The following is a 72,089-nucleotide window of genomic DNA, read 5'->3' as shown; positions in this document are numbered from 1 at the left end:
CACTGTCAATACTCCCTCCAGTGCCATTTACCAGACAGTGAGGTGGACTCCAGCCATCATCGCAATGGCAGTGATGTTTATTATTGCAGACTCCATTCTTGTTGCAGGTCTCTGCTGAACAATCACTTGCCCAAATTGACTTTCTGATGCACTTTCTGTTAATGCACACATGCTCTGGACCACATTTTGTGCCATCTTTTATGTCACCAAGGTCAGGGATGGTCATCCCAAAGTGGTAGTCAGTACTCCAGCAGGTGACATCATTGAAACGAGTCCAATGCACAGTATAGTGACTCCTCCAAAAGGGAAGTCTTTTCACTTCTTTACACTGAACTCTTCCACAGAGGATGTCTGAGCTATTACATTTCACATATGTGTTGCCCGTGATTCCACAGTTGCCAAAACGATCACCGAAAGTGTTGAGTTCCTGGTAGCAACTGTCGGATGCTTTCCTGGCTTCCTTTCCAAAAATTCTCCGGCACTGCTCATCATGGCTGTTACATCTTTTTTTGTAGCAGTACCCACCATCACTGCAAGAGCTCCCATCCTGTAAAAATACATCTTCAGGGCACTCATGTGAAGTCCCATTGCACCATTCTGGTAGGTCACATTCACTCTCCTGTACTCTACATATAGTGCCAGACGGCAGGATTTGGCATAGGTTGCTGCAACATAGCCCACTATCACAGTTAGCTTCAAACTTGAGAGTACAGTCAGGCAGGCAACATGAACTATATTCACACTCCATAGGGGATCCACAGTCACACTCCTCACCTTCTTCTACCACCCTGTTCCCACAGAACTTTATCTGGTAGATATCCAAAGGGTTGGGTTTAGTGTGAATACAGCTTGTTTTGCCTGTGATTTCCCACAACACAGCATAACTACAGTTGCTGAATTTTCTGGAACTATTTGTTGTAGCAGACATCACACATGCCCCCCTTCCACATGTACAAAATATCCCATCATGGGGCATGCCCAAATTATGACCTATCTCGTGTGCCACGATCTGTCCAAAAGTAAAGAAATTCTCTCCCAAAAAACTCTCAACTCCACAACTGAATGTCTTATTACATATAGTTCCAACATAGGCTATGCCAAAATAGTTACTAAAATTATAATTCACAAAGAGATGTGCAATATCATGGTGTAGGTAAGAATCAAGGTTTTCTCTCTTCCACTTACAAAAGGATGGCAAGAGAGTATATACATCTTTTACTGGTATGGGGTTTTTCTTATTCCATATTACAAGTCCAAGTAAATACACATTAATATCCGCTGGAAATAAGTAGAAATTTAGCCCATTCATAATCATGAATACATCTTGCACCACAAGGGAGGTATTACTTCCTCGATAAAGGAATTGTTCATGGTCTATAACCAATGCCATTTCAATATTCAATCTGTGAGTCCACCATTCCTCATACACAATTTGCTTTATGGTGGAGTTAGCATCCTCTTGAAGTCTCAAGTGCCCTATGATTTCTTCATCTGTTAATCCACATCTCATGGAAGGTAATTGAGCTTTTTCACTGTCCGTCTTGTAAATCAAATGTTCAAATGTGGAAGAAGGGCTCTTTGGTTTAATTTCATAAGCAGTGTCATTTATCTGTATTGTTCCTTGAAAGCCCCCAAAACAGGTGGTAAGAGCAACCATGGATTCTGGGTTTCCTTCCACAAAACCAAGATAGTGACAGTCATTCTGGACAAAAGGTTGGTCCTCAAAAAGGTTTCCTTGGTCACTGTAGGTGAACACAGAGAGATGTCTAGATACCAAAAAGTTCTTGGGCTTCATGGAGATAATGTGTCTCTGGCCTCCAAAGTGCATGCTATAGGACTTCCAGCCTTCAAGACTCCTGTCTCTACTAGAAACAGTTACCCTCAAAGGCATCACTACTTCTGGAAGACTTTTGGATTCAGCACACCAGGCCAAGGGCCATATAGAAGGAAAGAGCAACAATCCCAACCATACAGGCAGGAGATCTTTCCTCAAGTGTACTGGAGACTCACTCATAGCCCCTATAGAGAGAGCACAGGAGGATGGGATGTGGCTCTGCTGCCTGCCAGGTTACTTCCTTTGTCTTGATCTCATGCAGCACTGACCTTTAATAGTCTGTCTTCTGGAAGACTGGACCCATCAGTGCAGGAGGGCCTTATGAAATAGGAAAAAGAAGGCAGAGAAAAAGAGTGGCTTCATTATGAGTTGGCTCAAGTAGAAGGCTTTATATAAATATGGCTTAGCATTGGCACCAAAGCATGACTTCATACAGTGCACTTGATTTGCTGTTTAATTTTGATGAGGTACAGTCACACTCTGGGTGTTCAGAAGGATGACACCTGGTCACAGGTGGATAATCTCAGACCTTAATTCACTGTATTGTTTGCTAAATATATACACATCTGAGACTATATTTACATTAATATTTAAAACAAACTTGTATTGGTACAAATGTGATAGCAACTTGCTTTGATGAGGTAATTTTGATTTATATATAGTCAATCAAAATATCAGTGGTTTCTTTGGTTTTTAATGATAAGTTGTACAAGGTTCTTAGCAGACTTGTAAAAGAATATCCCACCATGTTAAATGTATGGTCCTTAACATGCATTCCTGTCTTACACCAGTCCTGTCTAATTGCAAAGTCAAAAGATTAGAATCTTCTGCAATGGATATCTTCAGATGATGAATCAATAAACAATAGTATAATCAAATTAGGTGTGCTGACTTTATGAATGTTTGTATTTGATTATGCTTATAAAAGGAGTATATTTTTATTGAAAATAGATTCTTTTCTCATATAATATATCCTGATTATAGTTTTCTCCCCATCTACTCCTCCCAGTTCCTCTCCTCTGGATCCACTCCCTTTCTGTCTTTTATTAGAAAAGAACAGGCTTCTAAGAGATAACAACCAAACATAACAAAGTAAAATGTAATAAGATGAAGCAAATACTTTCACACTTCACACTGAATTTGGATACAGTAACCCAAAAGAAGGAAAAGAGTTCTAAGAGCAGGGAAAAGAGTCAGAGAACCACTCATTCTCACAGTCAGGAGTCCTGTAAAAGTACTAAGCTAATAGCTATAATATATACTCAGAGGACCTGGTGCAGACCATGTAGGCCCTGTGCTTTCTGCTTTAATCTCTGAACTCATATGTGCCTTGCTTAGTTGATCAGAGGGCCATGTTGTTCTGATGTCCTCCATCTCCCATGACTCTTACAATCTTACTGCCTCCTCTTCTGAAGGAGACCCTGATCTCTGAGTGGAAGGATTTGATTGAGATCTCCAATTTAGACACTCTCTTGCCATAATGTCTGGCTGTGATTTTGTATATCTGTTTCCAACTGCTGAAAGAAGCAGCCTCTCTGATGATGACTGGATAAGGTACTAATCTATGAATATAGCAGAATATCATTAGGAGTCATTTTCTTGTTTTGTTTTCTATAAATCAGTCATATTGGGTTTATCCTAGGTCTCTGGGCTATCTGGTCTCTACTTTCTGGTTACAAAAGCAGTGGTGGGTATGGGTTCTTTCTTGTGGCCTTAAGTCAAATCAGACATTAGGTGTCTGTTCCCATAGGTTCTGTGCCACCACTGCCCTAAAATATTTGCAGCTGGGTTGGTGTTCACATTCTCTCTCTCTCTCTCTCTCTCTCTCTCTCTCTCTCTCTCTCTCTCTCTCTCTCTGGTTTTTTTTGAGACAGGGTTTCTCTATGGCTTTGTTTTAAGATCTTTTTGTTGTTGTTGTTGTTTTTCACATTTCTCTTTAGGTAGCCTGCCGAGTACCAAAGAAACTAGAAGATAGGGGTGAAGGTTCCATGTAGGTAACAGCTTGACTTCTCCACGTTCAATGAATTGTGTGGATGTTGTTCTCAGCAATGGGATCCCACTGTCAGTTTGCGGAGAACAACCTGTTGTTTTAGTATCAGCCTGTATCATTTGGGGATTTCCATGGGACCACTTTGGCCAGTAACTCAATTGAATGTCACCCAGTCCCTCCACCGGAAGTTGTGTCTGGCTACAAGAGATGACCAACTAAACTCCATATACCCCATTACTAGGAGTCCTCATTAGGATCACCCTCATAGATTACAGGAAATTTTTCACTGCACTAGGTTTCCACACCACCTCCAAAGGCCCTCCAATTCCGAGCATCTCTCCCTTCATCCTCTCCCTTATACACTCATCTCTCCCACTCCCATCGCCACATATCTCCAGTTCCAATAAAGCTATTCTATTTCCCCTTCCCAGGGAAATCCATTCATCTCCCCTTGAGTCATTCTGATTACCTAACCTCTCTGGGCCTGAGGATTGTGGTTTGGTTATCATTTACTTAACAGATAATATCTGCATGTAAGTTAGTATGTTTCTAGATCTTTCTGTCTTTCTAGGTGTAAGTTACTTCACTCAGGATAGTTTTTCTAGTTGCATCAATTTGCCTGAACATTTTATGATGTCATTATTTTTAACAGCTGAGTAATACCCCAATACAGAAATGTACCACATTTGGTGTGTCCACTCTTCTATTTAGGTATATTTAGGTTGTTTCCAGTTTCTGGCTATTATGAATAAAACTGCATTGAAAATGGTGGAATGAGTGTCCCTGTGGTGAGATGAAGTGTCCTTTGGGTATACACCCATGAGTTATATAGAACAATTCCCAATTTTCTGAGAAATCATCATATTGATTTCCATAGTGGCTGTACAAGTTTGCACTCTCACCAACAGTGGAGGAGTGTTCCCCTTGCTCCACATCCTCACCAGCATGAGCTGTCATTTGTGGTTTTGGTCTTAGCCATTCTGACAGGTATAAGATAGAAGCTCAAAGTAGTTTTGATTTGCATTTTCCTGATGGCTAAGGATGTTAAACATTTCTGTATGTGTTTCTCAGCCATTTAAGTTACCTCTATTCAATTCTCTGTTTGGGTATGTACTCCATTTATTAACTGGTTTATTTGGCTGTTTTATATCTAGTTTCTTGAATTCTTTATGTTTTCGATATTAGTCCTCTATATGGAATTGCTAAAAATCCTTTTTCCATCTTGTAGGCTGCTGTTTGTTCAAAATAATGGTGTCCTTTGCCTTATAGAACATTTCCCATTTCCTGAGGTTCCATTTATTGTTATCTTAGTGCCTGCAGTATCAGTGAATGATGTGTTCAGAAAGTTCCCTCCTGTGACAGTGCACTATAGGTTATTCCCTGATTTTGTTTTCTATCAGGTACAGTGTATCTGGTTTTATGTTGAGGTCTTTGATCTACTTTAGATTGAATTTTGTACAGGGGAACAAATATGGATCTATTTGTGTTCTTCTACATGCAGACATCCAGTTTGACCACCAATTGTTGTAGATACTGTCTTTTTTCCTGTGTCTATTTCTGGGTTCTTTAACAAAAATAAGGTGTCCATAGGTGTTTGGATTTATGTCTCAATCTTCCATTCAATTCCATTGTTCAATGTGTCTGTTTTTATGTCAATACCTTGCAGGTTTTATTACTATACCACTGGAGTACAGCTTGAAATCAGGAATGGGGACACCTCTAGCAGTTTTATGGTTTAGGATAGTTTTAGCTATTCTGGGTTTTTGTTGTTATTGTTGTTTTTCCATATGAAGTTGAGAATTCTCCTGTCAAGATCTGTCAAGATGAGCTCTCCTCATCCTAGGTCCCTAGACCTGGGATAGGAAGAATTTCACCCATGAGCCTCTGGCCCTGGATCAGGTACCATTATGGTGAATGAGTACAGAATGGGAAAATGGGAGATAGAGAAAGAGGCAGAATGATTCACGAGTTGAGGAGAGAGACAGATCTGAAGAGGCAAGAGTGGTGAGGAACAGGCTGAGATAGGTGTTCTGTTTTCCACCCAGAGCCATGGCAATGTCTGGGCTTTGGGTGCCAAGGGCCACAACTTGGTCCATGGCCCTGATGCAGCTGTGGGGTGTTGTGTTGATGTGGGTGGCTCCCATTACTACTAAGAGTCCTATGAAAGCTCAGAATATGGGTCACTACCTGTGACCAAGTTGGTGTCCAAGAGATGTATTCCCACAGGGGCCATGCTGATCCAGTAGTTCTATGCTACCATCCAGAACCATGGTGACATATGGTCAAGACTGCTGGAGGAGAACATGTCTGGGTCTATGACTCTATTGTATCTGGGCTCTGAGTTGATGTCCTCTGCTCCTGTTGCTAATGAGGGCCATAAAGAGGCCTGCAGTCTAGGTCAACACCTGAGGACATGTTGGTCTTAGCAGGTCAAGCTGCCTCTGAGGCCATACAAATCTGGGTGGCCCCTGCTACTACCCAGGGCCACAGTTTAATCAGCTTCCCTAACTGCATCCATGAGCTATGTTTTCATCCATGGCCCTACTGTGGAGATGGGTCTGTGTCAATATCTGTGGCTTCTGTTACTAATCAGTGACTGAATGGATATCCAGGGTCAGGGCTGCCCCCTGGAGAAATGTTGGTGTTTGGGGGTCATACTACCACTTGGCCGTGCTGATCTGGGCAATCTGCAATGGTAACTAGGGCCACAAGCAGTATCTAGGCCCAGGCTGTTGCCAAGGACCATGTCTAGGTTTGTGGTCCTACTGCAGCCTGAGTTTGTGCTAATGTCTGTGGCCTGTGTTGCCACCAAAGGCCACAGTGATGCCCAAGATCTGAGCCTCCACCTGTGGCCTTCTTGGTACTGAAGGGCTGTGGTGTTGCTGGGCACATATAGACCTGAGTAACATGTGCTGACCCCTGGGGCTAGGGAATCTGACAGGCCTGAGCTGTAGTCAAGGCCATGTCTGGCTCCATGGCCTTGCCGCAGACAGGAACTGCACTGGTGTCCGTGTGGGCATGAGTACAGGAGAGCTGCAACTGCCTCCTCCCTCCTATGCTATGAGATGGCAAGAGTAATGAAAATATGCACATATATACCCTGCCACCTTCTAGAGGTAAGAGAACTGACTTCAGGGGAACAAGAATGGAAGAGCTAGCCCTCTCCCTCACCAAATGCAGCAATCCAGAGAGAATAGGCTTTGCACTTTCCCTGGGAAAAACAGTAGAGCTGTCCCTGATGGTGTGAGGGCAGGTAAGCTGGACTTGAGGGTGTGCAAACAGAATTATATTGACTGTTTTTATACTGTAGACCCCTGCACCTCTGGGATAGAGCATACTTGATCATTGTGGATGATTTTTTTTTATGTGTTCTTGGATTTGGTTTGCAAGTGTTTTATTGAGTATGTTTGCATCTATGTTCATAAGATAAATTGGTCTCTAATTGTCTTTCTTTATTGACCCTTTATGTGGTTTCAGTATCTGGGTGACTGTGGCCTCATAGAATGAATTTGGCAGTGTTCCTTTTGTTTCTATTGTGTGGAATAGTTTAAGGAGTGTTGGCATTAACTCTTCTTTGAACATCTGGTAGATTTCTGCACTGAAAACATCTGGCCCCGGACTTTTTTTTTTTTTTTTTTTTGAGACTTTTAATGACTGCTTCTATTTCTCTAGGTTTTTAAATCTGTTTAATTGTTTCTCTGGTCTTCATGTAACTTTGGCAAGTGGTACCTATAAATAAAACTATCCATTTCTTTTAGATTCTCCAATTTGGTGGAGTACAGGTTTTTAAAACTATGTCCTTAGGATTATCAGGGTTTTTTGGGTTTTTTTTTTTTTTTTTTGGTGTCTATTATTATGTCCTTCTTTCCGTTTTTTGATTTTGTTAATTTGGGTATTCTCTCTCCATCTCTTAGCTTATTTAGGTAAGGTTTTAGTTCTATCTTGTTGATTTTATGAAAGAACCAACTCTTTATTTTGTTGACTCTTTGTACAACTTTTTTAGTTTCTATTTTCTTGATTTCATCCCCAAGTTTGATTATTTCCTTCTGTCTACTCCTTTTGGGTGTGCTTATTTCTTTTTGCTCTAGAGATTTAATTGCTAGTATGAGAACTCTCCAATTTTTTTGTAGGCTATGGACATCCCTCTTAGCACCTCTTTCATTGTGTCCCGTAAGTTTGGGTATGCTGTGTATTCATTTTCATTGAATTTCATAGAAAGTCTTTAATTTCTTTATTTTGCCTTGATACAATTTTTATTTGGTAGAGAGTTGTTCAATTTCTTTAAATTTGTAAACTTTCTGTTGTTTCTGATATTGTTGATATCCCCTGTTTGAAAATTATCATTGTTTTTAATTGTTATTATTGAACTTATTGATCATAGTGTTTTGAATAGACAAACCAATAATATTTCATTTACTGCTTCTTAAGCACGTGGTAGGATATTTTCTGAGTCTTTGGTGTGTCATTGCATCAGTGACAGGAGATTTGTTTTAGGAAGAACTTATGAAAGTAATGGGTGTCTTCTATGCTTGGGGAAAGTAACCACGTAGAATAAAAGGAGGCTTTCTTTAAGAAATGTCCAGAACCCCACATAAGAAAGCGAAGTCAGTAAAAGGAATCTTTGAGGATAGTGTGTAGAAACTATAAATAAAATCCTGATATGTTGATTCTCTATTCACATCTATTGATATATATGTGTATATATATATATATATATATGTGTGTGTGTGTGTGTGTGTGTGTGTGTGTGTGTACATATATACATGTATATTAAGTGTATGTGTATATTTATGATCACATATGATCATAGAATTTATATACTTTGTGATAGAATGGATGATTATTTACCAATAATATTGTTGATAAACTTACCCATACCAAACTATCAGAACTCATTACTAAGTCCTTATCTTGCAAATAGGTCACTGGCAAATGAACTTGAAAGTTGAGCCAATTTTCTCCCATCTTACATTATTTTAAATGATGACTAAAGAGGCAGCAGGTCCTCAAGGACTGTAATATTTTTAACCGAAAGAATATACAGATATGGCTCAATGGGTATAAGGGTTTGAAGCCAAGCATGACAACCTGCTTTGATCCTGGAAATCTTTAGTAGAGAGAACCAATTCTTGCAAGTTGTTCTCTGACTTCCACATCCACCTCAACTAATCCCCCCACAAGATCATAAACACATATGCACATTGATGATGATGATGATGATGATGATGATGTCCATACATTTGAAAGACCCTGTAGTGTCATATTAGTACAGGACCTTAAACACTGTCTCCAGCATTTCCTAGTCCCTGTTTCATCAAACTCATCAGTCCATGTATCTTTTTTTGTTTATCAATTATGATTTAATATATACCAAAGCAACAAAAGTGAGATAAAATAGTTAAAGCAAAACAATAAAATTCTATTCAAAAGTCTTCCATTTCATTAAGATAGATTAAATGACATCTTATCAAGATCTTTTTCTAAAGACCTTACATATTTAATACAGTGTGTTACCCCTGTACAAATGGAAAAAAATTAAGTTCAACATTTCTTGACCAATATCATCCATGTATCTTAATCATCATCTAGCCCTCACCTTTGTTTATGGTCTAATTCAACATTTTATAAATTATGAAAAACAACAAATTAAAAACAGTTTATCTTGTCCAAATAAAGAGAGGGGAATAAGTAATAATATGAGTCACTAGTCCTTCCCAAGATCTGAACTGAAAAAGAATCAAGGTGTGTGTTTGTAGATATGTTTATAAACTTCTGTCCTTCAGACCTAACCTCTTGAGTGACTTACCAGGCGATGTAGTGATGATTTCCTGGTGTGGTCCTATTCATGACTCATTTGTAAGAACCATCTTATAAGCAAAGATTCTACTTGAGAACTCATGTGACAAATAGATCACAAATCTTTTCTTCCTTTGTCTCTCATTGCTTAGCAACAAGAGCCGTGGTAAGGACCTGGGAGTTGGCCTTCCCACTGTGTCTCCACCATCTCAACCAAACCATATCACTACTTCCCCCTCAGTGTGAGTAACCCTGGCTTCCTTCCCCACATTTATTGTGCTCTAGTAGCTTTCTAATATCACCAGATCTTTCTGTTCTCCCAATATGTATGCCCCAACACACAACATGGACATCTTCTGAAACCCTTCTTACACAGATATCCCTGTCCCAGGTTATTTCCTCAACATTTAGCTGTATTGTAGAGTACTTGAAGCACTTTAGGTTCCAGAGAAAAACTCAAACCCATCTTAAAAGTTTTCTAAGTAATCCAGTCATTAATAATCCTTAGAATCTTTCTTCAGGTCATTGACTGAAACATTTTCCATCTGAACGTAAATATGCCTAGTCTATTATGCTAAGTTTTAACCTATCAAAATAGGCAAAAAATAATATAGAAGAAGAGGAATAATAAATAAAAATACAATGCAAACAAATTTCATATTTAAACTATGTAGCTGTTTTCTAAATACCAATCAAGCAGAGAAGAGTGTGTTTAACTGTTGGCTAGAGTAAACTACGAAATCTGTTAATTACCTTTGAGCACCCATGGTGTGATAGTGTAAGGTTGTTAATTTCTGTAAGTTTGTTGTCTCCCATCTCTGTTTTTACTTGCACGTGCTTAGTATGCCCATCTCTGTATCATTTACCTCATTCAACTTTCTCAGTCTTTCCAACTTCCACCACAACTTTTTAAAGACTACATTTGACTTCAGAGTTTCTAATCTATCTGATCTGGTTGCTATCACAAGGTAACAAAAAGTAAATGGCTTAACTTTATAAATTTATTTCATGACAGCTCTGTGGATCTAGGAATCTACTATTATGCTATCTTCAGGAACACATGTTCTCTGAATTTACTAAGGAATGGTTTGTTTCAAACTTCTTTCAGGTTCTAGCCACACCCTGGTTAGTGAAGCATAACTGTAAACATCATCCATTGCTCTTTGTGTCTGTGATTTCCCCCTTACAGAAACACTTATATTAGAGTGTGTGTGTGTGTGTGTGTGTGTGTGTGTGTGTGTGAAGTCAATGCCAGACAAAGAATGTTTTTATATGATGATATGAGTTTGATTTATCAGAAAGATATACAGTTTTAAATACATGTGCACTGAATTTTAGAACACTCAGGTATCTGAAGAAATTAATGGGCTTAAAGGGGAAATAGGCAGAAATATATTAATAGTAGGAAACTTTAATACTCATTCTCAGTAGTGGCTATAATGTCCACATGATTATTATGTAATATCACATTTGGCCAACACTAAATTGTAAACAGTTAACAAGCATATATAGGGCAGGCCACTTCTTAGCAGTAAAGCTAACATTCTTCACAAATAGGCTCAAGTATTTCTTAGTATTGATAGTATGTTATACCATAGGCTATCATAAACATTTCAAAAGACTGAAATTATATAAAGTATCTCTTCTGACTTGAAAGTAAACTAAAATCAGTGACAAGGGAAACTAGAAAACACAAATGTGTGGAAGTTAAACAATATGCTCTTGAATAGCCAATGGAGTCAATAAGATCAAATAGAAACAAATAAAATCAGGACCCAACCAAAAATAAAAACAAGACGTTCCAAAACTTATGGGATTCAAGGAAAATCTTACTAAAGAGGTTGTGAACAGCAACAGTCAAGACAGGTGTAAAGATAATCATTATGCATAGACTGGAAAGACGATGGTTTGGTGCAGTAAAGTATGTCCTGCAGCCTCTCTGGTGATTGGATAAACCATCATGAAGTTCATCCCTGGAGACAATGTCAAGTACCTCTCTAGTAGGAATCTACTCTTGGCAGATTCCCAAGAATGGTATAGTTGAGTTATATAACAGTGCCAGTTTTTTTTGTTTTTGTTTTTTTTTAGCTTTTTGAGGAAAATTCAGAATGATTTTCATAATGGAAATATCAGTTTAAGCTTCCATCACCAAAGAACAAAGTTTTTCCTTTGTTTTATCCTTTCTTGCCTTTTCTGTCATTTATTTTCTTGATGACAGCCTGGATGATTCCTTGCTCTTTCCTTCTCTGTCTCTCTTCTATCCTGAGTGTGTTGTAGTGTGATGGTTGAGATTGTGTGTGTGTGTGTGTGTGTGTGTGTGTGTGTGTGTGTCTGTGTGTCTGTGTGTCTGTGTGTCTGTGTGTCTGTGTGTACATGGAATACACCTGTAATCTCAGAACTGGGAGTAGATATAAAGGCATGTGAACACCTTAAGCTCAATGGTCAGCCGGCCTAACTGAACTGATGAGCTCCAGGACCACTGAGAGAACCTGTCTCAAAAAAAAAAATCATGAGTGGATGAGTGATTTAAGGAACATACCAAACATCAACTTATGGCTCCCCACACATTCGTGGATGAACACACATGCACACCAACATGCACATGTTCACACACTCACAGATACAAATACAAATACATATAATAGATGAATGCACACACACACACACACACACACACACACATACAAGTATAGAAAAAATTAATAAAACAATAAGGAACAACCAATCCAGGTTTTAAAAATGAGCTAAGTAGAGTTATCAAAGGAAAAAATACAAGTGGACAATAACTACTGTAGGCTGCTGTTTGGTCCTATTGATGGTGTCCTTTGGCTTACAGAAGCTTTTAGGTTCCAAGAGGTCCCATTTGTTAATTGCTGATATTAGTGCCTGCACCATCACTGTTCTGCTCAGGATTTGTCTCCTGTGCCAATGCATTCAAGGCTATTCCCCACTTTATCTTCTGTCATGTTCAGTATATCTGGATTTAGATTGGGGTTTTGTGCAGGGCAATAGATATGGACCATTCTTCTACATGTAGACATCCACTTAGACCAGCACCATTTGTTGAAGATGCTTTTTTTTTTCATTGTGTATTTCTGGCTCCTTTGTCAAAATGTAGTTGTCCATAGATATGTGGATTTCTGGCTGGGTCTTTGATTCAATTTCATTGACCAATGGTCTGTTTTTATAACAATACCATGTGGTTTTTATGACTATAGCTCTGTAGTACAGATTGAAATCAGGGGTGTTGATACTTCTGGAAGTTCTTTTATTGTACAGGGTTGTATAAGCTATCCTGAATTTTGTGTTTTACATATGAAGTTGAGTATTGTCCTTGCAAGTTCTGTAAGGAATTATGTTTAATTATTGATAGGGACTGCATTGAATCTGTAGATTGATTTTGGTTAGACCGCCATTTTAATATGCTAATCCTACCGATCCATGAGCATGGGAGAGTGTTCCTTCTTTTGATATTTTCTTCAAGTTCTTTCTTCAGAAACTGGAAGTTTTGTCTTATAAGTTTTTCACTTGCTTGGATAAAGTTACTCCAAGATATTTTATGTTATTTGTGGCTATTGTGAAGGGTGTTGTTTCCTTGATTTATTTCTCAGTCCATTTGTCTATTGTGTATAGGAGGGCTACTGATTCTTTTGAGTTAAATTTGTATCCAGCCATATCACTAAAGGTGTTTATCAGCTGTAGAATTTCCCTGGTAGAGTTTTTGGGGTCACACACACACACACACACACACACACATACACACACACACACACACACATATATATATAATATATATATATATATATATATATATATAATCATACTATGATACTTTGATTTCTTCCTTTGAAATATGTATTCCCTGGACAACCTTCAGTTGTCTTACTGATCTAGCTAAAACTTCAAGTACTATATTGAATAGATATATAGAGAGTAGAGATATATATGTCTTGTTCTTGATTTTAGCAGAATTACTTCCTCTCTATTTAATTTGGTGGTGGCTATAGGCTTGTTGTAAATTGCCTTTATTATATTTGGATATGTCACTTGTATCCCTAATCTCTCAAAGACCTTTCTCATAAAAAGGTGTTGGATTTTTCAAAGGCTTTTTCATCATCTAATGAGATGATTGTGTTTTTTTTCTTGCAGTTTGTTTACTTGGTGGATTACATTTACTGAATTTCTTATGTTGAAGCATCACTGTATTTTTGGGATGAAGCCTACTTGATCAGGGTGGATGATCTTTTTGATGTGTTCTCAGATTCAGTTTGTGAGTATTTTATTGAGTATTTTTAGATCTATGTTCATAAAGGATATTGGTCTGTAATTATCATTCTTTGTTTACTCTTTATATGGTTTGGGTATTATGGTGACTGGCCTCATAAAATGAATTTGGCAATGTTCCTTCTGTAGTTCCTGTTTACTTACCTAGATTTTCCATTTCCAGAATTCCCTGGATTTGTGCTTTATTTATTGTTTGTATTTCCATTTTCAGGGTTGAATAGTTTTGTTCATTTCCTTCAACCAATTGATTTTTCTTGGCTTATTTAGGATATTATTTATTCACTTCCTCTTTAAAGACCTCTATCACCTTCATCAAATTGATTTTAAGCTCTCTTTCTTGTGCTTTGCTATGTCAGAATATTCAGGGCTTGCTATAGTAGGATAACTGGGCCCTGGTGATGATATATTGTCCTGGCTGTTGTTGATTGTGTTTTTGTTTTGTTTTGGCACTTCCTGCCTGGCCAATAAGCCAATCAGTGTTTTATTCATTAACCGGTAAGAGAAACATATACACAGAAGGACTTCCCCCATCATCTCCTCTTTTCTGTCTAAATAAAAAGAAGGGTCTTAACATTAACATAGTAAAATTATTTATAACAAAGTAGTTATCAAGTAAGAACTATAGTTACAATATTTAGTCCATTAAAATTTAGCAAGATTTAAAGAAAATATTCTATCGTCTATCCTATCTTTGTGAGTCTAAAGTCTTTTTTTAAAATTTAAATTAGAAACAACCTTGTTTTACATGTCAATCCCAGTTCCCTCTCCCTCCCCTCCTCTCTTACCCCCCACCCACCCCCTATCTCATCCCAGGGAGGAGTGAGGTCTTCCATGGGGTGATCTTCAAAGTCTGCCATATCATTTGGAGCAGGGCCTAGACCCTCTGCCATGTGTCTAGGCCGAGAGAGCATCCCTCTAAGTGGAGTGGGCTTCCAAAGTCCATCCGTGTACTAGGGATAAATACTGATCCACTACCAGAGGCCCCATGGATTGCCCAGACCTCCAAACTGACTTCCTCCTTCAGGGGGTCTGGATCAGTCCTATGCTGGTTTCCCAGCTATCAGTCTAGGGTCCATGAGCAACCCCTTGTTCAGATCAGCTGTTTCTGTCGGTTTCTCCAGCCTGGTCTTGACCACTTTGCTCATCACTCCTCCTTCTCTGCAACGGGATTCCAGAGTTCAGATCAGTCTTTAGCTGTGGGTGTCTGCTCTGCTTCCATCAGCTACTGGATGAAAGCTCTAGGGTGGCATATAAGGTAATCAGTTAGTTGATTGTGTTCTTACACTGGCATCTAGGTATTTAGGTTTGAGATGACTCTAGGTCTAGGTGCTGATTCCTGAATTTGCCTTTGTTGGATAAATGTTTTGTTCCTTGGTTTCTGTTTCCTCTCTAATCTTCTGGTCCGTGAAACCTGTGGTAAAGCAGGGGTTCTCTGAGTTGGGGCCTGAAATTCTGGTGGCAAATGTGGCCTCTTGCTGAGCAGGAGATCTCAGCCAAAGTTGGGGGCTAGACAGAAATGAGCAGTAGAGAGGCATTGAAGATAATGTGTGGGAGTATCAAGAGTGGAGGGGGTCCTCAATTTAGTGTCTTACCTGGAGTTCTGGCAACTGGCATGGCCTATGGTCCAGCAGGAAGTCTCTACCTGAGTTAACCTTTATGTTCTTCCAGCTGGAATGCCCTGAACTTGAGCAAGAGATGCCCACATGAGTTGGGCTCCAGGGACTAGGACATAGCAAAGTGAGTGTTGGCAGAAAATTTTGTCTGTGGGGACTTAAACGAGCAAGTGGGAAACTTCCATGGATGAGTGGCTGTTGTAGAATAATAGATAAGGATGTGTAACATTTGCCTATGCTATGGAACATTTGTTTAACTATGCAATGATATGTTGCCTTTGTTTAACTCTGTTAAGCTGTTACTTTGCCTGTTGAAAACACCTGATTAGCCTAATAAGGAGCTGAATGGTCAATATCAAGGCAGGAAAAAGTACAGGTGGGGCTGGCAGGCAGAGAGACTATAAAGGAGGAGACACCTGGGAAGAAGAGGTCAAGGAGCTAAGAAGAAGGCAGCCACACAGCCAGCCACAGAATAAGAAGGAAAGAAAAGATATACAGAAATAGAGGAAGTCAAAAGTCCAGAAGCAAAAAGTAGATGGGATAATTTAAGTTAAAAGCTGGTTAGAAACAAACCAAGAAAAGGCTGGGCATTCATAAGTAATAATAAGTTTCTTTGTGTTTTTATTCGGGAGCTGGGTGGCAGGCTCCCCAAAAAGCACAAAGAGTAAGAATAAAAAAAATGAACAACAATCTAAAATGGCTGAAAGACACATAAGAAAGTGTTCAACATCCTTAGCCATCAGGGAAATGCAAATCAAAACAACTCTGAGATACCATCTTACTCCTGTTAGAATGGCTAAAATAAAAAATACCAATGACAGTTTATGCTGGAGAGGATGAGGAGAAAGAGAAACACTCCTCCACTGCTGGTGGGAGTGCCAACTTGTACAGCCACTGTGGAAATCAGTATGGCGACTCCTCAAGAAAATGGGAATGAGTCTACCACAAGATCCAGCAATTCCACTCCTAGGCATATACCCAAAAGAAGCACATTCATATAACAAGGACATCTGTTCAACCATGTTCATAGCAGCATTATTTGTAATAGCCAGAGACTGGAAGCAGCCTAGATGCCCCTCAACTGAAAAATGGATACAGAAAATGTGGTACATTTACACAATAGAGTACTACTCAGCAGAAAAAAAACCAATGTAATCTTGAAATTTGCAGGAAAATGGATGGATCTAGAAGAAACCATTCTGAGGGAGGTAATCCAATCACAAAAAGACAAACATGATATGTACTCACTCATATGTGGACCTGCTTTATGATACATAGTAGTGTCCGTGCTTTATCAGAGCTGTTTTTAATGATGTTGCTCAGAATGGTTTCCTTCCAGATGATGATTGAGAAGCTAATTTAAAAAAAAATGGTGCCAGGTACCACAAGAGTAACAGAACTGTGCTGTTTTTCTGGGATTTTGTTTTTTACTTTTTTTTTTTTTTTAAATGGAGAGTGCTGGATGTCTCTACAATTTTGTTTAAATGACTGCAGAACCTGGAAAAGCTGTTGCTGCTATTGATGCATAACATACTGCTATTATTGGTCTTTTATATAAATATAAATTATATAAATATACATATATAATTTGAATTTTTTGAAACTTTAGCTGTGCTGTCAACTTTGGAAAAAAGTATCCCAGTTTACCACGTTCAGTTGGCATTGTACAAAAATTAACAGCCATATTGTTCTAGAAATGTTGAACTTAATTTTTTTTCCATTTGTACAGGGGTAATGCACTGTATTAAATATGTAAGGTCTTAAAAAATAAAGAAGGGATTTTGAGAGACCATCCCACATGTAGAGATGCTTTCTTGACCTGGACACATGGGGAAGGGCCTAGGCCTGGCCCAGGATGATGTGGTAGACTTTGGGGAGCCCCTTTTGAGGGCCTTACCCTGCCTGGGGATGGATAGGGGCAGGTGGGATGTTGGGGGGAGGGGAGGGAGAGGGAGAAGGGATTGACATCTGAAGCAAGCTTGTTCCTAATTTGAACTAATAAAATAAAAAAAATAAAAAAAGAACAACAATAGGTGGCCTATCTTTTCTTCTGGCTAGAGTGGCCTACACTTGAGTAGCAGATGTCAATCTGAGTTGGGGCCTGGAACACGGAAGTGGGAGATAGGGAAGGAAGTGATGGTGATAGATTGGGTCTAAGGGAATGGAACCTAGGGAGTGGGAGAGTTCCATGAACAGGAAGCATACCTGTTGTTCTTACTGGTTTGGCCGGTGTAGCCTGCACTTGAGCAGAGGATGTCCACTCGAGTTGGGTACTGGGATGCCTGGTGGGAGGTAGGACGGGAAGGGATGACAGTGGATTGGGTCTGTGGGAACCGAACCTAGAGAGTGGAAGAATCCCAAGGGCAGATGGCCTACCACTTCTTCTGGCTGGCAATGTCTGAACTGGAGCAGAGGATCTGATCCTACCATTGATTTTCTTGACACCAGCCTGGATGATTGCTTGCTCTTGGCTTCCCTCTCTCCTTTCTGACCTGAGTTGTGTGTGTGTGTGTGGGGGGGATTCAGTACTCCTTTCCATGCCAGTGGTTTCCCCCAAACCATTCAGTACTAGTATGTACTGTCCACAGAGATTTTTGAATAGTAAAGGAAGCAGCAAATGAGCTTATGGAATGTTACAAAAATCTTTACCATCTACAAAGTAGTAGAAGGCCAATATAAAAAATACAGAGGCCTTTGTGGTTCTGCATGAATTTTAAGATTTTTTTCTTGTTATGTGAAAATTAGCATTAGGATTTTGGTGGGAATTGTGTTGAATCTGTAGTCTGCTTTTGTTAGGATAGCCATTTTCACAATACTGGTTTACCCCTCCTCCAATGAGCATGGGAGCTTTTCTAGAGTGTTTTCATTGTGGAGGTCGTTCACATCATTGCTTCAGTTTGTTCCAATGTCTTTGGTTTTATTTTTGTTTTAAGGTGGTTGTGAGTGGACTTGTATATCTGGTCTCTTCCTCAGAGTGTTTCTTATTTGTTTATAGAAATGTGACAGATTGTGTGTGTTAATTTTGTATCCTTGCACTTTGATGAAAGTGCTCTTGGTTTTTCTGGATTCTTTGAGGTTTCTTATGTACAGAACCACAGCAGCTGCAAACAAGTATACTTTGACGCCTTCCTTTCCCATTGGTATTCCTCTTATTTGCTTCTCTTGTCTCAGTGTTCTAGCTAAGCCTTCCAGTACCATATTGAATAAAAGGCAGAAAGTAGACACTTGCTTTGTCCTGATAGTTATAGAACTGCTTTGAGCTTTTCCCTATTCATATAATGTTCACTATAGGTTTTACATACAAACATATTCACATACATATATATTATGTTTATTGATAGAGATGGAAAGATAGATAAGATGTAGATCTCTTTATTATATTCAGATATGTCCCATCTAACTCAGTTTCTTCAAGATATTTATTTGTGAAGAACTGTCACAAACTTTTGTGAAAATCTTTCCCTAATTTTTTTTAGATGATCATGAAATTTCTTCAGATCATTAGGTGACGAATTGTGATTATTGACATCTACATGTCACAATCTTTCTGAACCTTTTGGGATAGTCATGAATTTCTGTTCTTCTATCCATTTGGGTAATATATTGTAATTATTGATATTTGGATATTGAAACATTCCTGGCATCTGTGGAATAAAACCAACTAGACCTCACTGAATGTTCTTTTTGATGTATTCTTTGAAAATTATTTCTTGAATTTGTTTTTCCTTTTATTAAGAAATATTGCATACAATATATTTAATCGTTATTTCCCTTTTCCAGTCCCTCCCAGATCTTCCATATATATTTACCCAACCTACATATATACCCATTCAACTTTAAGTTCTCCCTTTCAAGAACAAAAGAATCCACAAACAGTAAATATAAAGCAGCAATAAGCCAAGAAGAGAAAATATGCCAAAACAAAACAAAAATAAAACAAAAACTCCCTACACAAAAACCAAACAACTTGGAGTTCATTTTGTGTTGGCTGCTACTACTTCTGGGCTTGGGGATGATACTAGGGTGTGGTTGATACACTCAGTGACACTTCATTTGAGAAAATGATTTTCCCTTTCCCAGAAGGTATCAATTGTGAATAACTTGATTAGGGATGGGAGCTCATGTTCACTTCTCCCTCTCAATGCTGGGACCCCATTGATATTGAACCTAGGCAGGCCTTGTTCATGCTACCGCAGTCTCTGTGAGTTTATTGGAACCTCTGTCCTGTTTTCAGGGAGTCATCCATCACTCCTAGCTCTTAGAGCTTTTCGGAATCATTTTCCACACAGATCCCTAACCCTTGTGGGAAGGGGCTTGAGAGAGACATCTGATTTTGGACTGAGTCCTGCAAAATCTCTCAGTTTCTCCACACTGTCAACTTGTGAGTCTCTGTGCTAATTTTCATCTACTGCAAGAAGCAGCTTCTCTGATGAGGATTAAGTAAGACAGTGATCTACTGGGTAGAGCAGCATGCCATGCTATTGCTATGTCCCCTTATCAGCATAACAGAATTAGATTTTCTCCTAGGCCCATGATCTAGCTAAGGTCGGGTTCTTGGGCACTTTAGCAGTGTCTTGTGTGGGTCCCACCTCATGGAGTGAGCTTTAAACCTAATTTTGAAAAGTATTTGGAATGGGCGCACTGCCTGGGGCCCCACAAACAGACTAAGCTACACAACTGTTGCCCTTATGCAGAGCACCTAGTTTAGTCCCAAGGAGGCTCCCAGGCTGTCTGTCTAGAGTCAATGAGCTCCCATGAGCTCCACTCAACTGTCTCTGTGGGTTTCCCCATCACAATCTTCATCCCCCCCCCCGCGTCCCGCCTCCACTTCTCATATATTCCCTACTCTATCTCTTTTACTGGACTCCTGGAGCTCTGCCTTGTGCTTGGCTGTGGATCTCTGCATCTGATTCTATATAGTGGGATGCCTTGCTCAGGCTCCATGCAGGGGGAAGGGTAGGGGGTTTCTTGGTCCTGCCCCAACTGAAAGTGCCAGGCTTTGTTGATTCTCCATGGGAGGCCTTATCCTTTCTGAGGAGTGGAAGGGGAGTGGGTTGGGGGGAGGTATGGGGGAGGAGTAGAGGAAGTGAGGGAAGGGGAACTGTGGTTGGTATGTAAAATGAATTAAAACAAATTTAAAAAGACATTTGGTTACTTCCATGACATCTGTACCCTGATTACACAAGCATATCTTGCAGGTAAATTACTGAGGTAGGTCCCAGCATTTGTAGCTGGGTGGTATGGATGATTACTTTTCTCCTGTAATGTACAGAGTAACTTCCAGTACCAAGAACACTAGTCAGCGGGATGAAACTTCTAGCTGGACATAAGCTCAACTTCTCTATGTTTGATGACACAAGTATTGTCTTCTGATATTGGGCCTTCCCATCATGTTGTGGAAAGCAACCAATAGCCTTGACAATAGCTTGTGATGTTTGAACTGGTTTGGCAAATGACTCAGCATGATATAACCCACTAGAAATTTTACTTGGTGGCATAAGATGTCTACTTGGGGCATTGTCACCTTGGCTTATTTTGGTAGGTAGTTCCAAAAATCTTTTTGCTTCACTAAATTTTTGTATTTTTATTTCTATTCTTTCATTTTTCCCTGAATATTTATTTTCAGCTTCTAATTTAGGATTTGGCTTGTTCTTCGGTATATAAGGCTGTCAGTTATATATTATCTGGGATCCCTCTGATACGTTAATGTAGGCACATGGACCTATATACTGCCCTCTTATGTCTGGCTTTTATATGCTATGTTTTATTTTCATTAATTTCTATGAATTCTTTGATTTCTTCAATAACCCTTTTATAATTCAGTGTTTTATTTTTTAACCTCCTAGAGGTTATGCATTTTTAATAGTTTCATGGGCTATTGATTTGTGATTTCACTTCATTATGATCAGATAGAATACAAAGATGTATGTTTCCATATATATATATATGGAATATATATAATATATATATATATATATATTATATATATATATAGGTTTTTCGAGACAGGGTTTCTCTGTGTAGCTTTGGAGCCTATCCTGGCACTCGCTCTGGAGACCAGGCTGGCCTCGAACTCACAGAGATCCGCCTGCCTCTGCCTCCCGAGTGCTGGGATTAAAGGCGTGCACCACCAACGCCCGGCTGTTTCCATATATTTTTAAGACTTTCATTTTGCCCTATTATTTATTTTAGAGAAAGCACTATGTATACTTAGAAGTTGCTTATTCTGTGCACTTTAGATGGATTATTATGTAGCTGTCTGTTAAGTTCATTTGATCTATGATGTAATTTAATAAGACACTTATTTGTTTGTCTTTCACCTGGTTGATGAAAATAAGTGAGGCCATATTGGCAGCATGAGCAAAAGTACAGAAGGTATAAAAATTATATGGGTTATTGAGAAAATGCAGATGGTGGTAAAGGAATGAGATTAATTCATTTTGGAAAGTTATTGAAGCATAATAGAAAATCTGATTACTCATGCTGAGGAGTCAGTAGATAAAAATCCGGTTGAAATAGTAGAAAAATGAGGTAGAATCTTAGCCAGTTGCCACGTTCTATAGACTGAAATGCTCTTGTTACTAGGCAGTACAATCTAGAACTCAATAATATGAGAAACAAAGGAAGGTGGAGTCTAATAGTCTCCTTGTCATTTAAAGTCTCAAGAAAAAACAACTATGCTGCAAATGAGACATGAAGCAAGCTGTCATTAGAAAAGATGACGGACATTGTCACTTCACCTTCTAGTAAGTCATTCAAGACTTTATCACTACAAGATAGAAGCACAAATAATTAGACTGTGAGTCTGCATATACAAACACATACCATGATTCTCAATCAGTATGTCAAAGCTTGTCCAGATAAATGAAACTATATCCATGTTCTTTCATACTCTGCTCTATTCATTTAATTGGGCATTCAAAACATTTTGAGTGTGTGGTTACTCTTGCCTTGAATAGCACTGAACTAGACACTACATCAAAAAATGCTAGGTAGTAACTATAGTACAGATGTTGATAAATTTGATGAAGCTATGGAAAGAAAACAATTGACAAGAGATTTGAAAGTCAAATTTAAGGTTTCTGTACTATATGGCACCAAGTATCTTTATGAATGAAGATGAGATAGTCACTGAGGATCTACGGCATGTTGGGGCATTGTATAAAATATTGTAGACAGTACAAAGACAATCCATATTATATTTTGATTTTTTTCCTTTAAGAAGATTGCCTGGCAACATATTAAAAATAATTTATGATGAATTTGTATGTGTTATTTACCAAGAATATAGTATCAATAATAAATAAGCTTTTACCATCAGAAACAAAACTAATATTTAGAATTTCAAATGTATTTCAAGAAAAGTGTGGAGAGTAATATGGTGCTATATGTCTCTAATCCTAGCATATATCTGAGAGCCATGGGTTAAAGGACTGTGAAATCAAAGTCAGACAAAAATCATATATATACTGAAATGCTATCTTAAAAAATGACAAACCACAAAAACCATGAAAAACAAATGAGAACATGAAGGTATTGCTCATAATTTAGAAATTTTGTCCCCAATAGATTGCCTCTTCTTCTCTGCTTTAGTCTCTAAACATTTTGTGCAATATCCTAGTGTGTGTGTGTGTGTGTGTGTGTGTGTGTGTGTGTGTGTGTGTGTGTTGACTTATGATTGTGTATGTGAAAGCATATAGAAGCACATATATGTGTAGGCCAAAGAAGATAAAGGCTGTTTTGCCTTCTTCATTTCTCTGTACCGTATTTTGGAGACAGTATTTCCCACTGCCAAAAGAGCTTTACTAGACTGGGTGGCCTGAGAGCCCCAAAGATCTATCTGTTTCTGTTTACTTCTCTTTAGTCCCATATGGTGGTATTGGGTTTTATAGAGTCAAACCATCAACTCTGTGCTGTACTATGATTTTGATGATCTTCTCAGTCTGCATGCTTACCCCTCCAGCATCTTATATATTTACCCATCTCTCCAGTCTTCTAAGCCTCTAATTTTTTATCTTGATTACTGTATCCAAGCAAACAAGACACTGTTAAAATTCTAAAATTACATCAGTAAAGCTCCTAAAACAAGTTTCCAAATAATGTATTAAGTAAACTGTATTATTTGACAAATCAGAGATTCAGGAAAGAAATGGGTGGAAAAAACCAATGTTGAATAAAAAAGAATTAAATGAAAAATTATTAGTTTTATAACTTAATGTATTCTGATTTAAATTCAACAATAAAAACTACCCTATAAAAGGAAATACAATGTCTATATTCTGCTGGGTTCCTTAGTGAGGTTAAAAAATTGATAGAATTAAGAACAGTGTGGAACACATGTATAAATTATTAAAGAAACATGGGACATGTTTAAAATATATCTCTCAATGACTTCACACTTCAGCCAAGGTGTCAGGCTATCTGATATACATACCAAGATGTCAGTTCATCTGCACCTCTGGCTGGAGATGTTGTTCATTATTTCATGTTTTGTGTTTCTAGGAACACACTGCAAACAGTAGCCTCTCTGACTAAAGCTAGCAGGAACACTGACCTACGAAGACAAGTGTATTTATAAAACTACTAGACAGGAACGGTAAGTCCACTTTAAAAAAAAAAAAGATACCAATAGCTTCCCCACCAAGAATGAGGAACTCTGGCAGTAGGCTTTTAAATAGTGATACACTGACAATTTTCAAGTCCATAAATTTGATACTTGTTTTTAATATGTAGAGATTTTGTGTGTGTGTGTGTGTGTGTGTGTGTGTGTGTGTGTGTGTGTGTGTGTGTGTGTGCATGTATGTGTGTATACTGAATTGAAAATAAATATAATATGAGGAACACTTACAAAGCCATCCTAAATAAAGTTACACAACAATTTATTGTTGGAAATTGAAAGAGCACCTTTGTCTTTATTCCAAGTTGAAATATAGACATCAATACTGCCTTGTTGAAATATGATACATGGTCACTGTCTATTGACATCTTTTGCTTTAAGTATTTATTGTAGGTATGTGAGCTCCTAGATTTAAGAAACAACATGTTAAATCTAAGAGTTCCTTATCTATGTTCAGAAAGCATCAACATGATAATTCTTACATGCATTCATTGTTTGACTGTACTTCAACAAAATTAAACAGCAAATCAAATGCACTAAGTGGAGTTGTGCCTTAGACCAATACCAAAGACATTTAATCTCATACCTGACTCCTTCTCTTCACCTTGCCCTGCCCAAAGCTAAGCTACTCCTATGTCTGCCTTCTTTTTCCTATTTCATTTAGTCTTGCTGCTCTAATGCATCAACTCAGCCAGAAGACAGACCATTGAGTCAGCCCTGCTTGCAACCAAGACAAAGGACATCCTCCTTGGATGTCTTGTGGGACACGGTGGCTATGAGTGAGGCTGGGGCACACACAAGTATAAGTCATCAGCACCTCTGGCTGGAGATGTTGATCATTCTTTCAACATGGCCCTTGAATGGGCATGCTCAACACACCAGCCTCCCAGAAGTAGTGATACCCTTACGGGTCACAAGCAACAGAACAATGTGGGCTATGGGATGGCTGACCTATAGCCTGCACTTTGGGGGCCAGAGGCATGTTATCTACATGAAAGCCAACAAGTTTTTCATGTCTAGACACCTCTCTGTGTTCACCTACACTGACCAAGGTTCTCTGCACAAGGAGCAGCCTTTTGTCCAGAAAGATTGCTACTACCATGGCTATATGGATGGAGACCCAGAATCCATGGTTGTTCTTACCACATGTTTTGGAGGCATTCAAGGAACATTACAGGTAAATGGAACAGTGTATGAAATTAAGCCCAAGAACCTTTCTTCCACATTTGAACATTTGGTTCATAAGATAGACAATGAGGAGACAAAATTACTCCCCATGAGATGCGCATTAACAGAAGAGGAGATAGCCCTGCAAATGAAGCTTCAAGAGACTGATAACCACACACTGATGCAAAGCAGCTATGAGGGCTGGTGGGCCCACAAGCGTTTTCTTAACCTGGTATTGGTCGTAGACCATGAGCGAATTCGTTATCTGAATAGCAATCTGTCACATGTGTTACGGGAAATATTGATCATTGTGCATGCAATCCATGAGATTTTTCTTACACTGGATGTTGAAGTAGTTCTATTTGGAGTTGAGATGTGGAATGCAGGAAACCAAGTGAAAGTGACTACCATAGATCACCTCCTGAGGGATTTTTGCTATTGGAAGTGGATCAGCCTTAATAATCGTATTCAAAATGATATTGCACATCTTTTTGTGAAACATGATTTTGGTTCAAAAAATGGCTTAGCTGATGTCGGATCTGTTTGTGTGCAATCTAAGAATTGTGGAGTTGATCGTCTTGAAGGCTCTGAACTTCATCATTTTGGACAACTTACAGCACATGGGATTGGTCATAATTTGGGTCTGAAGCATGATGAGCACACATGTAAATGTGGATATTATGCATGCATAATGGCTCAAGCAGGCATTGGTGTCAACAAATTCAGCAACTGCAGTTATGCTGCATTTTGGTCAACCTATGCTGGTGCCAACTGTCTGCGCAAGGAAAAGAAGCCAGTAATGAAGTTCAAATTCAAGTCCTGTGGGAATGGTGTGGTTGAGGATGGAGAGCAGTGCGATTGTGGATCCTGGCAGGCATGTAGGGCTGATCCATGCTGTGTGGAGGGCTGCATGCTGCAAGGTGGGGCTTCCTGTGCTTTTGGGCTTTGTTGCAAAGATTGCAAGATCATGCCATCAGGCACAATGTGCAGAGAACCGGCCAATGAATGTGACCTTCCAGAATGGTGTGATGGACATTCACATGAGTGCCCTAATGATGTTTATTTGCTTGATGGGAGCTCCTGTAAAGATGGTGGCTATTGCTATGAAAAGAGATGTAATAGCCGAGATGAACAGTGCCAGCAAATCTTTGGCAAAGAAGCCAGGAGTGCAGCTCAGAGTTGCTACAGGGAAATCAACACCCAAGGAGACCGTTTTGGCAACTGTGGTATATTCAGAAGTACATACCTAAGATGTAAGGACTCAGACATCCTCTGTGGGAGAGTTCAGTGTGAGAATGTAAAAGTTATTCCTACTTTGGAAGGACATTCCACTGTCCACTGGATTCACCTCAATGGTGTCACCTGTTGGGGAACTGACTACCATTTTGGGATGACAATACCTGACATTGGCCATGTGAAAGATGGCACAGACTGTGGTCCAGAGCATGTGTGCATTGATAGGAAGTGTGTCAATAAGTCAGTTTGGGTAAGTGATTGTTCACCAAAGACATGCAACAGCAACGGAGTCTGCAACAACTTACACCACTGCCACTGCAACTTGGGATGGGACCCACCAGAGTGCTTTACAAATGGTAGTGGAGGAAGTATTGACAGTGGCCCTCCATCCCCAGCTCCAAAACAAAGGCAACCCACGAGAAAGGATTCACCTAATTATTATATGAACAGTCTGATTTTGCTTGCTATTTTCCCATGCTTTGTGTACGCTTGTTTTCACAATAGGTATGTGACGTCTTCTAGGGAGGAGGAACCTGCTGTTTCCACTTCAGAAGCAGAAGAAGAGTCCAGTGATGTCAGCTCTGCTAGCAAAATCTCGTAATTTCCAAAGGAACACCACCTCTTCAAAACTTTCACCTGCCTTTATTACCTTGGCTCTTGAAACATCATTTGTTGAAGAAATCCCTGGAACAAAAGCATAGAGTTATCTAATATTTCAGTAGTCAAACACCCAGCATTCAATAAAAGTATAGTCCTATTGCTCAGCTGATGTTTCTTCACTTCATCCGTCTTACAGTCTTCTCAGTGAAGACCCACCTGAGGGATCCTGCATGTGCCTGCTTGCTTTTGCCTCTCTCACTTCCAGACCACCTCCCCTTTTAATGCTGCTTGTCACATAGAGAACAGGATTCTCTGGATCCTGTTTGCTCTCTGGGAGTCCTCCCTAGTGGACTCTTCCCACAGGGGAGTCATGGAGATTGGAAACCTGTGGGAACTGTTTCAGTGAAGTTCCTGTCCATGTTGCCTCAGTGGCAGTTCTCACCTGTGTGTGACATCAGAAGATTTCCTTAGGCCCTTGATTATAGGATGTGGCCTACATCCAGTGTGTATCCATAGAAAATGTTGCCCTTTGCCACATTGGACAAACATTTATTCATTAGAACCTGTACCATGGACAGGTCTGCACATATCACTGCCTTTGCAACTTCTGGATGAGCCCACTTAATTGTCTCAGGAGGGGCTGTAAGGTGGTGTTGATAGTCGCTCATAGAGTAGACAGACAGTCGTCAGTCCTAGCTCTCTGAAGCAACAGCATTTTCATTCCCAGGGATACAAGCATAATACAAGCTGACCAACCTGCCTCCAAAATGTTGAGTCCTGGGTATTAGAACCTTCTTGAATAGCAAAGGGTCCAAAACTGTAGGAGATAAAGGGTAGACGGCTGAGAGATGAGCCAACCTGGTGTCTGCCTGAGAACCCAGCCCTAGCAACAGGTGCTGTCAGAGGTCCTGATCATGTCTAGCCAATGAGGGACAACCATGCAATGTCAATGGATCTGGATGCAGCCTGGGTGCTGGAAGGAGGGTATATAAGACTCTCCCCATTACTAAATAAATGAGTCTGTTGTTTGCCTTTTACCTACTCCTGGTGTCTGTGCTGTTGACATTGCACCTTCTCATCCCCCTCCCTGAGGGAGATGTTAGGACCCTGCAACACAAAACCAAATTGCCAAAACCCTCTTCAGATATCAAGGTCCTACAACCAGGGAACTCACTCCCAACCACTGGGCTGAATATTCTAGTCTTTTCATGGTTGTCTCCAGTCCAGAAGTGGTGACTACATGATGTACTTTACAATGTGTGGTTAACTCAGGAGCATAGTATTTTATGTATGAATCCTGAGTGACATAGAACATTCCTTGGTACAAAAGAGAACATAGGAAGGAGTCACACATCAGATTTTTTTAGTCTTCACTTGTTCATATTACTACCCCTGGATTTTGCCTTGTAAGTAGAATTTATTAAGGTCTCTATACAGAAGACACTATCAGCAGCAATTGAACTCCTTACACTTTTGTTTGTAGTATAGGATGCAGCACTATAAATCTCACTCCATCAGTAGAATGTCTGTCTCACAATTATGAGAACCTGAGTTCTCTAGAATCCATGATAAAAGGCCAGGTGAGATGGTTCTGGTACCTGTAATCCTGGTGATGGGCAGGAAGGAACAGACAGACTCCTGGGGTCACTTTACAGCCATTCTATCCTAATGGGTGAACTCCAGGTCAAGAGTCCTTGTCTTCAAGGAGGTGCACAGAGTTTCAGAGGATGCCACTAGAGGTTGTTTTCCTGTCTCCACATGAACATGCTCATATATGTCCATGTGCACTTCTACCCAATTGCATTGGCTCACACACAAACATGCTTATGAACACACATGCATACACATACATGCATTTAAAAATAGGTTCCAGAAGGTTCTAATACTTAAAATTCTGTATAGAATATATACAGAAAGGAGTCACTGTCATCTTTCTTGTGGAAATAATACCAGTAATCTCAATTAAGTTTCTAAAAATCATATGAGAAAAATTCAGATCTCTGTGGGGGTGAGAAGAACTAGGAATGTCCAACAATGAGAGCAATGTGAAATGAACAGAGCAAGCACAGCCTGCCTCTGTTCAGCAGTGCCTACTTGGTTCCCCATGGGATTTGAGGTGGTGTTTGGCACTGTCCATGTAAGGATCTCCTCTGAGAGAAAGGGAAAACCCAGGTTTCTTACAGTGGTACAGTAACAAACTCATGAGCAGGGAATTATTAGGTGTTGTGGTCGCTATCTTTAGCATCATGTACCATTGTCCCCAAGTAATATTTGATGAATTGAAAGGCTTTATGGAGCCTTCTGAGTGAGGCTGAGATTTCTAAATTTGTAAATTTTCAAATTTCTAAATTTCTAAAATCCATAGTTTCATGATCACTTTGCAGGTGAACACAGGGCATGTAGGGGCTTATATCTCAAGTACACACAGTGTCTCTGTTAAAATACCTCATTGATTTTTGAGTTGAATTTGGCAAGAAGGTAGGGAGTAGAATGATCCTCTGTAGACTGTAGATATTAATCCTCACAACCCTTCAAAGTTGATGGAATGTAGTCCTCTACAAACCCTGCAGGCCCACATATGAACAGTGCATCAGACGGCTGAAGGAAAGCTGGTCCAAGATGGACTGAAGCTCACCTCTGACCTTGGACATCCATGACTGAATTGGGGAATCATCTCTTTGGTTTATTTTTCTAACAGAGGAAGTAGAGTAATATTCTGGGGTATTTACATGGATATTAATTCACTGTATTTATCCAATTGCCTCGACACAATGTAACATTTCTATCCCTATTATGGCTTGGATATCCCCAGAAAATTCATTTCATTTTCTTTGTCAGTGTAATAATAATGGATGGAAACTAGAATTAAGGGGCATGTTACTCTTATGGATTAAGGCTCCCATCCAAGTACTAACCAAGCCCAATGTTGCTTAGCTGTGAAACCAAGAGGCATCTCTTCTAATAAACTGAATTGAGTTGATTAGCACATGGTTTGGGCGTACTATTACTGGGGAGACTTGAACAGAAGTGTACTTACTTGAGTGAAGGGTCTGCCCACAAACCAACATAAAGAAAACATCAAAGTGCCTTTATGGGCAAGTATTATAAATAGGAGGAGAAACCATTCCTGTGATACAATAGTAATGATATCTGTGCATTGCATCCATGCATTAATACTTTGAGTAATACAAAAGTTCAGCGTGAGAAACTACAATGCCAGCAAGACATCCATACCTTCTAGATACTGTTAGCTAATTTTTTTAAGAATCAATTATTAAAGGCAGAATTTTTCAGTAAAAGTCAATCAGGAAGCTAGAGAGATATTCATTCAGTGGTGTCTGTAGTACAAACAGGATGCCCTAAGTTGTGGGCCACAGAACACATACAAAAATCATTCCCCAAACCATGGAGTAGCCATTTAGGTGTTTTCATGACTATAGCATTCTTGACGCCAGGAACAGGACCCATACATACTGAGATGTCTGGAGGAAACCACCAGGGTGGAAAGAGGTGGTGAATCCTCCCCATCCCCCGAATAGAACGGAGACAGAGAACAAGGACAAAAGAACACCCAGCTGAGGTAGCAAGAGGCTTTGCATAACATTGACTATCATCACTGCTACAGTGCCCTTGGCTTCTGCTGGTGCTCCTTGCATGCCCTGTAGCACTAATTCACAAGCCGTGCTGTCAGTAGTCTTTGTGTGCTCTGACTCCACTGGATTTCTGTTGTGGAATATTAACTTTAACTAGGCAAAGATATGTTACGTTTGTTTTTGCTACAGAATATTACTTTAACTGTATAAAGGTGCATTACTTTTGTTTATGCTGTGTTTGTTTAAGGATGTGAGGATGTGTGTTTAATTATGTAAAGATGTGTTGCATCTGTTTCACCTTGCCTGCCTAAGGCACTTGATTGTATAATAAAGTTGTTGAATGGCCAATAGCTAGGCAGAGATAGGATAGGCAGGACTAGCAGGTAGAGAGAATAAATAGGAGGAGAAATAGAGGCTCAGAAAGAAAAATCAAGGAGAATGAGAGAAGGACAAGAGAATGAGGAGAAAACAAGGGACATGTCTGAGGCAAGAAGCCAGGCAGACACCAGCCAGGCAAGAAGAAGCAGTGAAAGTAAGATTTACAGAAGAAAGTAAAAAGCCCTGAGGCAAATGGTAGATGAAGAAAAACTGGTTACTTTAAGTTAAAAGAGGTAGCCAGGAAGGTGCCTAAGCTAGGCCAAGCATTCAAGCCAATAAGTTTCTGTGTCATGATTTGGGAGCTGGTTGGTGGCCCAAAAGAAAGCCTGGTACTGTTTGTCTAGAAGACTGTGCTTGAGCTGGGCAGTGGTGGAGCACACCTTTAATTCCAGCACTCTGGAGGCAGAAGCAGGCAGATTTCTGTGAGTTCAAGACCAGCCAGATGTACAAGAGCTAGTTTCCAAACAGCCTCCAAAGTCACAGAGAAACACCACCTCCCCCCCAAAAAAAATAAAAACAAAAACAAAAACAAAAACAAAACAAAGAAGACTGTGCTTGAGTGAGACTTCCCTGTGTTAGGCCCCAGCCACTGCTCCAGCCTGACCTGGGTGTGTCCTTCAGTCTCAGCCTTCTAAAAGAGTGATCTCCTTAGAAGGGAGATTATTCTGGGTTTATTTTTTTTAGTTACTTTAGAACATAGCAGGTTTGCTCTTGGCACTTTCATGTTCATTTAGATTTTATAGCTGTTATCCTATATCAAATCTAGTCTTTCCCATCTCTGTCCCTTCCACTCCCATCTAATACTCTCCTGTTAACCACCATCTGTAATTTCCAAACCATATGTGTTCTATTACTCTCCCCACTTTCACACTTTCATGGAACTCTTTCTAGTTTCCTGATGTCTTCCCAATCTCCCCCACTTAAAAACAGATGAAAATTAGAAGCTAAGATCTGCATATGACAGGGAGAGCACAGATGGTTTTTCTTTTTGAGCCTTGATTACCTCACCTTTTATGTTTTCCAGTTCCATCCATTTTCTTGACAATTTCATAATTTCATTTTCTTTGTATCTGAATAAAATTGCATTGTGTATATTCATCAAATTATCATTATCTACCTGTTGATTGACATCCAGACTGATCCAATTTCTTTCTTTACTAGTAAGAATAAAGCATCAGCCAGGCTTAGTAGAGCACTCCTTTAGATACCAGCCCTCAGGAAGCCGAGGCAGGTGGGTCTATGAGTCTGAGACTAGCCTTGTCTACATAGTGAGTTCCAAGATAGCCAGGGATATACAGTGACACCCTGTCTCAAAAACAAACAAACAAAAACAAAAAAAATACAGCAGCAATAAACATGGATGACGAGTATCTCTGAGTGGAATAAATAGTCCTTTTGGTAAATACCTAAAAGTAATAGGGCTGGATTAAGTAGCAGTCCCATTTTTTAGGTTTTTGAGAAACATCCACAGTGATGTTCATAATGGATATATCAGTTTAAGCTTCCATCACCAAAGAACAAAGTTTTTCCTTTGTTTTATCCTTTCCTGTCATTTACTTTCTTGATGCCACCCTGGATGATTCCTTGCTCTTGCCTTCACTGTCTCTTTACTGTCCTGAGGGAAGTATGGGGTGGTGGAGGTGGGGGTGGTTGAGGTGTGTATGTGTGGCATGTGTATATGTTTGAACATAGATTTACTGCCTCTTTCCATACTGGTGGTTTCCTCTAAATCATTCAGTACCAATATGCTCTGTTCCCAGATGCTTTTGAACAGTAGAGTAAGCATGCCAATCATCGGAGAAAGCCTGTAGAATGGTATGAATATCCTTAGTAGATAGAACATGATAAAGACTTTATATCAAAAGTACACAGGGACTTAGATGATGCCTCTGTCTGTAAAGTGCCTGCCACACAAGCATAAGGACATGAGCTCTGACCTCCAGCATCCACATAAGGAAGCAGGCATGGTAGCATACACCTATAATCCCAAACTGGGAGTAGATGTAGAGGCAGGTGAACCTCTTAAGCTCACTGGTCAGCCAACCTAACTGAACTCATGAGCTCCAGGTCCACTGAGAGAGCCTGTCTCCAAAAACATGATGGATGGATGAGTGATCAAGGAAGATCCCAAACTTTTGGCTCCCCCACACATAAATGCATACACATGTATACACACACACACACACACACACACACACACACGATTATAGAAACCAATTTAAATAAATCAAGAAGGATATAACTAATCAAGTTTTTTTTTTAATGAGCTAAGTAGAGCTCAGTTCTTAAAGGAAAAAAATACAAGTGGCCATAGCTACTTTAAAAATATTTAAGATCCTCAGCCATCTATTACTGGCTCTCCACAAAGCAATGGTGAGGTCCTATTGCCAAAGACAGCACTTACATAACTCATTCAATACAGAGGAGTATAACTGGTACCTAGCTAGACCCTTCACCCCTACTGACCAGTGTTCATGGTACTAGAAGGTACTCTGCATGCAATAACAACAAACAAAAACCAGCTGACTATATCTACATGGGTTTGTATTGGGCTCTTCTATTCTCTGCTTGTCAATCTACTTCTGTGCCAGTACCATGCATGTTCCTCTGGTTACTGTGGCTCCGTAATGTAACTTGAAACAAGTGGGTGACACCTGCTATTTTAGGTCTTTTGATTAGGATTGCTTTGGTTCTCTGAGTCCTTTGCGACTCCACATGACTTCTGATTTTTTTCTACTTTTGTGAAGACAAGCATTAGGATTTTAATGGGAATTGTGTTGAATCTGTTGTTGTTGTCAAGCTAACCATTGATGGGGAATGTACTTCTGTGTATGTCCATCTTACTGATTGTTGAATAAAGTACTGTTTGGCCAATGAGACAGCAAGTTAGATGGGACTAGGAGTCAAGGAGGTTTCTGGGAAATGTAGTAAAGAAGTGGTGATCCAGGCAGGAAGTGACATAGCAGGTAGACTCATATTTAAGCAAGGACAAGCAGGAAGTGGCCCCTTTCCCCGTTGCTCTTCCTCCTGCTCTCTGCTCTGAGCCACCATGTGATCCCGGGGATGAGGACACCAGCGGAAGGCGTCCAATAAGATAAGTCTTATAAAATATATAGATTTATGATAATTAAGACTTAGCTAGCAGATGAGAAATCCTAGTCATTGGCCAAGCAGCATTTGTAATTAATATATGTCTCTGTGTATTATTTTGTCCATCCACGTGGCGGGCAGAACTCAAGTAGGTAGCAGAAATATTTATAGTAACAGAATGGTGTCAGTGAGCCGGATGACCCCATGGCCCAAGGTTCCCAGAGGAAGAGGGAAAACTGCTGCCGAAGCTGGCCCTGCTGGACCACTGAGAGGCATCAAAACAGCTTCCATATGCTCTTGCCATCCCTGTGCTCTTGGGGGTTGGTCTTGGCACTCTTGAGACAGCCTGCAGCCCTGGAGAGTTCTAGGATTAAGATTCTGAGCTCTCACTGCCTCAAGCTGCCTTCCTGAGACTAGTCAAACAGCGACAGAACCCGGGCAGCTGGAGGCAGTGTTACGAACTTCCGTGTAGAATTCACAAAAGCTTAAAAAGTGACTTTAGCAGCAAAAGGTCAGAGACAAGCATGACTTCTTGTTAGCAGCATTTTCTTGGGTGGTCTCTGTTTTGCTGGAGACAAGCAGAGACTCAAATGGTTGCTTTAAGAGAGATTTCCTGACTCAGAAAAAAAACCAAAGGACTCTTTTTAAGAGGCCCCACTAGCTCAGTTGGCAGACCATGAGACTTTTGATGTGGGTTCATGCCCGATGCAGCTGGCAATAGCAGTGGCAGTGACCACATCTCCAAGCTGGCACCATGCTCCTTGAAAGACAGTGGCTAAGAAAGCTTCCACTTTAATTGTGGTGGTTGTGTTTAACAGTTAAAAGACTGGTGGCCAGAAAAAGGGAAAGATTTACAGTAAAGACAGATCCAGATAAAGAAAAACCTCTAAAGGTTTACCCTGTGTTTAAAAATATATGTAGGCTTGTGAGAGAAAAAGTAACAGGAGGAAATAGAGTAGCTGGATATGATGGCACACACCTTTAATCCCAGCACTCCAAAAGCAGAGGCAGGCAGATTTCCACAGAGAAACACTGTCTCAGGTAAAAAGAAACAAAGGGAAGTAAAAATAGAATAATAGAAAAGCCACCTAAAGATGAAAAATACACAGAGAGTCTGGATACTATATGCTATATTGTTGTCTTTAAATTGTTTGATTGCCGAGGAAAGAGTTACTGCTGCCAAAATACATTTGGTTATAAGTGTTGCTAAATTAATCCAATTTAAACATTTTAAAAATGCTTTGACTTCCAAATTTAAGTCTAATGACAGGCTACTTGGGAAAAAAGTTTTTGCTTGTGTTTCCACAGAAAATGAAAAGCTGTGGATTCCTTCCAGACTAATATGGTTTGATCAAGCAAGACCCCCTGAAGCAGTGACCCAACTGATCCCACATCCAAAACAGCTGAGACGATACAGCCTTTTAGACTACAAAAACAAAGACTTGGTCAGATTTCTGTGTTTTATCATGATCCCCATGGTATAGACATCACCCCCAATCAGCAGGAAGCAGTTTGGAATGAACGATACCCAAATTCCCAAATATTGTTCATAAATGTTTGTTTTCATTTAAACGGGGTTGGTTATAAATGATAATGAACATAATCTGTTTTTAAAGGGGAAAAAAGGAGAATAGGATATAGGAATGAATACTTTGCATTGGTATGGATTTTATTGATACAACTTTAAGGTCAATTTTGTGATATGTATATGTCTCCTCTCGTTTAGGTATTGTGTTTATACAGATCTTTAAAATGATATGCATAATTAAATACAGGTTATATAGTCACCTATAATAGTCAGAACTTATAATTAGGTTAGTTGGTTTTTCTAGATATACAGAGATGTATTTGAGATGGATAAGTATTTGTCAAACCTTTCGAAGATGGACAGAATATATGTCATTTAAATGGTTTAGGGTTTTTCTTGACAGTGAGACACAACTGCTCCTGGCATGCCAATTATGTCAGAAAGGAGGATGGGCATTGAAGAAACTCATTATGGAGTTTGCTTTCAACATGGCAAGATTAGCCATTTGAGCAAGAAACTGCTCTTGCCTGGACTGTTTGTTGCTGTACAAACTGGATATGCAGGACCCACAAGAAAGTGAATGCTAAACTTAGAAAACAAGAGAGTACTAAAGGGTTCCTGTTGAAATGGAAAAGTGTGCCAGAGACACTATGACCTATGAGCTGAAGATGGATGCCCCAATGTTACAGAGGAAATTTGGGTGGCTGTCCAGGTAGCAAGATGTTTCTGTCAATTCTAGAGTTTATATATGATCCTTCTGTGGTCTTTGATAGATTTGAAGACAGATAGTTATAGTTTTCTTCAGTTTTTATAAAAGATAAGTTATCCTTTTTATTTAGACAGAAAAGAGGAGATGGTGGGGAATGTACTTCTGTGTATGTCCATCTTACTGATTGTTGAATAAAGTACTGTTTGGCCAGTGAGGCAGCAAGTTACATGGGACTAGGAGTCAAGGAGGATTCTGGGAAATGTAGTAAAGAAGTGGTGATCCAGGAAGGAAGTGACATAGCAGGTAGACTCATATTTAAGCAAGGACAAGCAGGAAGTGGCCCCTTTCCCCGTTGCTCTTCCTCCTGCTCTCTGCTCTGAGCCACCATGTGATCCCGGAGACGAGGACACCAACGGAAGGCATCCAATAAGTCTTATAAAATATATAGATTTATAATAATTAAGACAGCTAGCAGATGAGAAATCCTAGTCATTGGCCAAGAGGCATTTATGTGTATTATTTTGTCCATCCATGTGGCGGGCAGAACTCAAGCAGGTGGCGGAAAGATTTATCATAACAAGCCATTTTCACAAAACTCATTCTTCCTTCCTGTGAGCAAGGGAGCTTTTCTAGAGTCTTCTTCACCTTTTCTCTCAGTGTCTTACAGTTTTCATTGTGTAGGTTGTTCACATCATTGCTTCAGTTTGTTCCAATGTCTTTGGTTTTATTTTTGTTTTAAGGTGGTTGTGAGTGGACTTGTATCTCTGGTCTCTTCCTCAGAGTGTTTCTTATTTGTTTATAGAAATGTGACAGATTGTGTGTTAATTTTGTATCCTTGCACTTTGATGAAAGTGTTTTTGGTTTTTCTGGATTCTTTGGGGTTTCTTATGTACAGAACCACAGCAGCTACTTTGACGCCTTCCTTTCCCATTGGTATTCCTCTTATTTGCTTCTCTTGTCTCAGTGTTCTAGATAAACCTTCCAGTACCATATCAAATAAAAGGCAGAAAGTAGACACTTGCTTTGTCCTGATAGTTACAGAACTGCTTTGAGCTTTTCCCTATTCATATAATGTTCACTATAGGTTTTACATACAAACATATTCACATTCATATATATTATGTTTATTGATAGAGATGGAAAGATAGATAAGATGTAGATCTCTTTATTATATTCAGATATGTCCCATCTAACTCAGTTTCTTCAAAATATTTATTTGTGAAGGACTGTCACAAAATTTTGTGAAAATCTTTCCCTTAATCTTTTTAGATAGTCATGAAATTTCTGGTCTTCAGATCACTAGGTGACAAATTGTAATTATTGGCATCTCAATGTTGAACCATTCCCAGCATTGTAGACTACAGCCAACTGATCATATTGAATAATCTTTTATGTGTTACTTTAAATTTATTCCTTTGTTTCACTTATTTTTCTTTTTTATTAAGAAATATTGCATATAATATATTTGATCATGATTTCCTTTCCCCATCTCCTCCTAACCATACTACCCTTCAGCCCAACCTTTTCTTAATTTTTTTTATTTAAAATAGAAACAAGCTTGTTTTACATGTAAATCCCAGTTCCCTCTCCCTCTCCTCCTCCCCTGCCCCCCTACCAACCCCCTATCCCATCCCCTTTCTGCTCCCCAAGGAGGTGAGAACTTCCATAGGGAATCTTCAAACTCTGTCATATCTTTTGGAGCAGGGCTAGGCCCTCCCGAGTTTGTCTAGGCTCAGAGAGTATCCCTCTATGTGGAATGGGCTCCAAAAGTTCATTTGTGTACTAGGGATAAATACTGATTCACTACCAGAGGGCCCATAGATTGCCCAGGCCTCCTAATAAACACACATATTCAGGGGGTCTGGATCAGTCCTATGCTGGTTTCCCAGCTATCAGTCTGGGGTCCATGAATTAACCGTTGTTCAGGTCAGCTGTTTCTGTGGGATTCTCTGGCCTGGTCTTGACCCCTTGCTCATCACATCTCTCTCTCTGAAACTGGATTCCAGGAGTTTGGCTCTTTGTTTAGCTGTGGATGTCTACTTCTGCTTCCGTCACCTACTGGATGAAGGCTCTAGGATGGCATATAAATTAGTCATCAATCTCATTATAGAGGAAGGGCATTTAAGGAATCCTCTCCACTATTGCTTAGATTCTTAGTTGGGGTCATTCTTGTAGATCTCCGGACATTTCTCTAGTGCCAGATTTCTCTTTAAACCTAAAATGGCTCCATCTATTATGGTATCTCTTTTCTTGCTCTCCTCTATCCTTCCCCTAACTCAATCTTCCTGCTCCCTAATGTCCTCCTCTCCCCTCCTCATCTCCCCTTTTGTTTCTCCTAACTCCCTCTCCCCATACCCAATGCTCCCATTTTGCTCAGATCTTGTCCCATTCCCCTTCTCCAGGGAACCATGTATGTCTCTCTTAGGGTCCTCCATATTTCCTAGCTTCTCTGGCGGTGTGGATTGTAGGCTGGTAATCCTTTACTCTAAGTCTAAAATCCATATATGAGTGAGTACATACCATGTTTGTCTTTTTGTGACTGGGTTACCTCACTCAGGATGGTTTCTTCTAGTTCCATCCATTTGCCTGTGAACTTCAAGATTCCATTGCCTTTTTCCACTGAGTAGTACTCCATTGTGTAAATGTATCACATTTTCTTTATCCATTCTTCAGTTGAGGGGCATCTAGGTTGCTTCCACATTCTGGCTACTACAAATAATGCTGCTATGAACATAGTTGAACACATGTCCTTGTTTATGAATATGCATCTTTTGGGCATATACCTAAAACTGGAATAACTGGATCTTGTGGTAGACTGATTCCCATTTTCCTGAGGAACCACCATACTGATTTCTAAAATGGCTCTACGAGTTTGCACTCCCACCAGCAGTGAAGGAGTGTTCCCCTTTCTCCACATCATCTCTAGCATAAACTGGCATTGGTGTTATTGATTTTAGCCATTCTGACAGGAGTAAGATGGTATCTCAGAGTTGTTTTGATTTACATTTCCCTGATGGCTAAGAATATTGAGCACTTTCTTTTTTGTTATCATTTTTTATTTGAATTAGAAACAAGATTGATTTACATGACAATCCCAGTTCCCTCCTCCCTCCCTTTCTCCCCTACCACACCCCCAACTAAAACCCTACCTATCACATACCCTTTCTTCTATTCTTCACCTGACTCAACCTTTCTGCTCCCTCATGACCTCTGCATCCTTCCTTTTCTTCCATTTTCATCTTCGTAGCTCCCTCATCCCCTCTTCCCATGCTCTCAATTTGCTCAGGGGATCTCAACCCTTTCCCCTTCTCCAGGGGACAATGTTTGTCATTGAACACTTTCTTAAGTGACTTTCAGCCATTTTAGATTCCTCTATTGAGAATTCTCTATTTAGTTCTGTAGTCCACTTTTTAATTGGATTATTTGGTGTTTTGGTAACTAGTTTCTTGAGTTCTTTGTATGTTTTGGAAATCAGCCCTCTGTCAGATGTGGGGTTCATGAGTATATCTTTTCCTATTCTGTGGGTTTCCATTTTGTCTTGTTGACTGTGTCCTTTGCCTTATAGAAGCTTCTCAGTTCCAAGAGGTCCCATTTATTAATTGTCCATCTCAGTGTTTGTGATACTGGTGTTATGTTCAGGAAGTGGTCTCCTGTACCAATTTGTTCAAGGGTACCTCCTACTTTGTCTTCTAGTGTGGCTGGATTTATGTTGAGCTCTTTGATCTATTTGTACTTAAGTTTTGTGCATGCAGAAGATACAGATCTATCTGCAATCTTCTACATGCCAGCATCCATTTATGCCAGCACCATTTGTTGAAGATTCTTTCTTTATTCCATTGTATAACTTTAGCTTTTTTGTCAAAAATCAGGTGTTCACAGGTGTGTGGGTCCATATTAATTTGATTCCATTGGTCTGCCTGTCTATTTTTGTGCCCAAACCAAGCTGTTTTCAGGACTATAGCTCTATATTAGATCTTGAAGTCACAGATAGTGATGTCTCCAGAAGTTCCTTTATTGTACAGGGTAGTTTTGGCTATCCTGGGTCTTTTGTTTTTCTATACATAGTTGAGTATTATTCTTTCAAGGTCTGTGAAGAATTGTGCTGTGATTTTGATGGGGATTGCATTGAATCTGTAGTTTCCTTTTGGCAAGATCGCCATTTTTACTATGTTGATACTACCTATCCAAGAGCATGGGAGGTCTTTGCATTTTCTGGTGTCTTTAATTTCCTTCTTTAAAGACTCAAAGTTATTGTTATACAGGCCTTTCACTTACTTTGTTAGCATTGCACCAAGGTATTTTATGTTGTTTGTGGCAAAATTGTAAAGGGTGGTGTTTCTCTGCTTTTGATCTCAGCCCATTTATCCTCTGTATAAAGTAGGGATACTTATTTTTTTGAGTTAATCTTGTATCCTGCCATTTTGCTGAAGTTGTTCATCAGCTGTAGGAGTTTCCTGATAGAATTTTTCAGGTCACTTATGTAAACTATCATATCATCTGCAAATAGTGAAAGTTTGCCTTATTTTCCAATTTGTATCCCCTTGATCTCCTTTTGTTGTCTTATTGCTCTAGCTAGTACTTCAAGTACAATATTGACGAGATATAGATAGTGGATAGCCTTGTCTTGTTCCTGACTTTAGAGGTATCTCATCAAGTTTCTCTCCATTTAGTTTGATGTTGGCTTTTGGTTTGCTATATTATTATATTTATGTATTTATTATATTTATGTATGTTCTGTTATCCCTGATCTCTCCAAGACCTTTATCATGAATGGATGTTGGATTTTGTCAAAGGCTTTTTCAGCATCTAGTGAGATGATCATGTGATTTTCTTTTTCAGTTTGTTTAGATGGTGGATTACATTGATGGATTTTCATATGTTTAACCATCCCCGCATCCCTAGGATGTGTTCTTAGATTCAATTTGCCAGTATTTTATTGAGTATTTTTGCAACAATGATCATGAGGGATATTGGCCTGTAGTTATCTTTCTTAGTTGTGCCTTTGTTTGGTTTGGGTACCAAGGTAATTGAAGCCTTATAAAGAGAGTTTAGCAATGAACCTTCTGCTTCTATTGTGTGGAATACTTGGAGAATTGGTATTAGCTGCCAATTTCTGGCAGAATTCTGCACTGAAGCCATCTGGCCCTGGGCTTTTTTTTTTTTTTTTGGATGGGAGATTTTCATGACTGCTTCTATTTCATTAGGGGTTATAGGTCTATTTAAATTGCTTATCTTAGCTAGCATGGGGTTAGCTCGTTAAACAACAATAAAGCCTCATGCAGTTTGCAGCAATAAATAAATAAATAAATTGCTTATCTGTTCTTGATTTAATTTGGGTAAGTGAAATCTATCCAGAAAATTGTCCATTTCATTTAGATTTTCAAATTTTGAGGAATACAGGTTTTCAAAGTATGACCTTATGATTCTCTGGATTTCCTCAGTGTCTGTTGTTATGTCCCCCTTTTCATTTCTGATTTTATTAATTTGCATGTTCACTCTTTGCCATTTGGTAAGTTTGGATAAAGGTTTGTCTATCTTTTGATTTTCTCAAAGAACCAACTCTTCCGTTACATTTATTCTTTGTATTGTTTGCTTTGTTTCTACTTTCTTGATTTCAGCTCTCAATTTGATTATTTCCTGGTGTCTACTCCTCTGGGGTGCGTTGGCTTCCTTGTGTTCTAGATCTTTCAGTTGTGCTGTTAATTCTCTATTAACTATTCTCCAGTTTCTTCATGTGGTCACTTAGTGCTATGAACTTTCCTCTTAGCACTGCTTTTGAAGTGTCCCATAAGTTTGGATATGTTGTGTCCTCATTCTCATTGAATTCTAGGTAATTTTTAATTTCTTTTTTATTTCTTCCTTGGCCCAAGAATGGTGCAATTGCACATTGTTCAATTTCCATGAGTTTGTAGGTTTTCTGCAATTTGTGTTGTTGTTGAATTCTAACTTTAAAGCATAGCGCTCTGGTAAGATACAGGGAGTCATTCCATTTTTTTAGTACCTATTGAGGTGTGCTATGTTGCCAAGTTATGTGGTGGATTTTAGAGAAGGTTCCATGTGTGTTACGATAAATCTTTCTGCCAAATGCCGCCTGAGCCCCACTGCCACGTGTGAGCTTTTCGCCAGCCGCCCACTTGAGTTAGGGCCCAAATGAATACACAGAAACTTGTATTAGGTACAATGCTTCTTGGCCAATGACTAGGATTCTCATCTGTTAGCTCAGTCTTAATTATCATACATCTATATATTTTATAAGACTTATCTTATTGGACACCTTATTGGCGTCCCTCCTTGCCGGTGGCTCACATCCTGTTGCTGTAGGAGGTGAACGGGAAAAAAGGGACCCTTCCTGTTTCTCCTTCACTTAAATATGAGTCTCCTTGCTATGTCACTTCCTGCCTGAATCAGCACTTCTCTACTACATTTCCCAGAATCCTCTTTGACTCCTAGTTCCGTCTAACTTGCTATCTCATTAGCCAAACAGTATTTTATTTAACAATCAATAAGATAAACATACACAGTAATACATTCCCCATCACATGTGATGCTGAGAAGAAGGTATATTCATCTGTTTGGATGGAATGTTCTATAGATGTCTGTTAAACCCAATTAGGTCATAACTTCTATTAGTTCCTTTGTTTCTTTGTTCAGTTTCTGTCTGTTGGTCCTGTCTATTGGTGAGGGTGGGGTGTTGAAGTCTCCCTCTAGAAGTGTGATTTGAGTTTAAGTAATGTTTCTTTTACGAATGTGGATGCCTTTGTATTTGGGGCATAGATGTTCAGAATTAAGACTTCATCTTGATGTATTTCTCCTGTGATGAATATGAAATGACCTCCTTCATTTCTTTTGATTGATTTTAGTTTAAACTCTAATTTGTTAGATATTAGTATTGCTATACCCAGTTGTTTCTTGGGTCCATTTGATTGGAAAATCTTTTCCAAACCCTTTATTCTGAGCTACCATCTGAGGTACCATCTGTCTTTGAAGTTAGGTGTGTTTCTTGCATGCAGCAGAAGGATGGATTCTGTCTTTGTATCCATTCTGTTAGCCCGTGCTTTTTTGTTGGCGAGTTAAGACCATTAATATTGAGGGATATTTATGACCATTGATTGTTATCCTTTTTTGTTTTGTATTTTGTAAAAGGAGGCCTAAATTGGTCTAGATAAGAAGAGGCAGGAGTCAGATATAGAGGGAAATGTTGTGAGATCAGAGAGAAGAAGAAATCCACAGCACACCTTACCTTCTAAGCGTCTCCACAGAGAAGAAACTGATTTCCTGTTTTTTCTTGCTTATATACTGTTACTACCCAGCTACATCACTTCCTGCCTGTCTGTATAGTCCTCTAGACCTCTATGGTTAGCTAGCGGCAAGATCCATTCTCTGACCCCCAAACAATAAAAAAGTTATAACCAATATGTGAAAAACTATGTACAATAAGAAAAATAACTATATACAATATATACATGGCAATAGGTACAAGGTCTAGTCCAAAAGCATATGACAAATTCCAAGAAAATAATCCATCTTTCTTCATGAATCCAAATTCTTGTACCTAATTTATTTTCTATTCTAATATGCATATCAAATTATCTTCTAATGTCCTTTAAACGTATTACACTTAATACATCTATAGTGAGTTTCTTTACTGATTCTGGTAAACAGGGAAAACTATAACTATACTATTAGTTTTTACCTCCCTCAGAGACTCAAGAAGGAAATAATTTTAACTGCATAAATAGCAAGTGAGACCAAATGATTTCCAAAGAATGTGAGAAATGACAGAAACAGCTGGCTGGCTGGAAAGTCACCCAAGATTGCTCGGTAACATTGGGGCATCCTTCTTCAGCCAATAGTCCTAGCACATCTGACAGACATTCTGTGAACCAGGATAACCTGAAGGAGTGGACCATCTTGTCTTGGCAAGGTTTTCAGTCACTCTTTTTGGTGTCCTGTATGTCCATTTTGGACAGCAAACTGTCAACAGTAGAGGCAAGGGCACTTTCTTGCCCAGTGGCTTACCTTTACCACAAAGAACTTATACTCCATGTGGAGTTTCTTTGATGCCCATCATCTTCTCTGACATAGATTGGTGCTGCCAGGAGCAGATATGCCTCATAGTCATAACAAAAGAACCTATGTTATTAAAATATGTTAAATGCCATATTCTGTGGATCTCTGAAATGTTTGAAGATGACCTGCCTTTCTAATATACCAGTTTGATGTTGAAAGCATACCTAAAGTGATACAAGATTGTTATAGTTGACTAATTACTAAATTACAATTTCCTACTTGTCTTATATAGTTGATAATAATAACTTTCAAGGACTAGAAATTTGTATTACATAGTTAAATGGGCTATATAAATACAATACCTAGAATATTGGAAACATAGCAAAATTAATCTCAAGTTTGTATCAATATACATTTGTGTACAATATACAGAAGTCTAATCCAATGTAAAATGTTTAAAGCAAGTAGTTGCTTTTAAGTGTAGATTCAATAATCTACCTTTTCATCTCAGCAAATCTATATCCTCCCTTATTCTTTTCGAAGGAGATTCAGTAATCTACCCTTTTAATCCTATCATAACTGGATTCCTCTTTTTTTTTTCTTTTTCTTTTCTTTTTTTTTTTTTTTTTTTTTTGGTTTTTCCAGATGGTTTCTCTGCGTAGCTCTGGAGACCAGGCTGGCCTCGAACTCACAGAGATCCAACTGCCTCTGCCTCCTGCGTGCTGGGATTAAAGGCGTGCGCTATCAATGCCCAACTCCTCTCTTTGTTTAATCAAAACAAAATCTTAAATTAATGCCCTTTGTTCAACCTTCTTCCTGATCATAAGCAACAACATTTTGTTACCAATCCCCCTAAACAATGACAAATACCCATAAACCAAAAGAGTGACCAAAACCACCCACTCCACCTTTTGGGAATGTGGGCATGGCATTCTTAGTTACTTCCTGCTATTTGTGGGTGATGATATCTTTAGGGGATCCTGAAATGAGAATTTTGGTTAATTGTCAAGCTATATCATTTGTTGTCCAGTCTCTGTATAATGGGCATGTACAAGGATTGTTTCAAATGCTGGCTAAAGTAGTCTATGAGGGTGTATCACCTTAGCTTGCCACCTCAAAATTGTTCCAAGCAGTGTATGTAAGGCTGCATCATCTCAGCAAGTCACCTCAAAATTGTTATGAGCAGTTTTTAGTCCAAAGCTGATCTTTAGTTGGTGTTGTTCAGCATAATGGTGTTGTGATAGTCCTGGTGGAATTGTCCTTGCGGTGCTCCATCCTCATTTTGGAGACTTCAAAGGTCGCTGTTTGGCATGGTTATGATTCACTGTAGAAAACTGATAGAGACTCAAAAGTGAAATCATATACATGAAGGTGGACAAAACACCTTTTCTAGAATTGGTTGGTACTCTATATGACCATTAATATAATGAAAAAATTATGAGATTAGTAGCAATAATGTAGTCCTAAATATTTGTTTTCCTTCTGTTCCATATCAGATAGCTCTTCTGTCATGAGACAGAGACTATATATTATACTTAAACAAACATGCTTGGGTTTAGAGAAGGAGAGAGCCATTCTCCAACTCCAAAGCCAGCTTTTAATCTTTAATTGCACTGAGACTACAAAAAGACCAATCATATTATATGTCTGTATAGAAATAAGAAACAAACATTTGGGAATAATTAGGAAATTTTACCCTGTTGTAAATGTGCTATATCAATAGGCCAATTTACTCTTTTTCATGGGACATTTTTTCCCAAAGAGAATTTTAATAGTTTCAACTATTGATAATTGTACTTTAGGGTACAGTATGATACTCTAGTCCATATAAGCAATTATTATAATCACATCAGCACAGTTGACATACTCATCACCCAAAGCGTGTGCCATTTCTTTGTGTTGGTAACATCCAAACTCCTATCTACTAACTATTTTAAAAGCATTTTTAAATACATTTGCTTTTACTTTATTGAAAATACATGTTTTCATACAATGTATCCATACTCATTGTGTAGCTGAGGCTTCAGTTCTTGAGTGGTGGTTTACAGGCATGCACCATCACACAAGCATCCCATGAACCACCATGCCAGCATCTCATATACCACCATTCCAGCATCCTGTGTACCGCTATGCCATCATCACATGCACCACTATGCCGTCATGGGACAATTTTCCTAGATGTTTTGTCCCTTTTCTCTGGATGTCTCATTTGTCCAGTGGTCTCTTGATTCCTTACCTAGATACTTTTTATTTTCCTGGGAAGACAAAAAAATTAAAACTTTTCCCCAACCCTAAATTTCAGGGAAGTTCTCCTTGGCAAATTATATCTTTTCAAATGAAAATCATTTGTCAGTATTATAGGTTAGTTTAGATTAAACAGCCAGGCTGCTTGAAGAACTATCATCTCTTCTAGTTAAGAGGTGTCTTGTTCAAAACAAATCTTAATCAATGTTGATGGTATCCATATTTTTTCTTCACCTGTAGAAACAACAGCAAAACCTCTTCCCCAATGCAACACATGTCCCAATTTCCATTCAGAGGTCAACACATCTTTGAAATACACTGGCTGGTTTAATTCTGTAGTTTTCTCTATTATTCAATGTCTCTCTGCAGCTGTTGTTCCTTTCTCATTTGCATTCAGAAAATTCAAAGTTGATAAAGCACTATGCAATGTATTTTGTTATCCCTTCCTGTTTCTTTAGCATATCCTTTAGAGTTCTATTTGATCTTTCTATAACTCCCTGCCCTGTAGGATTATGTGGTATGCCCATAATATACTTGATATTATAATAAGCAAAAATCTGTTTCATTTTCTTAGAGACATATGCTGGAGAATTGTCTGTTTTTATTTGTTCAGGTATACCCATGATGGCTATAACTTCTAGCAAATGTATAATTACCAAATCAGCCTTTTCTGAACTCAAAGCAGTTGCCCATTGAAAACCCGAATATGTGGCAATGGTGTGGTGTACATATTTTAATTTTCCAAATTCTACAAAATGGAACACATCCATCTGCCAGATTTCATCTCTTTGTGTACCCTTAGGGTTACTTCCTGCAGGTAGTGGAATTGGTTGTATAAAGAACAAGTAGGACATTTCCTTATAATTTCCTTGGCTGTTGCCAAGTGATGGAAAAGTCTTTCTTCAAATCTTTGCTATTGACATGGTGTTTTTCATGAAATTCTGATGCCTTTAGCACATTTCCTATTAATAGTTGATCTATCTCCTTGTGCTAGAGGGCCTGGCAGATCCATATGGGATTGGATGTGTGTTATATATAAGGGATGATTTCTGTTCCTGATTATGTCTTATAACTGAATAAATAATAAAGTCAATTACATATGGTCTGGTATAAATTCAGCAGTTTCAATATGTAAAGCAACTCTTACTGCATATTGTGAATCAATAACTATGTTGAGAGGTTCTTTATGATCCATTAATACCAAGAGAATAGCATATAATTCTGACTTTTGGACAGAATTATAAGGACTTAGATCCACTTTACTTAAATTTTCTGATTCATAACCTGCCTTTCCTGATGTATTTGCATCAGTAAAGAAATTAGGGGCTCCGGTTATTGGTGTTTCCCTTACAATGCAAGGAAGGATCCAGTTAGTCCTCTTTATAAGTTGAATTCTCTTGCTTTTGGGATAATTGTTGTTGACATCTCCCAAAAAAATTATACAAGCTCTTTACCAGGGTTTATTTTCTACCCGTAGTTTTTCAATTTCATCCTTAGTAAAAGGTACTACAATTTCTACCATATCTATTCCTGCTAATTGACAAAGTCTTGATTTTCCTTTTAGAATTAATTCAGAGATCTTTTCCACATAAGTTTTTTAATTTCTTACTTGGTTAATGTGGTAAAAGATCCATTCTAAGATAATATCCTCCCTCTGCATTAAAATTCCTGTAGTCAGGATGCTTAGAGGGTAATATGACTAGAATGCACTTAAGCTTTGGATCTACATGATCCACATGTGCCATCTGTAATTTGCCTTCCACCAATGCCAATTCTTTCTCAGCATCATTAGCAGCACCAGCTGTTAACTCCCTGGGACGATTTAAGTCCTTGACTCCATCTAAAGTTTTGTTTAAATGAATCAGTTGATCAGGTTTTATCCAATAATGTGCTGTAGATGGGAAATGTCTCCTAGCAATCTCTAAAAGGCCTTAAGAGTCTGCAATCAATCTCTCCTAATCTGTACCTTTTGGGGTCTAATTATTTGTAAACTTATTTTATAGCCTAAATAATTAATAGAATCTCCTCTTTGTATTTTTTTCAGGAGCAATTTGTAATTCCCAGCAAGGCAAAATTTTCTTTACTTCTTCAAACATTCTTTCTAAATTATTGATATTTGAATCAGATAATAAAATGTCATCCATGTGATGGTAAATTATAGATTGAGTAAATTGCTTATGTATTAATTCCAATGGCTGCTATACAAAATATTGGCACAAGGTAGGACTATTTAACATTCCCTGTGGAAGGACCTTCCACTGATAACTTTTAGTAAGCTGTGAATTGTTGTAAGTAGGCACAGTGTAGGCAAATTATTCCCTATCTTTTTCTTGTAAAGGTATAGTAAAGAAATAGTCTTTTAAGTCAATAACTATAATAGGCCAATCTTTAGGTAATAAAGAAGGCAATGGCATTCCAGGCTGTAGAGAGCCTATTGGCTGAATTATTTTTAGTGCCTCTCAGGTCTGTAAACATTCTCCATTTTCCTTATCTCATTTTAATAACTAACACAGAAGAATTCCAAGGGCTGGTAGTTCTTCAATACGTCCAGCATTTAGCTGTTCCTGAAACAGCTGTTCTAGAGCCTCTAGCTTCTCTGAGTTCATAGGCCATTGCCCCACCCAGACAGGATTGTCGTTTAACCATTTTAAGGGTAGGTCTTTTGGTCCCTCTATGAGTTCAGCATTTGCTTCATTCTGTTTTTGTACAGCCTCGATGGTCTGTGTCTGTTTTATATATTGCCTTATAACACTTTTTCCATACACATGAGTTGGTTTATGGTTCATTTATGATACTGGGGAATGTTAATTTGGGTATTAAATTATTACAACAGATCATGGCCCTCAAAGATTTACTGTTATGTTAGCCAAATATGGGCTCAGCCTTCCTTTTTGTCCTTCTGGACCTGTACATTCAACCCCCCAGTGACTTCAGACTTCAGCCAAGGTGTCAGGCTATCTATCTACATACCATGTTTCTAGGAACACACTGCAAACAGGAGCCTCTCTGACTAATATGGCAGGAGCACAGACATATGAACATAACCATATTTTAAAAACTACTTAGACAAGAATGTCAGGTCCACTTAGAAAAAAGATACCAATAGCTTGTGGAGATGAGTCTCTCTCTCTCTCTCTCTCTCTCTCTCTCTCTCTCTCTCTCTCTGTGTGTGTGTGTGTGTGTGTGTGTGTGTGTGTGTGTGTGTGCTGAAATGATAATTTAAAAGCAAAATGAGCAGTGATTACAGATCCCTCCAAAATAAAGTTATTCAATAACTCATTGTTGGAAATTGAAAGAAAACTTTGTATGTATTCCAAGTTGATATGTAGACATCAACTTTAGCTTACTGAAATATGATATAAGACCAGTGTCTATTGCTTTAAATATTCATTGTAGGTATATTAAAAAACAACATGTTAAATCTAAGAGTTCTTTATCTGTGTTCAGAAAGCATCAACATGGGCAAATTATACTTCTTACATAAATCTATAGTTTGAGTATACTTCAACAAAATTAAACAACAAATCAAATGCTCTATGTGGAGTCATGCCTTACACCAATGCTTAAGTCATTTAATCTCATACCTGCCTCTTTCTCTTCTACTTTGGCTGCCATGAACTAAGCTACTCTTTTGTCTGCCTTCTTTTTCCTGTTACATTTAGGCTTGCTGCTCTAATGCATCAACTCAGCCAGAAGACAGACCATTAAGAGTCAGCCCTGCATGCAACCAAGACAAAGGACATCCTCCTTGGATGTCTTGTGGGACACGGTGGCTATGAGTGAGGCTGGGGCACACACAAGTATAAGTCATCAGCACCTCTGGCTGGAGATGTTGATCATTCTTTCAACATGGCCCTTGAATGGGCATGCTCAACACACCAGCCTCCCAGAAGTAGTGATACCCTTACGGGTCACAGGCAACAGAACAATGTGGGCTATGGGATGGCTGACCTATAGCCTGCACTTTGGGGGCCAGAGGCATGTTATCTACATGAAAGCCAACAAGTTTTTCATGTCTAGACACCTCTCTGTGTTCACCTACACTGAGCAAGGTGCTCTACACAAAGAGCAGCCTTTTGTCCAGAAAGATTGCTACTACAATGGCTATATGGATGGAGACCCAGAATCCATGGTTGCTCTTACCACCTGTTTGGGGGGCTTTCATGGAATGTTACAGATAAATGAGACAGTATATGAAATTAAGCCCAAGAATCTTTCTTCCATATTTGAACATTTGGTTTACAAGATAGACAATGAGGAGACACAATTACTCCCCATGAGATGCGCATTAACAGAAGAGAAGATAGCCCTGCAAATGAAGCTTCAAGAGACTGATAACCACACACTGATGCAAAGCAGCTATGAGGGCTGGTGGACCCACAAGCGTTTTCTTGACCTGGTATTGGTCGTAGACCATGAGCGAATTCGTTATCTGAATGGCAATCTGTCACATGTGTTACGGGAAATATTGATCATTGTGCATGTAATAAATGAGGTTTATCGTCCACTGGATGTTGAGGTAGTTTTACTCGGAGTTGAGATGTGGAATAAAAAAAACCAAGTGGCAGTGACTACCATAGAAGACCTCCTGGATGGTTTTTGTTATTGGAAAACTCTTAGCCTTAATAATCGTATTCAAAATGACATTGCACATCTTTTTGTGAAACATGATTTTGGTATGTATCTTGGCTTAGCCTATGTTGGATCTGTTTGTGTGCCATTTGTTAATTGTGGAGTTGATCGTCTGATAGGACGAAATCTTGTTCATTTTGGACATATTACAGCACATGAAATGGGTCATAATTTGGGTATGATGCATGATGAGGAAACATGTACATGTGGAAAGCAAGCATGCTTAATGGCTCCAACAGACAATGCTTCCCGGAAATTCAGTAACTGCAGTTATGCTTCATTTTTGAGAACTTATGCTATTGCCAAGTGTCTGCACAAGGAAAAGAAACCAGTAAGCAACTACAAATTAAAGTACTGTGGGAATGGTGTGGTTGACGATGGAGAGCAGTGTGATTGTGGATCTTCAGAAATGTGTACAAAAGATTCATGTTGTAGGAATGATTGTACCCTCAAATATGGATCTGCCTGTGCTTTTGGGCTTTGCTGCAAAGATTGCAAGATCATGCCATTAGGCACAATGTGCAGAGAACCGGCCAATGAATGTGACCTTCCAGAATGGTGTGATGGACATTCACATGAGTGCCCTAATGATGTTTATTTGCTTGATGGGAGCTCCTGTAAAGATGGTGGCTACTGCTTTGAAAAGAGATGTAATAGCCGAGATGAACAGTGCCAGCAAATCTTTGGCAAAGAAGCCAGGAGTGCAGCTCAGAGTTGCTACAGGGAAATCAACACCCAAGGAGACCGTTTTGGCAACTGTGGTATATTCAGAAGTACATACCTAAGATGTAAGGACTCAGACATCCTCTGTGGGAGAGTTCAGTGTGAGAATGTAAAAGTTATTCCTACTTTGGAAGGACATTCCACTGTCCACTGGATTCACCTCAATGGTGTCACCTGTTGGGGAACTGACTACCATTTTGGGATGACAATACCTGACATTGGCCATGTGAAAGATGGCACAGACTGTGGTCCAGAGCATGTGTGCATTGATAGGAAGTGTGTCAATAAGTCATTTTGGGTAAGTGATTGTTCACCAAAGACATGCAATATGAAAGGGGTCTGCAATAATTTACGCCATTGCCACTGCAACCTTGGGTGGGAACCACCATTTTGCCTGACACATGGCTTTGGGGGGAGTATTGACAGTGGCCCTTTTTCTGGGAAAAGAAAGACTCACATGAAAATTATCATGACTGTAACTATTTTGACCTTCCTTCTTGTTTTTTCAGCCTTTGTGTTAAAAGTGTTAAAAGTTGTTTGGGATACTTATAAAAGATCTCCTAGGAAGGATGAATCCAGTGTTCCTTCTTCAGATGATAAATAATCATCCAGTGATGTCAGCACTTAAGGCAGAATAGAAAGATTTAATAATTTCAAAAGTTATGTCGTCTTCCTAAATTTCCCATGACTTACCCTGTATTATCTTGGCCCCTGAAGCATCATTTGTTTAAGAATTCACTGGAACAAAAGCACAGATATATCTAATATTTCAGTATCAAAACATTGATACTGAATAGCATTCAATAAAAGTATAGTCCTATTGCTCAGCTGATGTTTCTTCACTTCATGCCGTCTTACAGTCTTCTCAGTGAAGACCCACCTGAGGGATCCTGCATGTGCCTGCTTGCTTTTGCCTCTCTCACTTCCAGACCACCTTCCCTTTTAATGCTGCTTGTCACATAGAGAACAGGATTCTCTGGATCCTGTTTGCTCTCTGGGAGTCCTCCCTAGTGGACTCTTCCCACAGGGTAGTCATGGAAATTGGAAACCTGTGGGAACTGTTTCAGTGAAGTTCCTGTCCATGTTGCCTCAGTGGCAGTTCTCACCTGTGTGTGACATCAGAAGATTTCCTTAGGCCCTTGATTATAGGATGTGGCCTACATCCAGTGTGTATCCATAGAAAATGTTGCCCTTGGTCACATTGGACAGACATTTATACATTAGAACCTGTACCATGGAGGGGTCTGCAGCAGTAGATGTCACTGCTTTTATAGCTTCTGACTGAGTGTACTCCATGGTGGCTGAAAAGTGGTGTTGATAGTGCTCCTAGAGCAGACAGTGGTTGGTACTAGCTCTCTGAAGCAACAGCACTTTCATTCCCAGAGATACAAACCAACTCCTGAGCAACCTGCCTTCAACGCGCTGAGTCCTGACTGGTCTTTGAACTTTTCCTGAATCACAAGGATCCAGCACCAATTTACCAAAACCCTCTTGAGACACTGGGGTCCCACAACCAGGAAACTCACTACCAGTCTCTGCCTGAATATCCTCAGTCTCTTCATGGTGATCTCCAGTTCGGAGGTGGTCCCTACATCATGTAGTTTGCAATATATGGATATCTTAGGACATAGTATTTTATGTCTGAATGCTGAGTGATATAAAACATTCCTTGGTACAACAGAGAACATAGTAAGAAGATAGATATCAGAAAAGAGCTAAATTATCAGTATTAAATATTGCAACCTTGAGATTTTGCTTTGCATTTTGCATTTAGAATATCATAAAAAAGAATATCATAAAGCCTCTAAATAGAAGATACTATCACTAGCAACTCAAACATATTGCAATGTTTTACATTTCTGAGAGTCACATTTTTATGATATTTTTTCTTCCTCCAGCTCCTCTCAGGTCCTCCCTACCTCCCTACCCACCCAAATTTATGATCTTTTTCTCTTTCTTTTTTTCACTTTCCTTTTAAAATTTAAAGTAAAAACCATCTTATTTTATTTATCAATTCCAGTTTCCTCTCCCTCCCATTTTCCCATGCTCCCCATTGACCTCCATCCCATCCCTCTTCTGTGCCATGAAAGGGTGAGGCCTTCCATGGGGGATCATCAAAGTCGGTTGCATCATTTGGGGCAGGGCCTAGCCACGCCCCCCACCCCAGTGTGTCTAGGCTGGGAGAGTATTCCTCTATGGGGAATGGGTTCCCAGTGTCTATTTGTACTCTAGGTATAAATAAACAAACCAAGAAAAACCCTATAAAATTGAAATCAAACAAACAAATGATCAATAAGTCAAAAAGTGCCCAAACACAGCAAAACATTAAAAAACAAAACAAAACTCCAAATATGTCAAGTTTGTTTTGTGTTGGTCAGCTATCCCTGAGCATTGGGTCTACCTGAAATTAATATAACTGTGAGACTCTATTGGAAAAAATAATTTTTTCATCTTCCAGGGGGTATCAATTGCATATGGCTACTTGGTTAGCAGTGGGAGCCCTTGTTAGTTCCCCTTCTTAATGCTGGTAACCTGTCTAGTGTGAACCTCTTGCAGGGCCTTGTGCATGCTGCCAGTTTCTATCAGCTCATTTGTTGCATATAGAAGATACTATTTCCTTGAAGTCATATATCCCTTCTGGCTCTTAAAATGGCCCCACTGCCTCTTCTACATAGATCTCTAAGCTTTAGGGGAAGGCTTTGATGACACTATCTCATTTAGGAAAGGAGTGTGTTGTAGAATATTAATGTAAGGTGTGCTATTTTTATTTATGCTCTAACATTTGTTTAATCATGCAAATATGTGTTCGATTAGATAAAATTCACCTGTTGGGTGAATTAAATAAAATTCAACTAGCTGACAGGAAGTTGTAGGGAGGAGCCAGGTGGAAAAGGGTTCTATAAGAAAAAGAGACTCCGATAGGCCTGAGCGAGTCACTAATCTTTGGTTATAGCAGTGTATCATTAGCAATCTTGCTATTGCTATGTTCCTTTAGCAGAATAATAATATTAGGTTTCCCCCTAGGCCCATGACCTATCTAGACTCAGATTCTTGGCCACTTTTTCATTGTCAGATATCGCTTCCATCTTATAGAGTGGGCCTTAAATCAACTCAGAAACTGTCTGGTTACTCCCATAAGAGTTGCGCCACTAATGGGCCAGTGTATCTTGCCAGTAGGTTTCTGTTGTAGGTTACAGACTTCTAGGAGTTATTGATGATTACCTTTTACCTCAAGTAGCATTCAGAGATCCTTCCAGTACCATAGAGACTAGTCAGTAGGGTGAAACTAATAATTAGACACCTGGACAATTTCTTCTTGTTTGATGACATGTAAGTATAAAGTTCACAGATAGTGCCTGAGACCTCCCAAGCCATGGCCCACATTATCATACCATGGAAAATGTCATGAAATTCCTCCTGTGGAACAGGCTTCATATCCAATAAGAAGTCAGTTGGGTGCCCCCAATTAGAGTTTTGTCATTTACAAGCAAACACATCTTTCCTGGCAAGTTGTGATTATAGCATTCAAGTTTCAAAACTGGGAAAGGCCATGGCTGATTTTTCTCCCCACTTCAGGAATAGCAGCTAGCAGGGAGAGAAAACGCTTCCAGGTCAGTCCCCAAAAAGGTTTCTCTGTGTTTTGCAATCAACATGCTGCTATCTTCAGCAATAGCAATAGGGTTTTAACATCTAGTTCTTGCAGGCAGCCAAAGGCAATGGCTGCAACCTGTATACTCTTGTGGACCTTAGGCCAACAACTCTTAGGGAGGCAGTGAATACTTGGCCTTAGGATTTTCATTTAATAACTCCTGACTTGCAGAGTCAGTATTATCTGCCCATGAATGAATGGTAAATAGAAACTTATTTTCTTGTATATAATTTTTTAAAAAGGTTTGAATGAATCCTATTTTTTTTTTAGACTGGGTTTCTCTGTGGCTTTGGAGGCTGTCCTGGAACTAGCTCTTGTAGACCAGGCTGGTCTCAAACTCACAGAGATCCACCTGCCTCTGCCTCCTGAGTGCTGGGATTAAAGTTGTGTGCCACCACTGCCCAGCGAATGAATTTTAACTTTTAATGCAGTCAGATAGTCTGTATACAGATAACTGGGACAGCTTCAGGCCAAGTTGCAGTATGTTCATGACAGCTTGAAGCTTGTACAGTATACATTTATGGCCAGCATGACAGAGAGGGCTGGAGTTTGGGTGCATGTGCTCTTTATCACTGGCCTTTCCATGTTTTGAACACTTGTTCTAATCTCTTCTCTTCCATTTCTGATTTTGAATCATTTCACTTTTCTCCCTCAATTTAGCTAAGACTTTATGTGTCATCTAACTTAAAAACTAAAAGAAAGAATACTGTTTCATTGGTTCTTTTTTCTCCTCTGTTTTTCCTGTGTTTTTTTTTTTGTGTGTGTGTGTATACAATTTTTTTCTCTTCTACTAATTTTGGACTTAGTTTGTTCCCTGTTTTCCAGTTCTTTTAAATACAAAATCTTATGGCTTATCTTGGGTGATTATATTCAGTGTAGTCTTTTTTCAATTTTATTACAGGATGCCTTGATTTAAACTTTAAAAATTTAATTCTATGTAGGGTCCTTTGCACTATGTAAGCCAGAATATCTATTTTTCTTTCTAGATTTGAGAATCTTTTAGTCATGATTCCTTTTTTTTCTTTTTGGTTTTTGGAGATAGAGTTTCTCAGTGTAGCATTGGAGCCTGTCTTGGAACTTACTCTGGAAACCAGACTGTCCCTGAACTCATAGAGATCTGCCTGCCTCTGCCTCCCAAATGCTGGGACTAAAGGTGTGCACCACTACCACGTGGCCATTCCTTATAATATTTGATATAACATGGGTTCTAAGTTTATATAATAGAACAGTTATAAATAAAATACAAAATAAGCTTGTCTGTGTTATTGATACAGCAATCGATTCTTACATTATCTGATGTTGATTATCCCCTGATAGTGAAAACATAATTTTTAAAGAAATGGATACTTAACAGTTATTATTCACTAGACTAGTCTTGTTCGAAGGCTTCTTTCTATTTTCTGTGTCTTGTGTTTAGAAAAGTTTGATTTATTGTTATATCTGTAGTTATTGTTGTTATATATTCAGGAAAGTTCTGCTAGACAAAGGGTACTTAATAGAAGTTTGTGAAATGGCGGGCACGGTGGCATGAACTTCCATAGTATCAGTTCCTCAGGAGGTTGATCACCATTTGAGCCCAGGAGTTTAAGACCAGCCTGGGTGACTTAGCAAGATTTTATCTTAGACACAGCAATCTCATGGCTATAAACATATCATTTCTGGTAGAGTTCTTACCTTCTATGCATTGTGACTTGGGTTTGATCCTCAATACCACATAAACCAGCACTCAGGAGGTAAGGGCAAGAATATCAACAGTTAAATGTCATTTATGTTTACATAGCAAGTTCAAGGCCATCCCAATACAAGAGACCCTGACTCAGTAAAAAGTAACAACAAACAAATAAATGCTTGTTTAATGAATAATCAGAAGCAACTTTCAATGGATAGTCATAAATCTTAACTGCCCTCCAATCTGTGGGACCCCTCAATATAAATTTTTTGGATGACTACTCCAGGCTATTGTATAAAAATACAATCCCATGTTAGATTATCCAATCCCAAATAGCCAACCCTAAACACATGCACATACAACAACACTCAATGAGCTCAGTAGGTTATATACGTATATGTAATAGTAATAATATAAAAAGAAGAGGTCATAAATTTAAGAGAGAATTGGGGAAGGAAACATAGAGAAGATAGGGAGAGAAAAATAGACGAGTAAATATGTAAATATTTCCACATAAAACAAATAAAAATATGAGGTTTCTCTCTATTGTCAATTCTTTTTTACTATTCTCAGTAAAATCTGACTTGTCATGAACTACTTTTTAACACTCAAAATATTTATAGGGTTTTTGTCTTTTGTTCATCATTTATAATGATTCTTTAATGGAAAAAGAAGCTGTTGTTTCCAGCTAAAGGAATGTTGGCATTTGTTACATGTATAGACTCTCTTTCCACTGTGAATTTTCTGAGGGCTGGGGCAGTTTGACTTCTGAAAGACAAACTTTCCATATCTATTAAGCTTGAGAGTTTTTTTAGTGTGTATTTTTATGTGGAGTAGTTTATCCTTTAGGAGAAGGTACTACCACATAGATTTCATTCATAAGTCTCCTTTCCATTATTAATTATCTCATGTTCATGGCATTTGACTTCTGGGAAAAAGTCTTCTTGCATAGTCTCCATTTGTTTATAGATATAAACAAATATGAATATTCTCTGGTATTCCACAAGGTTTGGCTACTAAATGAAAAATTCTGCACAATCCTTATACCCATACAGTTTTGCTCCATATAAATACTTTTTGGTGAATGAAGACTGGGCTTTGTTTGAAGAATTTAGCATGTGTATGACATACATATTCTTTCTCATCTTTATGGATTTCTTGTGGTTTCTGAGGGATGATTTCTAGAAAAAGGATTTCCCACATTTTTTATGTTTGTAGGATTTCTTTTTTGTATGGCTTTCCAAGTGTTGAGTGAGATTTGTCCTCTGTGTGTGTGCTTTTCCTCCATATTACTTACATTTATAGTTATCCACTCTGTATTAGTTTCCTGATATTTATTGAGCTCCCATCTTATGCTGAATGCTCAAGGCATTGCTTGCCCTTTATGCATCCTCACCTGACTCTATAGATGTAACTTTGAACTGAGTCACTTTTCACACTGATTGCATTCAAACTATATTTCCACAAATTTTAATGTGTTCTTGTCAATGAATTGTATGTTTCTATTGAATTTGTGTTGGGTGGTGGTGAGGCACACCTCTAATACCAGCACTTGAGAAGCAGAGGCAGATGGATCTCTATGAGTTTGAGGCCAGCCTAAACTACAGAATGAGTTCTAGGACAGCCTGGGTTACACAGAGAAACCCTGTGTAGAAAAAACAAAACAATAAAAAAAAAACCAGACAGACAAAAGAATTTGTTTTTACACAGCATTTCATACCTAGACTATTGAACCACCTTCCAAATAGTTCCCATTCTAAAGGCCTGAGTCTTGAAGGACCATCACTGTCATCTATGCTCAGTAGGAAGAGTTCTACACGTTCAGTTCCTTTTTGCTCAGGGTGATGATTTCCTGTGGATTGATGATATTCTCTTCAGAGTCTTCTCCACATCCCAACTCCCTCCCAACATCTCACATCCTTTTCTCTTGAGAGATGCTTCTCATCATTTCTCTTTTTGCTGGATAAAACCCCAAGGTTACAACAGAGACTGGGGAAATGGATCAGCCAGGCAAGCACCACATTGCATGTATGAGGACTGGAGTTCATATTCCTGGAAACCATGTAAAAAGGGTACATTGGCCTGCATAGTCCTAGCACTGCAAGATGGGAGGTGAAAACAGGCAAATCCCTAGAAGCACCGCCATCCACAGATGCACTCCATCCACGAGTGTGTGTGTGTGTGTGTGTGTGTGTGGTGTGTGTGTTCACACACTCACCAAGATCATATCTGGTTTGGCAGTTTTCATTCATCCTAAGAAGAGAAGTTTATTGTAGTTTTCCTTGTACAGATTTCTCTGTTCAAGTTTCAACCCCTGTGACTCCCGTAGGATGAAATTCCTAATGAGTTCCTGAAGGTCACTCCTGCCTGTGACCTATTTATTCCTTGTTCTTTTTAAGACAAAATGATCTTGGAAAGTAATATCTCTTCGGAATCAGGTACATATTGCCAAAGCAATTGTTTATGTCTGTGGCCTTTTATTCCCTTCCTCTCTCTCCTCTTAGTCCCTCCCCACAAGCTCCCTCCTCTCCCCAGCAGGTTATATATTTACTGAAATGCATGGGTCTATTTTGTTGTATTATGACTAATGTACATTACAGTATTCAACCATTTTATTGTTTTTGTCTCCCTGTAGTGTTACATTATGTCTCATGAAATTTTATAATTAAAATATCTCATTTAATTATTCAATAAATTGTCTTTAAATCACAATGCAAACATAGTTATTTTCCTTTTAAAATGTTTTTATCAATTTTAAGACTTCCAATGTACTTTGAGTATATGGATCCCTCTCTCCTAACTGTTCCCAGATCTGCCTCCATCGCCCTATCCATCCAACTTTATGCCTTATTTTTTATTTTTAAGCCTATCATGTCATATTTGTGTGAGGCTAACTCCGGAGCTTGATTGACCCATCTGGGGCTACACCCTTAAGGAAAACTGACAAACCCTCTCTCCACAGCTATTAGTTTCATATATGAAATAAATCTCAAACTGTATGTTTACCCTTGCCACTTTCAGCTTCTCACACAAATTGGTGAATAAACAAAAATGAATCCCTAGTTTCCATGGAGATGAAAGCTGCTGGTATATGCAGGGAAGTCTATTCTGCAGGTCTTTACCAAGGGGCTTACCTTGGATGGTGAAACATGTTTACTTATTGCTGTTGTTTGGACCTGGATTGTCCTCCAAAAGCCTGAGTATTAAAGCTAAGTCCACAGTGTTATTAAGAAGTGGCAGACACTTCAAAAGGTTGGACCTAGTGGGAGATCTCACAGGTCATGGACAGGAAAGGAATATTGGAACTTGGGCCCCTTTATCCTCCCTTTTCATCCCTGGCACGAATGCTGCCTTTCTGCAAGTACAAAAGTTAGGAAACTTCACATATGTTAAAAATCCATTTTAAATGCTTATCTGCAGGTGCATGAGCACGCGTGTGCGAGCATGTGCACACACACACACACACACACACAGAGAGAGAGAGAGAGAGAGAGAGAGAGAGAGAGAGAGAGACAGACAGACAGACAGACAGACAGACAGACACATACACACATATATAGGCACAATTGTTGTCAGTTTTGTGTTGTCAAAATATCTGACACCAAGCATTTATTTGCTTTTATTTTTATTATTTGTGTGTGTGTGTGTGTGTGTGTGTGTGTTGTGTGTGTGTGTGTGTGTGTGTGTGTGTGTGTGTGTGTGTGTGTGTGTGTAATGTACAGTGTCAGAAGAGGTCACTTTATTCCATGGAGCTGGAGTTAGAGGTGATTTTGAGCTGCTGGACATTGGTGCTGGAAACCAAACTCTGGTCCTCTGCATGAGCAGCAAGTACTCTTAACCACTAAGTCATCTCTCCATCTCTGAGACCAAGTGCTTTATAAGGAAAACAGGTTTTTAGGCCCCGTAACTGTAGTGGCTAGAAAGACCAAATGACTTCATGTAGCCAACTAGGAAGGACTGGCTTACTGCCTGTGTTACCACACAGTGGAAGGGCAAGGAAGGAGAAGCAAGAGAAATAAAAGAGAATGAGTTGAGAGAGTCAAATTCACTTACAACAGTCTGTACTTATCTAGTAAGGAGAACTGGTATTCCCTTAAAACTGCATTAATCTCATCTGAGAGTGGAGCTCCTATAATCAAATCACTTCTAATAGGCCCACACTTTGACTGCTCTACTCCATCTGAACATCATTACAGTGAGAACCACTGTTCTATCACTTGAAACCCCAGTAACCTAGACACACATAGACATCTATTTGGATATGGAAATGAACAAATTCAGTTCTTTGAGACTCTTACATTGCAGACAATCTTTTTAACCATGAAAGCCTCAATAACATTTTTATATGGTAATGTTAACAGGCTGTATTAACAAAGAGTTACTTCTCAAAATGTAGCCCACAGTGATGAAACCTACTGGGGTTTCACAAGGTACAAACAGCCTTGCACAAGAGCTGCAAGATGGATTTGCAAAATCACTGTCTACTCCCTTACATAGTACTGTTAACCTTAGGTTATATATGTAACAGCCTAGGAGATGGCTCAGTTGGTAAGGTGTTTGCCATGCAAGTGCAGGGACCTGAGTTCAGATCTCCAGCACCCACATAAGAATCTGGGCATAGGGGGCTGGAGAGATGGCTCAGCGGTTAAGAGCACTGACTGTTCTTCCAGAGGTCCTGAGTTCAATTCCCAGCAACCACATGGTGGCTCACAACCTCCCTGAATGAGATCTCGTGCCCTCTGCTGGCATGCAGAAACAAGACTGTATACATAATAAATAAATAAAATCTAGAAGAAGAAGAAGAAGAAGAAGAAGAAGAAGAAGAAGAAGAAGAAGAAGAAGAAGAAGAAGAAGAAGAAGAAGCTGGGCATAGTAGTGCATGTCTATAGCCCCAGTGCTACGAGTGAGGTATCACAGGGACAACTATGTCCATATTCACTGAGAGACCTTGTGTCAAAAAAATAAGGTGGAATGTGACTGGGGGAAGACACCCACTGGTGACCAAAGGTTTATGTACATCTACTCACATGCACACATGCACATCCACTTGAAAATGTACATATATATGTAAGATACGATCACAACATATTGCTGCCAAGCTTTCTTAAATATAAATTGACATGAAACAGCCTGTCAAACTGACGCTTACCCCGAGTACACACACATATATCCACATACAAAACAACAAAAATGTTAGAGTATGGCTGTTGAAGCAGCTTTTACTCATGCAAGTTTTTGCTGCCCTGAGTGGCTTTGTCTAAGCCTGAATGTGCCCATTGAGTCATATTTAAAGCAGGATTCTCTATGATTCTATATGCGCCTCCCAGTCTAAGCACATTGGCTCTGGATAAAAAGGTACTGTCAGGTTCAATTTAGTCAAGATTGCCTCTCTAACAATACTTCAAAGATTTTATTCACATAATTCATACAGGAGGATTAGAATATGCGCTGGATTAAAAAGATTGACTTTCGCCCTTTCCGCCGACCGACCCAGGAACTAGGTGAGTGAGTCTCTGCCCTTACCCAACTCCCGCCCAAAACATCACTCACCCCTACCACCCCACCCACCCCCCCACCTGTGCCTGCCGGCCTGGGGTAGACACACCCAGGCAGGGAGGATCTCCCTGCTCCCTGAAGCTGGTAGCACCCCACTCTTCCATCCTTTCCAAGGACAGACCCAGGAACAAGGTGAGTGAGCCTCTGCCATTACCCAACCCCCACCCAAGCCATCAGTCACCCCGACCACCCCGGGCCTGCGCCTGCCTGCTTGGGGTAGACACACACAGACAAGGAGGAGCTCCCTGAATCTGGAAACACCCCACTCTTCCATCTCTTTCCGACAACCCATCCACAACGAGTGAGGAGACTACCAGGAGAGGCAAGACCATCCAGAGTTGTGGACATTGAATTCCTGGCCCCCACACACCACTGGGTCACAAGAGGAGATAGAGAGACCCCACCTGCACCCACTAAAAGAAGATATGGGAAGAAGACAGAATAAGATTTCACTCAACAACAGAAAGACCAATATGACACCACCAGAATCTAGGGACTCCACTCCAGCAAGATCTGAAAAGCCCAACACAGAGCATGAAGATGAGATGGACCTCAAAAATTATCTCAGCAAGATGATAGAGACCTTTAAAGAGGAAACAAGAAAATCCCTTAAAGAAATAGAAGAAAAAGCAAACAAAAAATTACACGAAATGGAGGAAAAGACAAACCAAAAAATTCAAGAAATAAACAAATCTCTTAAAGAATCTAAAGAAACCCAAGAAAAAACATCCAAACAAGTGAAGAAAGTTCTTGAAACAGTTCAAAGCATGAAAGCTGAAATAGACACAATAAAGAAAACACAGAATGAGGCAATGCTGGAAATGGAAAGGCTGGATAAATGATCAGGAACTAAAGATGTGAGTATAACCAATAGAATTCAAGAGATGGAAGAGAGAATCTCAGCTATTGAAGACTCGCTAGAGGATATACATTCATCAACCAAAGAAAACCTCAAGTCCAACAAATCCCTAACACAAAATATCCAGGAAATATGGGACACCGTAAAAAGACCAAACCTAAGAATAATAGGTGTAGAAGAAGGTGAAGAAATACTGCTCAAAGGTACAGAAAACATATTCAACAAAATCATAGAAGAAAACTTCCCCAACCTACAGAAGGATATGCCTATGAAAGTACAAGAAGCTTACAGGACACCAAACACACTGGACCACAAAAAGAAGAAAATATTAAGAGCAGCAAAGGAAAAAGGCCAAGTAACATATAAAGGCAAACCAATCAGAATCACACCCGACTTCTCAATGGAAACTCTGAAAGCCAGAAGGTCTTGGATAGATATCCTACAAGCACTAAGGGAGCATGGATGTCAACCCAGACTACTGTACCCAGCAAAACTTTAAATCACTATAGATGGAGAAAACAAGATATTCCATGACAAAAACAGATTTAAACAATACATATCCACAAATCCAGCACTACAGAAGGTTCTGGAAGGAAAACTCCAACCCAACGAACATAACTACACTCACAAAAACACTGGCAATAGATAATCTAATTTTACCAAACACAAAAAGAAACAGGAGGGTGAAATCCACACACAATGACACCACCAACAATAAATCCAAAACAAAGAAGAACCAATGAACAATGGACATTAATATCCCTAAATGTCAATGGTCTTAACTTACCCATAAAAAGATATAGGCTAACAGAATGGATACGAAGACAGAATCCATCCTTCTGCTGTTTACAAGAAACACACCTCAATTTCAAAGACAGGTGATACCTCAGAGTAAAAGGATGGGAAAAGATTTTCCAATCAAATGGGCTCAAGAAACAAGCTGGTGTAGCAATCCTAATATCTAACAAATTAGACTTTAAACTAAAAGCAATCAAAAGAGATGAAGAAGGGCATTTCATACTCATCACAGGAAAAGTCCATCAAGATGAAGTCTCAATCCTGAACATCTATGCCCCAAATACGAAAGCACCCACATTTGTAAAAGAAACATTACTAAACCTCAAACTACACATAAAACCACACACACTATAGTAGGAGACTTCAACACCCCCCTTACACCACTAGACAGGACCACCAGACAGAAACTTAACAAAGAAACAAAGGATCTGACAGAAGTTATGACCCAACTGGGTTTAACAGATATCTATAGAACATTCCATCCAAACACAAAAGAATATACCTTCTTCTCAGAGCCACATGGAACCTTCTCAAAAATTGACCACATAGTTGGCAGCAAAGCAAACCTCCACAGTTACAAAAGAATTGAAATAACCCCCTGTATTTTATCAGACTACCATGCATTAAAGCTAGAATTCAACAGCAATACAAATTGCAGAAAACCTACATTCTCATGGAAAATGAATAACACCCTATTGCACCATTCCTGGGTTGAGGAAGAAATAAAAACAGAATTAAAGACTTCCTAGAATTTAATGAGAATGTAGACACAACATACCCAAACTTATAGGACACCCTGAAAGCAGTGCTAAGAGGGAAGCTCATGGCACTAAGTGCCCACATGAAGAAACTGGAGGAAAGTCACATTAGAGAATTGACAGAACAACTGAAAGCTTTAGAGCAAAAAGAAGCAAACACACCAAGGAGGAGTAGACACCAGGAAATAATCAACCTGAGAGCCGAAATCAACAAAGTAGAAACTAGGAAAACAGTACAAAGAATCAATGAAACAAAGAGTTGGTTCTTTGAGAAGATCAACAAGATAGACAAACCTCTAGCCAAACTAACCAAAAGGCAGAGAGAGAGAGCATGCTAATTAACAAAATCAGAAATGAAAAGGGGGATATAACAACAGACACTGAGGATATCCAGAGAATCTTCAGGTCATACTTTGAAAACCTGTACTCCACAAAATTGGAAAATCTAAAGAAAATGAACAGCTTTCTGGATAAATATCACCTACCAAAATTAAATCAAGAACAGATAAACAATTTAAATCGACCTATAACCCCTAATGAAATAGAAGCAGTCATCAAAAGCCTCCCAACCAAAAAAAAAGCCCAGGGCCAGATGGCTTCATTGCAGAATTCTACCAGAAATTCAAACAAAAGCTAATTCCAGTACTCCTCAAACTGTTCCGCACAATAGAAGCAGATGGGATATTGCCAAACTCTTTCTACGAGGCTACAATCATTTTGATACCCAAGCCACACAAAGATATGACTAAGAAAGAGAACTACAGACTGATATCCCTCATGAACATCGATGCTAAAATACTCAATAAAATATTGGCGAATCGAATCCAAGAACATATCAGAAAAATCATCCACCATGATCAAGTAGGCTTCATCCCAGGGATGCAAGGATGGTTCAACATAAAATCCATCAATGTAATCCACCATATAAACAAACTGAAAAAGAAAAACCACATGATCATCTCACTAGACGCTGAAAAAGCCTTTGACAAAATCCAACATCCCTTCATGATAAAGATCTTGGAGAGAACAGGAATAACAGGAACATATCTAAATATGACAAACGCAATATACACCAAACCAATAGCCAACATCAAACTAAATGGAGAGAAACTCAAAGTGTTTCCTCTAAAATCAGGAACAAGACAAGGCTGTCCACTCTCTCCATATCTCTTCAATATTGTACTTGAAGTTCTGGCTAGTGCAATAAGACAAGAAAAGGGGATCAAAGGGATACAAATTGGAAAGGATGAAGTCAAGCTTTCACTATTTGCAGATGACATGATAGTCTACATTAGTGACCCGAAAAACTCTACCAGGGAACTCCTACGGCTGATAAACACCTTCAGCAAGGTAGCAGGATACAAAATTAACTCAAAAAAATCAGTAGCCCTACTATATACAGATGATAAATCCAATGAGAAAGAAATCAGGGAAACATCACCTTTCACAATATCCACAAGCAACATAAAATATCTTGGGGTAACACTAACCAAAAAAGTGAAAGACCTGTACAATAAGAACTTTGAGACTTTAAAGAAAGAAATTAAAGAAGATACCAGAAAATGGAAAGATCTCCCATGCTCTTGGATAGGTAGAATTAACATAGTAAAAATGGCAATCCTGCCAAAAGCAATCTACAGATTCAATGCAATCCCCATCAAAATCCCAACACAGTTTTTCACAGACATTGAAAGAACAATACTCAACTTTATATGGAAAAATAAAAAACCCAGGATAGCCAAAACAACTCTTTACAATAAAGGATCTTCTGGAGGCATCACCATCCCCGACTTCAAGCTCTACTATAGAGCCATAGTTCTGAAAACAGCTTGGTATTGGCACAAAAATAGACAGATAGACCAATGGAATCGAATTGAAAACCCTGATATTGACCCATGCACCTACGAGTACTTTATTTTTGACAAAGGTGCTAAATCTATGCAATGGAAAAAAGATAGCATCTTCAACAAATGGTGCTGGTACAATTGGATTCGGACATGCAGAAAATTGCAGATAGATCCATACCTGTCACCATGCACAAAACTTAAGTGCAAATGGATCAAAGATCTCAGCATAAATCCAGCCACACTGAATCTTCTAGAAGAGAAAGTGGGAATTACCCTTGAACAAATTGGCAAAGGAGACCACTTCCTGAACATTACGCCAGTAGTACAGACATTGAAGTCTGCAATTTATAAATGGGACCTCCTGAAACTGAGAAACTTCTGCAAGGCAAAGGAAACAGTCAGTAGGACAAAACGACCACCCACAGAATGGGAAAAGATCTTCACCAATCCCACATCTGACAGAGGACTGATTTCCAAAATATATAAGGAGCTCAAGAAGCTAGCCACCAAAACACCAAACAATGAAATTAAAAAGTGGGGTGCAGAACTAAATAGAGAATTCTCAACAGAGGAATCTGAAATGGCTGAAAGACACTTAAGAAAGTGCTCAAAATCATTGGCCATCAGAGAAATGCAACTCAAAACAACTCTGAGATACCACCTCACACCTGTCAGAATGGCTAAAATAAAAAATACCAATGACAATCTATGCTGGAGAGGATGTGGAGAAAAAGAAACACTCCTCCATTGCTGGTGTGAGTGCAAACTTGTAAGACCCCTCTGGAAATCAGTATGGCGGTTGCTCAGAAAAATGGGAATCAGTCTACCTCAAGATCCAGCCGTTTCTCTCTTGGGTATATACCCAAATAGTACATGTTCATTAAACAAGGACAAATGTTCAGCCATGTTCATAGCAGCATTGTTTGTAATAGCCAGAACCTGGAAGCAACCTAGATGCCCCTCAACTGAAGAATGGATTGAGAAAATGTGGTACATTTATACAATGGAGTACTACTCAGCAGAAAAAAGCAATGGAATCTTGAAATTCGCAGGCAAATGGATGGAACCAGAAGAAACCATCCTGAGTGAGGTAACCCAGTCACAAAAAGACAAACATGGTATGTACTCACTCACATATGAATTTTAGACATAGAGCAAAGGATTACCAGCCTATAATCCTCTTCATCAAAGAAACTAGAAAACATGAAGGGCTCTAAGGGATAAATGGCCCCAGGAATGGAAGTGGCATGAACTCCTGAACTAATTGGGAGCATGAGGGTAGAGGGGAGGGAGCTGCTAACAATAAGAGCAAGAGAAGAGGAGTAGAGGAGAGGAAATGGAGGGGCAGAAGTATTGAGTTGGGGGAAGAACAGAGGAGAGAGAGCACGATGAGAGATACCATATCAGAGGGAGCCACTATAGGTCCGAGAAGAGATCTGGAACCAGGGAGATCTCCAGAGACCTACAAGGATGACACGATCTGACAATCCAGGCAATGGTGGAGAGGATAACCTAAAAGCCCTTCCCCTAAAATGAGATTGATGATTTCTCTTTATGCCATCCTAGAGCCCTCATCCAGTGGCTGATGGAAGCAGAGACAGACATCCACAGATATACACTGAGCTGAAATCGGGAATTTAGTTGAAGAGAGGGAGGAATGAAGAGCGAAGGGGTCTGTACCAGGTTGAAGAAACCCACAGGAACAATTGGCCTGAACAAGGGAGAGCAAATCGACCCAGATGCTATCGGGGAGGCCAGTATAAGACTGATCCAGACCCCTGAACATGGATGTCAATAAGGAGGCCTCTATACTCCAGGGAGCCTCTGGTGGTGGATTAGTATTTTTCCCTGGTGCAAAAAGGGACTTTGAGAGCCCATCCCACGTGAAGGGTTACACTCTGGCCCTGAACACATGGGGAAGGGCCCAGGACCAGCACAGGAAGATTTGGTGGACTTTGCAGAGCCCCCGTTGAGGGCCCTACCCTGCCTGGGAGTGGTGGGTGGATGGGGTGGGGGGTAGGCTGGGGTGGGGGAGGAGGGATGGGGGTGAGGGGAGGGAGAGGGAGAAGGGACTTACATGTGAAACAAGCTTGTTCCCTAACTAGAACTAATAAATAAATTTTAAAAAAAGATTGACTTTCTGATGAGTGTGCACAACCTTGTTGCTAATAAACTCCTTTGTATCATTTCCCACACAAACAGCTAGCGATCCTCATGGGGAATATGCCTATGTAATTTTTAGGTTTGTATCTGTTTAAAAATGAACAATAAAGTAGCATCTTTAAAAGGAAATCTTAGAGTGAGTAGCTTTGGGGGCTTAATACTAATTTTGATGTGTTTCCATTGGTTGTATGATTGCATGAGTAAACTCAGTAACTGGCAGTGAAATTGCCCCAAGCAATTCGGCAGACACTGATGTGGCTGGCTGGCTAGCTGAGGCTCTCTCAATCTCTCTCTCTCTCTCTCTCTCTCTCTCTCTCTCTCTCTCTCTCTCTCTCTCTGTGTGTGTGTGTGTGTGTGTGTGCGTGTGTGCATATGTGAAATGCTTTCTCAGTTTCTCAGTGAAATGACTTACCTCCTACCAACTCACTATTATGTAATATCTTACAAGATGAACATTTTGATGTTGACTATGTGGCATCATGGGAATATGAGGTTGCAGCCTCAACATGAGGTTCCACAAGGTTTTCTGAGCTTTGTAATTAAACACATTTAATTTTTAAAAACTTTTGTATATTCTTGATAATGATCACAAACCTACAGATATCATAGCATGGGTGCTGATTAATCTTTTCATTGACTTGATGCAAGCTAGGGTCATCTGGACAGAGGGAACCTCATCCAGAAATACCTTTATCACATTGGCTCATAGGCAAGTATGTAGGAGCACTTTCTTGATTAATGATTGGTGTGAGAGTACCCAGCCCACTGCTAGTGCTGTCAGGCCTGGGAAAGAAGTATTGAGTTGTATAAGAATGCAGGCTGAAAAGGGGTCCAGACCAGGCTGGTGAAACCCACAGAAACAGCTGACCTGAACAACGGGGAGCTCTTGGTCCCCAGACTGATAGCTGGGAAACCAGCATGGGCCTGATCCAGACCCCCCAGAATGTGGGTATCAGTGAGGAGACCTCGGAAATCTACGGGGCCTTCTGTGGTAGATCAGTACTTATTCCTAGCATAGGTGTGGACTTTGGGAGCCCATTCCACATAGAGGGATACTCCCTGAGCCAAGACACATAGGGGTGGGCCTAGGCCCCATCCCAAAGGATATGAAAGACTCTGATGACCCCCTATGAAAGGCCTCACCCTCCCAGGGGAGCAGAAAGGATATGTGATAGGTAGGGTTTTAGTTGGAGGGGGTGGATGGGGAGGACTGGAGGGAAAGGGAACTGGGATTGACATGTAAAACAATCTTGTTTCTAATTCAAATTTAAAAATCTGCAAAAAGAGAGAGAGAGAGAGAGAGAGAGAGAGAGAGAGAGAGAGAGAGAGAGAGAGAGAGAGAAGAATGCAGGCTGAGTAAGCCATGGGGAACAAGCCAATAAATAAACTTATTATATGATCTCTGCTTCAGTTCCTGCCTCCAAGTTCCTGCCTTGAGTTCCTGCCCTGGATTCCCTTCAAGATGGACTATGAACTGGAAGATAAATAAACCCATTCCTCCCCAAGTGGTTTTCAGTCATGGTTTTTTATCACAGCAACAGAAATCTAACACAGCATGGTTAAGCATTTAAAATTAAAATATAATTTCAAAAATTTCCTTCCTGTCTTATTTTTCTTCTGTGTTGCTTTTTGTATGGATGTTCCTTAAATGGTAGTCATGCTAGGAAGATGTTAAGACACTGGTGCTATGAGCACCGACTCTGAATTCCTTTAGGCTGGTTAACAGTCATGGATCACACTCTGGTCATCACTGCTGCTGTCACACAAAGATAGAACTATTGTTTAAGGAATATTCGGACAGAGCAATGTGCTTTAAAAAGGCCAGTCCTCTAAAACCCTAGTGTCTTAGTATATTGAGTCTCACTATATCAAAATATCTGAGGCTTCATAAGTTATAGAGAAAAGATTTTATTTAACTAACAGCTTTGGAAAGTGAAAGTGAAAGTTCAATATTGGCTCCATCCTGTTAGCCAGGATTAGGTGAGTTTGGCTGAGTCATTAGGGGGCGATGATGTCATTGGATGCACACACATGTGAGAGTGGTTAGCTACACGTGTAGAATAGGTCACAGAGTAGAAATGAAGCAAGAGAGCAGGCCAAGGAAGCCAAACTGACTTCACTATGATGCACTCTCAGCACAACCAATCCCATTCCAGCAGAGACAGCTCATTCCCAAGAAAAAGCACCACGCTGTCCTAATGGCCTCCCTGCCCAATGCATTCCAACACACTGATCTTGAAGGGACAACCAACAACACATTGTTCATTCAAGTCCATAATGAACTACAAGATGACATTATATTATTTACACATATCACCTGAGAATTACAAGTTTTTATTTGTTTTGTTTTATTTATTGATTTATTTTTGAATCAAGGTCTCATGCAACCCAGGCTGACCTTGAACTCATACATTGTTGATGATGGCCCAAACTCCTGATCCTCCTGCTTCTGCTTCCCCACTGCTGAAATTGCAGGTGTGTACTACCACACCTGGCTAGAATTATTAATTTGTATGTATGTACACAAGTGTACAGGTTTATGCATGTTTATATGGAGGAGAGAGTCTAACACAATCACACTCTGCCTTCCTTTTGGAAATAGCATCTTTCACTAGCTGATGCTGCCTGATTTGGCTACACTGGCTGGCCAGAAAATGCCGTGAGTGGAATCCTCTTTTCTCTGCCTCACAGTACTGGGGTTGCAGGTATGTACTGGAAAGCTTGGCTGCTTTGCAGGGTGCTGGGG

At 39.4% G+C, this 72,089-nt stretch overlaps 3 protein-coding genes across 3 annotated transcripts in view; 2 read left to right on the top strand and 1 right to left on the bottom strand.

The window, feature by feature from the left end:
- Window positions 1–6,057, bottom strand: part of LOC113832783 (disintegrin and metalloproteinase domain-containing protein 24-like) — a 6,347-nt gene extending 290 nt beyond the window's left edge. Inside the window, exons 1-2 of the mRNA XM_027391028.1 lie at window positions 6,012–6,057; window positions 1–2,019 (exon numbers count right to left, since the gene is read on the bottom strand). The exon at window positions 1–2,019 is cut by the window's left edge and continues 290 nt beyond it. Of these exons, the coding sequence (XP_027246829.1) occupies window positions 1–2,019; window positions 6,012–6,057 (2,065 nt within the window). The remainder of the gene's footprint in view (window positions 2,020–6,011) is intronic.
- Window positions 6,058–23,044: 16,987 nt separating this feature from the next.
- Window positions 23,045–27,138, top strand: LOC100750541 (disintegrin and metalloproteinase domain-containing protein 25). The gene is made up of 2 exons (XM_027391027.1): window positions 23,045–23,050; window positions 24,799–27,138. Exons 1-2 carry the CDS (start codon window positions 23,045–23,047, stop codon window positions 27,136–27,138), a joined length of 2,346 nt encoding a protein of 781 aa, XP_027246828.1.
- Window positions 27,139–50,398: 23,260 nt separating this feature from the next.
- LOC100775024 (disintegrin and metalloproteinase domain-containing protein 25-like) lies at window positions 50,399–52,648 on the top strand. Its single transcript, XM_027391012.2, has one exon. It carries the CDS (start codon window positions 50,411–50,413, stop codon window positions 52,646–52,648), a length of 2,238 nt encoding a protein of 745 aa, XP_027246813.1. The 5' UTR covers window positions 50,399–50,410.
- The last annotated feature ends 19,441 nt before the right edge of the window (window positions 52,649–72,089 follow it).

This window comes from Cricetulus griseus (genome assembly GCF_003668045.3).
Source record: "Cricetulus griseus strain 17A/GY chromosome 1 unlocalized genomic scaffold, alternate assembly CriGri-PICRH-1.0 chr1_1, whole genome shotgun sequence".
Taxonomy (NCBI): domain Eukaryota; kingdom Metazoa; phylum Chordata; class Mammalia; order Rodentia; family Cricetidae; genus Cricetulus; species Cricetulus griseus.
This window is presented reverse-complemented; position numbering and strand designations above follow the sequence as displayed.

Coding starts and splice junctions, on each gene's coding strand:
- LOC100775024 (XM_027391012.2), top strand. CDS start 50,411: ATGCAACCAAGACAAAGGACATCCTCCTTGGATGTCTTGTGGGACACG.